At 35.2% G+C, this 72,089-nt stretch overlaps 4 protein-coding genes and 1 long non-coding RNA gene across 5 annotated transcripts; all 5 read right to left on the bottom strand.

Annotated features, from left to right (window-relative positions):
- Positions 1-15,171: 15,171 nt before the first annotated feature.
- LOC104909076 (GDSL esterase/lipase At1g28610) lies at positions 15,172-27,751 on the bottom strand. Its single transcript, XM_010698262.4, has 6 exons — positions 27,344-27,751; positions 27,074-27,240; positions 18,003-18,215; positions 17,778-17,926; positions 16,921-17,194; positions 15,172-15,562 (listed from the first exon to the last, which is right to left on the bottom strand). The coding sequence occupies exons 1-6, from the start codon at positions 27,520-27,522 to the stop codon at positions 15,339-15,341; spliced, it is 1,206 nt and encodes a 401-aa protein (XP_010696564.1). The 5' UTR covers positions 27,523-27,751; the 3' UTR covers positions 15,172-15,338.
- A 3,108-nt stretch (positions 27,752-30,859) lies between these two features.
- On the bottom strand, positions 30,860-32,064 carry LOC125492713 (serine/threonine-protein phosphatase 7 long form homolog). Its single transcript, XM_057391572.1, has 4 exons — positions 31,714-32,064; positions 31,434-31,606; positions 31,268-31,355; positions 30,860-31,183 (listed from the first exon to the last, which is right to left on the bottom strand). Exons 1-4 carry the CDS (start codon positions 32,062-32,064, stop codon positions 30,860-30,862), a joined length of 936 nt encoding a protein of 311 aa, XP_057247555.1.
- A 521-nt stretch (positions 32,065-32,585) lies between these two features.
- LOC125492714 (uncharacterized) lies at positions 32,586-33,920 on the bottom strand. The gene has a single exon (XM_048635427.2). The coding sequence runs from the start codon at positions 33,918-33,920 to the stop codon at positions 32,586-32,588; it is 1,335 nt and encodes a 444-aa protein (XP_048491384.2).
- Positions 33,921-39,004: 5,084 nt separating this feature from the next.
- On the bottom strand, positions 39,005-39,935 carry LOC125492499 (uncharacterized). Its single transcript, XR_007269099.2, has 2 exons — positions 39,807-39,935; positions 39,005-39,152 (listed from the first exon to the last, which is right to left on the bottom strand). It is a non-coding gene; the product is annotated as an uncharacterized LOC125492499 (long non-coding RNA).
- Positions 39,936-50,217: 10,282 nt separating this feature from the next.
- On the bottom strand, positions 50,218-62,894 carry LOC104909074 (GDSL esterase/lipase At1g28590). The gene is made up of 5 exons (XM_010698260.4): positions 62,537-62,894; positions 55,920-56,132; positions 51,119-51,267; positions 50,750-51,023; positions 50,218-50,630 (listed from the first exon to the last, which is right to left on the bottom strand). Exons 1-5 carry the CDS (start codon positions 62,643-62,645, stop codon positions 50,410-50,412), a joined length of 966 nt encoding a protein of 321 aa, XP_010696562.1. The 5' UTR covers positions 62,646-62,894; the 3' UTR covers positions 50,218-50,409.
- Between the last annotated feature and the right edge of the window lie 9,195 nt (positions 62,895-72,089).

Genomic DNA, 72,089 nt, shown 5'->3' with positions numbered 1-72,089 from the left:
CAAGCAGGAAGAACAGTCCTAATCCAGTCTAACTTGTCTTCAAAGGAAAACTTTCAAATACTGAGCTTTCTTCTTCCAGCTTCTAATATTGCTAGTCTAGATAAAATTAGTAGGAATTTTTTCTGGAATAAAAATGTGAATAGTTCCAGTCCAAATCTTATTGGTTGGGATATAATCTGCAAACCAAAGTGCTACTGTGGTTTGGGAATTAGGAAAGCTAGTGTCAATAATGATGCTCTACAACTAAAATTGCTTTGGCATATTGTCAAAAATCCTGAAAATATTTGGGTTAACATGGTTAGCTGTAAATACCTTAAGCAGGATAGTCTCTTGTCTCACTCCCCCTCCTTGCCCGCTTCCTGGCAGGGAGAAAACTAATGTCTCTTTGGTCTATTTTTCGGAAAGGTATTCGATGGTAGATAGGTGCTGGTAGAAATACTTCCTTCTGGTTTGATGATTGGGTCTATTCCCATCCTCTGGCTGGTCTATCTCCTCATAACCCTTTGGATCCTCTCCTCAAAGTTAGTGAATTTATCTTGGATGATAATCAATGGTTATTAACGGAACTTCAAATTTTAGTGCCTAATTCTGTAGCTTTGGAAATTCAAAGTTTATTTCTTCTGACAACTCCTATGAATGATAAAATGGTTTGGGGTCTTACTCCGCATAAAGAGTACTCAGTCCAATCAGGTGCAAAGCACATCTAAGGGTATGGTATTCGTTTTACACCTAAAGTTAAATTTGATTGGTTATGGAAGTTGAATATCCCCTCGAAGATTTGATTTTTCATTTGGCAAATTTGTTTACATGGTTTGTCTACTAATGATCGTCTAGAAAAAAGTTATGTTTTTCTCCCACAGGAATGTGTGTTTTGTAATTCTAATGAGGAATATGGGTTTCACCTTTTTCATGACTGTTCCTTTGTGTGTACTGTCTTTAGTTGCCTCCATGACTTGGGATGTTGGCCCCAGTTCCCTTCTTTTATTAGTAGTTTGTCCTTTTCTGACAACATAGCTAGACTGAGGGATGATTATAACCATAATGACATTTGTAAAAGTTTTATTATTTGGTGGCATGTTTGGTTTGCTCGTAACAAAATTGTGTTCTTGGAAGAAGGGTTAGTCCCGTCCAAAATTGCCGCTGCCATTATCAGGCTTTTGCATGACTGGTATCATGCTACTAATGTAGAAGACACCCTTTCTATTCCTACCACTAAAGTTTCTTCTAGTAAGAAAAAAGAAGTGTGGTGGTTTAAACCCCCTCATGATTCTCATAAGCTGAACTTTGATGGTTTTATACTGAATAATGGTGAGTCTGCTTATGGTTATGTTATTAGAGACCATGTAGGTGCCATTGTGATGATGGGTGCTAGAAGTCTCCATCTTTCAACTTTCATTCTTGTAAGTCGAAGCTTGGTGGATGAAGGAAGGGCTTAAGGCTACGATGTCTCTTGGCATCCATCATTTTGACTATTGAGGGTAATAACCTTGTGGTTACTAACTCTCTGAAAAATGTGTGGAAGGTCCCTTGGAAAATTAACAATATTATCTCTAATGTAGGGAAAGATTTTAGGGCTTTTCATTCTATCGCTATTTCTCACTGTTTCTGCGAGGCAAATCAAGCTGCGGATTTTCTGCCAAACAAGGGTCACTCGGTGCGGCCTCTTCATCGTTGGTTTGAGCTTTATGACCCTGTTTTCCTCTCTATCATCCGAAAGAATGTGTTAGGTTGGTCCTATGTTAGGGGCTAGCCTAATTTTCTCTCCTTATCAAAATAATAATAATAAATAAATAAATTAAGGTGTGTTGGACCCATTAGAGAATTTATAATGCAGTTAGTTGATTTGATGTTTTATTATTACTATTATGGTAAACGGAGACTTGATAGGTAACATAACTTGTAACACGGGGATATATTAGTATATAATTCAGTTACTTTTTTTATCCTAATATTACTCATTTACTTGACTGGTCAATTAATGTAGGAGTTGAATTGTGTGTCAACTTAAGAAACATAATTACTTCTACTTGCAATAAAAAATCAATATGAGCTTGTAGCTGAGATGGTTAGTGTATTTGTAAATCAAATGAGAGGTTGTGGGTTTGAGTCTTAGAACATATATTTTTATTATTTAATTTGTGTCAATTGCTTGCGAGGAGGGAGAACATGTGGCAGTATGGCAAATGTTTGCTTTGGGTTTTTGATATATACTAGTTGTTGCCTCGAGCGAACCCCGAGTCATTGCGTATAATTCGTTTATTTTTTTTTATAATGAAATTAATTGAATTACATGCCCTCATATCAATGTATACATTTAGATTATATGTGATGACCTCCAATACTTCGTAACTTTCAATTAGTATTGAGTATCAGATTCTGTAACGCCCCGACAAATTTACATGACCTTAATCGTCAGCGGAAGCATAACTTAATCCTGTGGGTTATGACCCACAAATAAAGTAATAACCTAAAATTGAAAATTCACTATACAAATACTCATCGTATAATAATACTTGTTTATCCATCATACAAAATATCCTAAAACCTCATAGAATATACGAAATCTTCATAACGCAGTATAATAGTGATCCACAACTGTTCTTCCATACCTGAAACATAAAACAAAACGTCGTGAGCCGAGGTTCAGTAACATACTACTCTAACATCGTAAATTCATTTCACATCATTTTATTTATAAATAGGGAGAAGAGAATAAGTAAAACCATTTCACAAACACATCATAACATGTTACATTATCTTCTTTATCATGTTCATCATCATATATCTTTTACTTTGGTAACTTGGCTAGTACAACGGAAGGGACGTCTCCCGAGAACATAGTAACATCATATACGGAAGGCAGCCACCCGAGGACAAAAGCCCTCACTAAACGGAAGGTGGCGTTATTTGCCCAAAATGCGCGGTGCCACCCGAGGACAAAAGCCCTCACTAAACGGAAGGTGGTTAACCGGCCGGAAGGTACGTGCACGACCCGGGATAACAGAATATTTGCCAAGAACCGTCTTTCACTTGAATTTATATATCATGTTTCATTGGTTTTAAGCATATCATCATCATCGTGAATAATTATATTCATTCATTTCATCATAACATCATCATCATCATTACATAACATCATATCATAATAACCATCATAAAACATTTCATTTCCCGCAATCCATATATAAAACATAATATTAATGATGATCATAAAACATACTTTGAAGGGGAATGCGGGTGTTAGCAGTAGACGTTACCTGAATTCCTGCTTACCAACCATGATAGCCGGGGGAGGCTTGTAATATCCTTTATCTTCTTTAATCTATTTAAGAATAGTTTTATTAAAGAACGTTTCATTAATTAGCTTTTAAGCCTAAATATTAGTTAGCGCTTATTAAGGTCATAGCGATTATTATAACGTTGTAAAGGTCTCCTTAAAGATCACTATTTCTTAATCATTAATAACCTTTTTTTTTAATTAAGGTGATTCTTTAACCCCTAACTAGGTGAAATAGCTCGTTCAGTTACACTTTTAGAATTATCGAAACCTTAAAGTTATATTACTACATAATATATAACCTTTCGAAAATATAACATTATCCTAGTTCATAGTTAATAACTAATTAGTCGTCCATTAATAAATTAATTAAGTTTAAAGTTATAATAGATCCATTAACATTATTTTAATATTATTTAGTCATTTAAAACTAACAAGTCAAGTAATTAATTATTATAAGTGAACTTAAGGATTAGTGAAGTACTCATAACTTAAACTCAATTATAAACAGCAAGATTAATGAATTATTTTTAATTAATTTTAATTAACTCAAGCAACTTAGTCATTAGGAATCATAGCCCAAACGTAGTTTTAGTAAATAAGCTAGGTGGTTTAATTTAAACAAACTACTTTAGTCCATGAATATAAACATAACAAGTCCAGTTCATTATTTAGCCCAACAACAATATAGTAAAATTCAGATTAAAACTTAAGCTTATTTCTGAGTCCAAGATCCTAGGCCCAAACACATTAGTAAAGATTAACGGGGCGTTTGGTATGAGGGATTGGGAGTTTGGGGATTAGAGGATGGGATTGGGAATGGGAGTTAGAAGGTGGGAATTTATTAAATATATCCCAATCCCTTGTTTGGTATGTTAGTGGGATTAAGTAGGGAATATATTGCTAAATTACAAATTTACCCTTTTTAATGAAGGATAGCAAAAGAAGAGCAAGCAATATTAGTGAAGTATATTTTAATGAAGGGTAAATTTGTCTTTTAACATAACCAAAAATAATCCCCCTCCCTAATACCTGCCCCCCCCTATGTCTTATTTTGGTGGGATAAGAGGGGTTTTAATCTCATTCCCCTTCATATGGGAATTTAAATATCCCCTCAAACAAACATGGGATATCTACCCATAGGGATATAATATCCCATTCCCACCCCCTAATCCCCCTAAACAAACACCCCGTAAAGGTTATAAATTTGGGCTTGAATTGAAAGCTAAGGAAATCAGAAAAATAAAAAGAAACCTCACCTCTGCTTCTAGGAGCAGGGAGGACAAGCTGCGAGGCTCCGGCGAACGGGGGGGGGGTTAACGGCGACGACTGGCGGCAGCGGGAAGCCACGGCAGCGTGACGTGGTGGCTGGGGCCTCGGTGGTGCTGCGCGTGCAGCAATGACGCGCGAAGAAGAGGAGAGAGAGAGTGCGAAGAGGAGAGAGATAGAATGTGTGCCGGTGCGACGTGGCCGGCGAGCGACGGCGAGGCCAGGGAAATGCGGCGCAGGTCCGGCGTCACGTGAGGTGGCCGACGGGGGGGGGTGGTCAGACGCGGTGGTACTGTGGTGGTGTTGGTGGTGCAAAAACATTTTTAAATTTTGGCTTCTTAACTTCTTTCTTGTTTTCATTTGTTTCTTGATTAAATTTGAGGTGAATTTCTGGATGGAGTAGTGCTGATTTGTGTGGTGTGTTTGAGCAAAGAGGGTGTCTTTTTATAGCCATTGTTGGAGCTCAAAGCCATGAGCTTTGTTGGGTGGTTTTTGACCAAAATTATGGATGTAGACCATTAAGTTATGGAATTGAATAATATGTCTACTGAAATATTGACTTAGGTGAAGGTGTGAGTGGGTTGGGCAGAGAAAAAGCTGATCAAGTTTGGGCATGTTTGTCATGTGTTTGCCATAGAAGAGGAGGGATGAAGTAGGAGGAAGAAAGCAGTAAACTTTCTCAGTTTAATAAGACTTTCTTTATTTTTCTTTTAATTTTATGAAATCAGAAAATAGTCATTGTTTCAACTTTCAACCACCTAATTTGGTGATAGTTAATTATAAGTCTAATATTTTCTTGTTAAACAAAAGAATAGAATTACCACTTTTTTTCAAAGTCTAGTAATTTATGTTTACCATAATAAAAAGAAAATTTTAACTCTTAGTCAAATTAGTGATTATTATAACTAATTAATTTATTAAACCTGGTTAAGTTTTTAGGATATTACATCCTTACCCCCTTAGAAAAAGTTTCGTCCTCGAAACTTGCAATTTAGGTAATTGATGAAACAACAAGCTAAATTCATTTAACGAGACCAAGATCTCAAGCGTTCATGGCTTCGTTAGATATTCAGCCTCCATTCCGCCATCATCTTTTGTATCTCTACTTCAACTCGACTCGAGAAATCGAGGAGCAAAAAAACAAAAAGGGCAAACTTGTTGGCAATGAATTCCAACTAACTCATTTGATGAGACCTCGTTTGAAATTCTTTTGGTTTCTCAAATTATTAAGATACATACTTTGAGTAACTACATATCATAAAAAAAAATGCATGATACTATGTACGCATTAAGAGGTAACTAACACAGATAATCACATGCACCACATCTTGACATAAACAGATTCATATTGTACACGCAAAAGCGCAAATGCTCAAACGGCTTGGTTCATCTATACCTAACTTTTAGCCAACCCATTAAACCTATTTAAAACCTTTACGCTACGATATGGAGATCATAGTGTTCCTGAATCTAACCTCCAACTTTCTCGGTACAACTTTACTTTACATAATATACATTGAATCCTTGTGAATTTAAATATCCATGACACAATTTCATACTACGCCCGCCAGTTTTACTTAGAAATCTTAAACTCGAACCCATTCTTTTCTTATTCATTATCATTTGACGATTCTCATCCTGCTTGGTATATAATATGCACTCTCCTATCAATTCCACAATATATGCTTCACGAGGCATTCATAAGCATCACATTTTGGTTCCTCTCCCTATAATAACAGTTTCATCTAATAAGGCATTCACTAAAGATCCCTAAACCCAATATTTGTGCATTCCCGAATTTTCAATCATCACATTATCATACCAAATCAATATCATTATCATAGCCTCAACGTTAAGCACTTACTAATCTGACAATGTCATAACGTACTCCTTATCAACTTCCTAACCTAGCTAACATCAATACTCAAGATCTTAATTATTCAAGGCTTCGCCGATCCAAATAATATTTACTTCTCATCACAATTTCAATTTCCTCTACATTTTTCCATTATCCTCTTTTATTGGTAATTCGATCACTTGAATTCATTCCTAGATCATCTCAATAACATACACGAAGAAACCATTTATCTAACAACATTTCAAACTTAGAAATTCTTTGTCCCAAATCTTGGTAAAATAGAAAAAAAAAATCAAGCACTTATCACATTAAGTTTCGTCTCGACATCAATGCTTATTTCTTAATTAGATTTCATATAGCTAGTACATCTCCAAGTAGCAAATTCCTATTCCTTCAAAATATCGATTTGTCTAACTCTTCAATTACTTATTCATAATTTATTTTTCACTACAATCCCATAACATCCCAAAAAGTGGTTCGCATCACATTATGAAGTGCTCCAACCATTAGGACCAAAATCCTTAGTAACTGAGGTAATGATAATTGCTTTCTAATTCCTCGAGTAGAATTTCTAAATCCCTTCAAAATTTTCGAATCTCCAAAATCGTCATATGAACTTCTATAAAGTAAAATTCAATCTCAACTTATAACCATTAGGATTTCATATAGCTTAGCCTTTTTTATCATCCCACAAACAATATAACCCTACTCATCATAGCATATCTAAATATTATTTCATGTATTACCTCGAGCATCAAATATTACTACTCATACCTCAAAAGATCGTTCACCTTAGTCCCTATGACTCATATAACCATCATTTTATCCTCAAGTTATTCAACATCAATCTTTGCAGATAATTCATGCCAAGTTAAAATCGCAAAATTTTCCATTTAACACCTTACACTCTAGTAATCCCAAAGCTTTAGGTTGTACTAATCTTCAAATAATACCTCAAAAGATCATAAGTTCAAATCCTCACTTCTTTAATATTCTAATAACCCAAATAATCCTCAACTCCTAATAACTCATTCATGGAAGTAAACCTCATATTTTTCATCCATTGTCTTATATCTCATCTTATATCAACCCAAATGGTCATTTACTAACCTCGAGTTTTCCTCAATATCTAATTCCCCAAAGGACCACTCCTAGGCGGTGCAAAGTCTATTACTCCGCACTTACGGCTAGGTTTCGGCTCTGATACCACTCTGTAACTCCCCGACAAATTTACATGACCTTAATCGTCAGCGGAAGCATAACTTAATCCTGTGGGTTATGACCCACAAATAAAGTAATAGCCTAAAATTGAAAATTCACTATACAAATACTCATCGTATAATAATACTTGTTTATCCATCATACAAAATATCCTAAAACCTCATAGAATATACGAAATCTTCATAACGCAATATAATAGTGATCCACAACTGTTCTTCCATACCTAAAACATAAAACAAAACGTCGTGAGCCGAGGCTCAGTAACATACTACTCTAACATCGTAAATTCATTTCACATCATTTTATTTATAAACGGGAGAAGAGAATAAGTAAAACCATTTCACAAACATATCATAACATGTTACATTATCTTCTTTATCATGTTCATCATCATATCTTTTACTTTGGTAATTTGGCTAGTACAACGGAAGGGACGTCTCCCCAGAACATAGTAACATCATATACGGAAGGCAGCCACCCGAGGACAAAAGCCCTCACTAAACGGAAGGTGGCGTTATTTGCCCAAAATGCGTGGTGCCACCCGAGGACAAAAACCCTCACTAAACGGAAGGTGGTTAACCGGTCGGAAGGTACGTGCACGACCCGGGATAACAGAATACTTGCCAAGAACCGTCTTTCACTTGAATTTATCATGTTTCATTGGTTTTAAGCATATCATCATCATCGTGAATAATTATATTCATTCATTTCATCATAACATCATCATCATCATTACATAACATCATATCATAATAACCATCATAAAACATTTCATTTCCCGCAATCCATATATAAAACATAATATTAATCATGATCATAAAACATACTTTGAAGGGGAATGCGGGTGTTAGCAGTAGACGTTACCTGAATTCCTGCTTACCAACCATGATAGCCGGGGGAGGCTTGTAATATCCTTTATCTTCTTTAATCTATTTAAGAATAGTTTTATTAAAGAACGTTTCATTAATTAGCTTTTAAGCCTAAATATTAGTTAGCGCTTATTAAGGTCATAGTGGTTATTATAACGTTGTAAATGTCTCCTTAAAGATCACTATTTCTTAATCATTAATAACCTTTTTTTTTAATTAAGGTGATTCTTTAACCCCTAAGTAGGTGAAATAACTCGTTCAGTTACACTTTTAGAATTATCGAAACCTTAAAGTTATATTACTACATAATATATAACCTTTCGAAAACATAACATTATCCTAGTTCATAGTTAATAACTAATTAGTCGTCCATTAATAAAGTTATAATAGATCCATTAACATTATTTTAATATTATTTAGTCATTCAAAACTAACAAGTCAAGTAATTAATTATTATAAGTGAACTTAAGGATTAGTGAAGTACTCATAACTTAAACTCAATTATAAACAGCAAGATTAATGAATTATTTTTAATTAGTTTTAATTAACTCAAGCAACTTAGTCATTAGGAATCATAGCCCGAACGTAGTTTTAGTAAATAAGCTAGGTGGTTTAATTTAAACAAACTACTTTAGTCCATGAATATAAACATAACAAGTCCAGTTCATTAATTAGCCCAACAACAATATAGTAAAATTCAGATTAAAACTTAAGCTTATTTCTGAGTCCAAGATCCTAGGCCCAAACACATTAGTAAAGATTAAATGTTATAAATTTGGGCTTGAATTGAAAGCTAAGGAAATCAGAAAAATAAAAAGAAACCTCACCTCTGCTTCTAGGAGCAGGGAGGACAAGCTGCGAGGCTCCGGCGAACCGGGGGGGGGGGGTTGACGGCGACGACTGGCGGCAGAGGGAAGCCACGGCAGCGTGACGTGGTTGCTGGGGCCTCGGTGGTGTTGCGCGTGCAGCAATGACGCGCGAAGAAGAGGAGAGAGAGAGTGCGAAGAGGAGAGAGAGAGAATATGTGCCGGTGCGACGTGGCCGGCGAGCGACGGCAAGGCCAGGGAAACGCGGCGCAGGTCCGGCGTCACGTGAGGTGGCCGACGGGGGGGGGGGGTGGTTAGACGCGGTGGTACTGTGGTGGTGTTGGTGGTTAGGGGTGAAAGTTATTCGGATAAAATCCAAAATCCAATACAATCCAATCCGAATTAGTAATTTGGATCGGATTCGAACTGTGTTTGGATTGGATTCGGATTGAGATTTTTTAAAAATTGGATTTTCGGATCGGATTGGATTGAGGGTAATTGGATCCAAAAATCCAATATAACGGAATAGTAATATGTCTTGTCTTATGTATCTGGATTGGGCTTAAGTGCTTAACTGATTTTTTATTATAAAAAAACCTACTCCATAGCCCAGTACACATAGCACTTCAATCATTCCCCTAAAACACTAATTGCACTCAATTACTCATTTCCTAAATCTACTAGGCTGTTGTTGTGCTTTACTTATTTCATCGAAAAATTAGAGTTTTAAAAAAATCGGATTTTCGGATCGGATCCAATCTAGAGTATGAAATTTCGGATTGGATTGGATCGGATTCAAACCCTAATTGGTTTGGATTCGGATTGAAAATTTTAAATCCAAATTTTATTCGGATCGGATTGGATTAGGCCCTAATCCAAACCGCACACCGAACTTTCACCCCTATTGGTGGTGCAAAAACATTTTTAAATTTTGGCTTTTTAACTTCTTTCTTGTTTTCATTTGTTTCTTGATTAAATTTGAGGTGAATTTCTGGATGGAGTAGTGCTGATTTGTGTGGTGTGTTTGAGCAAAGAGGGTGTCTTTTTATAGCCATTGTTGGAGCTCAAAACCATGAGCTTTGTTGGGTGGTTTTTGACCAAAATTATGGATGTAGACCATTGAGTTATGGAATTGAATAATATGTCTACTGAAATATTGACTTAGGTGAAGGTGTGAGTGGGTTGGGTAGAGAAAAAGCTGATCAAGTTTGGGCATGTTTGCCATGTGTTTGCCATAGAAGAGGAAGGGATGAAGTAGGAGGAAGAAAGCAGTAAACTTTCTCAGTTTAATAATACTTTCTTTATTTTTCTTTTAATCTTATGAAATCAGAAAATAGTCATTGTTTCAACTTTCAACCACCTAATTTGGTGATAGTTAATTATAAGTCTAATATATTCTTGTTAAACAAAAGAATAGAATTACCCTTTTTTTCAAAATCTAGTAATTTATGTTTACCATAATAAAAAGAAAATTTTAACTCTTAGTCAAATTAGTGATTATTATAACTAATTAATTCATTAAACCTGGTTAAGTTTTTAGGATATTACAGATTCATAATAAATTAAGTGTTATATCATTCAGTTTTCGCGAAATGGGTCACTCTTTTAAGTCAAAATGAGTCGTTTTTAAACAACGAAAAATTGTTTACCTTAAAGGAGTCACTTGTATCAAACTTTCGGACAAAAGGTAACTCATATCTAAAGAGTAACTTTTTGTATTAAATAGATCACTCCAATATAAATTTATAAGTGTTCATATATTTAACTAAGACAAATAGTTATCCGCTACATAAACTCGTATCAAACTTTGGTTCGGTCCTTCAAATAGCGACACGACAAAGTTTGTAATTTCATTTTTTAAGTCATAAAGACACGTTCCATTTTCATTCCTACCTATAATTGATTGAAATTAACTACAATATATTATTCTCAAATTTCTCCTTCAGATAGATAATACCGTATTTTTAATTTTATCAAAAGATTAAGCATAAATTAAGCTTTGGTGGGCATATTAGAAATTTTTATAATGCAGCAAAGTTGATTTGATATTTTATTATCACTATTATGGTAAACGAAAATTCAATAGGTAATATAACTTGTAACACGAGAATGTATTAATATATTATTCATTTACTTGATAGGTCAATTAACGTAGGAGTCCAATTTGTGTGTCAACTTAAGAAGTATAATTACTTCATAAAAAAATCAATATGAGCTTGTAGATTAGTTGGTTTGTGTATCTATATCTCAAAGGAGAGGTTGTGCGTTTGAGTCTTGTTAGCACACACATTTTTATCATTTGATTTGTCTCAATTGCTTGAAAGGATGGAAAACATATAGCAACATGACATTTGTTTGTTTTCAGTTTTAGATATATATATATAGAGAGAGATGTGGGGTGACATTTATTTACAATTGTTGGGGTTCCCTATAACAAGAAATAATATGAAATTGATAGGACCATTCAAATTTAAGAAGTATATCGATTAGTGTGGGAAGGAAAGCATATCGATTTATATGCAACATAGTAATATCAACTTTTATAATTGACAATAAGTAGAATTTTACCTTCCATTTTGGTTAGGTCATATTAGCTGCAGCCAAGGTCATCATCAGAGATCATCAAGGTCAATTCATCAAAGCATGTGCCTAAAATCTTGGCTCTTCTCCTGTTATAGTTGTTGCAGCCACTAGCCTTCATAAGGAGTCTCTTATCCATCCAATAAGGCATCTCCAATTACTTGATTGAAGGTGACAACCTACTAGCTATCAAGTTCATTCTCGACTTGTGGAACCCTCCATGGCAAATTGCTAACCTTATTGAAGACATCAAGACTCTTCTCAAATCACATTAGCAGTTGGCACTTGGCATATCAAGCATATCTACCATGAAGCTAATAAAGCAGCAAAAATTGGATTCTTAATGTTGGCCATCTGGTGGATAATCATTTTCCAGTAGAAGACAACTCTATTATGCTCTTAATTTTATCCTAGTTCGTGATGTTTTAGGAGCTCCCCTCTTGCAAAGGGCCTCCTAAAACTTTTATTCTTACCCAAATATTAGCTTAGAACAGATTTAGTTCATTATGAAGATTAATTCAATTTTAAATAGTGAACTTTCTTTAAAGTTCAATTATTTTTCAGGTTTAGTGATCGAAAATCAAATCATGTACTTCATTTTCTCTTTTGTTTGTTGATATCGTTTCAAAAGTAAGATTTCCCCTTTATTAAACATGATTACTTTATAAAGACCACTACTTCGACTATTATATTCAATATATTTTGTCTCACTATTTTCGTCTTTTATCTATTCCATCCAATCAAAAATAAAAAGCGTTCAAATTACAATAAGAATAACTACTAATAAGGACGGAGGGTGTATTTTTATAATTCGAGTCTGGCTCGATCAATATTATTATAATAGACGTACATATACCATTTTTTTTCACCATCAATAATCACCCTATGTCCCTATATATTACCCATGTCCCTTAATCCATATACATAATCCCACCACCTGACCCACCCTAACACCCATTGCAAACTACCATAAGCAATAACCGACGGATTTAGTTACCAACACTCTGGTGCACGTGCACCAGCAATAAAAAAATTCAACCTTCACGCACGATTTTTTCACGGGTTCTTCTCTCACATCTCACCTCTTCTCAAACCTCAGTTCTCCCTTTCTCTCTCATGGAATCTCAATCCTCATATGCAGTGACCTTCCTCCTTCACTTCTCCTTCCCGTCATACGACCTCACCAACGGCGTCGACGCACGAACCTAAAGAGGAATAATCGTGCAATTTGACTCGGAGTCTCGGAGGCTGTTGTGTGATAGCGACATCATGGTTGCTTCTGCAATTTGAATCGGTCGGAATCGGTGCCTTGGTGGACAACAGTGGACGATGGACAACCACCAAGAGTCGTGACAGGACTAGGTACATCTTAATCTGCTCAATTTGCTTGATTTCTTGTTTTATATTATAGATTAGGGTTTATGAATTTCATGAGAATAAGAAAATAAATTGCAATTTCACTTGTTATGGGTGTTTATATATCAGTTTATATAATTTAGAATTGTTATAAATGTTGATTTTGTTGTTGTATTTTAATTTGAGTGTTATTAGCTAGTGTTTGAAAATTGAAATGACATTATATTTGAATTGGGTGTTATCATTGTTAATGTTGATTTTATTGATTATAGTTTATGGTCTATGGCAAATTGGCACATGTTTCATTTGGTGAGATACATCTTCATTTAGTTCAAGTGTTACTTGATTTTCAGATTTGATAATGAAGAGAAAACGTACTCCAAACAAAATAAAATGCAAAATATTGCTAGTTTCTTCACTAAGAAAAATCCAACTCCAAATTCTCCTCTGCATTGAACACAATTTTTTTTCTCCTCAACTAGCAAGCGAACAACATTCCTCTCCATCACACAATTCAATTCAAAACACTCCTCAAAATTCCCCTCAAAATTCTCCTCAAAATTCCCCTCATAATTTCCCTCACAATTCAATCATCCTAGCGCTCGGTCTTTGGTCAAAGACTAAGTGAAATTAATTGCGGCAATCTTCCACAAGACCCGGGACCGGGACTGAGGAGAAAGATGAGTGATTTCCATAAAAATGATAGAGATTTAATAAGGAGAACTTACATTGAGAGAAAACCTTTAGGAAATTTAGTTTGAGTATTTTTTATTAAAAAATATTATGGTTTAGTGAATGGTAATTGGTGGTGAACCACCATTAGGAAATTCCAGGATCCGCCACTGTAAACAATTACTATGTCTAACTTGAGAACATGGCACCACTATCAAGCCACACAGTGACACAGACACTCCTCGCAAAGTACAATAAAACAACCACTTTCATTCATAAAATAACAATGATATATCATATATACAAATATATTAAATAGCTTTCTTAATTATGTCGATCTTTGGTTTTTGTTGATATTAAATAACAATGATATGGAGTTTCATGATCTTATAGGATGCGAGAGAATTCGAAGCCTATGGGTTGATTGTATTTGCAAAGCAATGATCGATGGGGGTGGAGACATGGAGTTTCTCGATCTATTATTGAAGTGGAGTAAGCTAGATTCGAAGCTTGTTCACGGGTTGTTTATTGCGTGGAATATATGGTTCGAGAGAAACCAGTTCGTGTTTGAGAATAAGTGCATACCTTTGGCAGTTCTTGCCCAACGCATCTTTCGCCAAGTTGAGGATTTTAACTCCTATATATACTCAGCGTATCTATGCTGGGTTGTGTAGACCACATCTGCCGAGCAAATCAATGGTGTAGTGCACCTGACGAGTTGGTGAAAATTAATAGGGATGCAACATTGAAAGAGGAGGGGTGGGTCGATTTGAGAGCAGTGGCGAGGGACAAGGAAGGTAAGGTGCTTTTTTCGGTTGTTTGACGCATGAGAGCTTGGTGGCCACCTGATGTAACAGAGGCAAAAGCTATCCATATGGTTGTGTGCTGGGCCAAAAAGCAAGGTTTGTCGAAGGTCATCATCAAATTTGATTCTCAAGTTATTATCTCTCGCCTCTCTAAAGCGGTTATCTACTGTTCGGATTTGGATGCTATCCTTGGTGAAATTATTTTTCATTGTTCTTATTTCCTTTCTGTTAATTTCTCTCATGTTAAAAGAGATGGTAATTATGTTGCCCACCATCTTGGTAGAGTAGTGCCTTTTAGTTATGAGCAATGCTGGTTGAATCATTGTCCCAGTGTTGTCTCTCCTTATATACTTATGGACACGTTGTCCCTAAATTAATGCACTACTTCTTTCCCCTAAAAAAAAGCTAAAATAAAAACAAACAAAAAAAGAAATTTTATGAAGGACTAATGACTAAATTTCATATCAACTAGTACTATATAGCATACATACATTATTAATTTACAAGCACCTATATGGATGCGATACAAAATAAAAACAATTACTCTGAAACAGAACAATTGTGGGTGGAACAACTTTATTAGTCCCAAATATACAAGATACATATAGTGAAAATAATAATAAATCAAACCGTATTGGAGATGCCAAAAGTATTAATACGTTTGATTAACAATTCTGCCATAATCTGATAACCATGTTGAGTCAAATGCATGCCATCCCAACTCAGGTGTTTGTAAGGATCTTTACAAACAATGGTTCCTTTTCTTCCACACTCTATCCCGGAATTCAAATGAGCCTCGTGGTTGCTTAAACCACAGCATGGCGTTTGCATTATATCCTTATCAAACCCTACATGTAACGGGTAGAATCAATTAAAATACTCATATGATATGAATCATATGAAGAGAGATGATAAACTTCTTTTTGCTAGATATTTGTCAAACATCTAACATTTACGTAGCAACATATAAGTAACACACGTATCACGATATTGTTTGTTTAAAATAAATTACTTTTTGCAATTTTTAAACTTGTATATCCCAAAAAATATATTTTTAAAAAAATAAAAATACCAATATTCATATATTTTTATTCTCTACAAATAGACATCCAGCTTGATATAATTTCATCACATTTTTATTTTACTCTTCTCTATCTCTTATTTAGATATGTAAAAAAAAAAATACGAACAGTATCTATTTATACACAAACACTGGTTATAGTTACACGAACACTAGTTGTAGTAGCATGAATACCATATATTAGCATCGGAATTTTCGAGATCAGTTTTTTGTTTAACTGACAGTCCAATTTTCGAGATCACTTTTTTGTTTGACTGACAACCTTTCTTCTATATACATTAACAACTTTACCCCTATTAGATGTTTGTAAACATCTAGCAAAAAAAGTTTATCATTTCTCATGATATCATGAGGTAGAAAGCGAAACAAACTTGAAATAGAAAATTGATACATGTGATACTACCAATTATAGCTTGAGTGTACTCAGTATTACAAACTAAAGCGCATAGCTAGCTCTCATAGCATGAACTATGTTAACCGATGCTCACATTAACACGAGGCTTGTCGAAAGTTACATTGGACAAGATACCTAGAGTCTTCTCTATTTTATTATACTTTTGAATTTAGCTAATTTTTTAGTTCCTTCATTTGAGTTATTTCTCACATCACGCGTCTCCGGCCAGTTCATTCTTACTTGTTCGAGTAAGTGAACTGTTCGACGAGGCTCATGTTAATATGTGCACCCATTATCATAATACATGTTGTAAGAGCTCTGTGCCTTAGTTCTTGTTGCTCACTACACCTAAATTAAAGTTGGTGTCATATAGAACGTTTTTTCCCAAATAAATTTAGGTTAAACTTGATATGAAACATTCATGTTGTAGATTTTATAAAACAAATGGATTATTTAATATACTTCGTCCATTTCGAATTAAATGTAACAACTGCACTTTATTTACTATTTTTGACTAAGATTTGTAATATATACATAATGACCAATATAGTGCGGTGGGATCTTGTTAGATTTGTCTCGTAGCGTATTTTTATAAAATGTAATTTTTATAACTTTTACTTATATGTAATTATAAATATTTATGGTCAAAATAATGCGTAAAAGTATATTTGTTGTATTTAGTTCGAAGCGGATGAGGTATATTGAGTTCTTGAATAACCATATATACTAACCGAAGGAAGTAGCATGCTGGAGAATTTCTTTCAAGGCTGAAAAGTAGTCTGCGTACTGAATTGAAACATCTGGATGATCCGTTTGAATTTCTCCTATAGCTTCTTGTATTCTATCATTTTGAAATTCCGCAAAATTATTCAAACTTTTCAGACATTGGAGTTCATCATACATCCGTGCGTCATTTGTTTTAAATGCTTCAAGATAAACGGCCATGCAACCAATGGGAAAATTTCCTGGGACAATTACTCGAGTGGCACCAAGACTAATAACTTCCTGTATAAATAACAATAACGAAATATTACATACAAGCATTAAACAAATATATCAATAATGTATTATGTAATAATTAGTTTTTAGTCTGGACAATGTCCCGGGTTATTAACAGTTTCAAGTTAAAAAATATCATATAATGTTGTATAGCTTATTGGTTATAACTTTAGTATATTAACATGAGGTTGTGTGGTCGAATCTTATATAGAACATGTTTCTATTTTTTCAAAGTGTATAATGATGACATGACACTAATCTGTCATTGAACAACAAAGGAAGAGTGTCATGTGGCGTGTAGGCTTGCTTAATAACTCTTTTTAATATATTTGTATAGATATTTCTAAAAGGTTGAGAGAATTATTATATAGCTTATTGGTTATAACTTTGGTATATCAACATTAGGTTACGTGGTCGAATCTTATATAGAACATGTTTCTATCTTTTTCAAAGTCATGTATAATGATGACATGACATTAATCAGTCATTAAACAACAAAGGAAGAGTGTCATGTAGCGTGTAGACTTGCTTAATAACTCTTTTTAATATATTAGTATAGATATTTCTAAAAGGTTGAGAGAATTATTACCTTGATGACATATTTTACAACATGAATAACTTCAGGCACCAATTTATAGATCTCTTTTATTGGTTTTCCTTGGAAAAATGCCCAATTATAATCATTTCCTCCAATTTCACCCATCATAATAAGTGCCTTTCCTAGTTTTTTCTTGCACTCTGAAAGATAAAAATCAATTATTTAACTTTCTCCATATTAAGAAGTACTAATGTAAGTAGATCAGTATTTACCTACCTGATGCATCGGAGCAAATGGAATTAAGATGAGTTTTGAACCAATCAAGCTGCACAAGTAAGGAACTATTGGTAGTGCAAGATAAACTGTGTTTCATGGCTAAAGTGGAAGCGTTGAGTGCAGTAGCTCCAGCGACAGCAAAATTTACCCCATGACTAAAGTTACCGTGTTTATTAAGATATGGATCCAGGAATGGCAGATTATAAAACTTGCCTGCGTTGAGAAGAACAACGAACTGTGAGAACCGAGAAAATAATGAACAATTACATTTTATTAGCATATTGGGGTTGTTTGGCAATCTGCGGTTGGTTGTTGGCTTTTGGCTGTTTAGTTGGCTTGTCTGACTGGGTGGAAGCATTGGATGTATGTATTGGCTTTTTAAGTTGGTTGTTTAAGCCAGCTATTTGCAAAAGCGTTTGACAAAATTAATTACAGTTGTTGGTTGTTTATTAGAGAGTTTGTGCGTGAATAAGCCAAAAACCAATACAAAAAGTGTTGGAACATTTATAGGGTAATGGGTTTGATACTCATATGGATATATACTAGAAGAGGAGGAGGTCTAGTATGCAATAGATTAGAGTACATCAAGTGGCAAATTTCGCGAAGTAACCAAGGGAGACAGAAGGGCCGTCGCGAGTCGCGACCTGCCTTCTGCCTTGGAACGCGAAAAGATGCCTTGACGGTTTATGTCCATTGTGATGTTATGGTTTCATTTTAATGACTTTTAAGGTCCTTAAATCAGTGATTAAAGGCCTTTGATGGGTGATTAAATGGGGGTTATGTGATTAACACTCTAGTCAATGAAAGGTTTATTCTTCCTATATAAACCTTGGGATTCCTATGAGTGAAGGGTTAGAAGAAAATCAGAATTTTCTATACTCTCAAAACTTCTTGCTTTGCTTAAGAGAAACTTGCAACTTCTCTTGAGTGTTCTTCACAAACACAAAACACAAGTTCTTGTTGATTCACTTAGAAGATCATCTAAGTGGATTGTTCTCTCCATTGTATCTCATTAGTTATTTCGTGTTAACCCGGTGATCCTAGAGGGGCGAAATTAAACTAATAGGAAAGCGTAGTTTCCGTGCCTTGGAGTGGATATCCGGTTCTCTCATTGATCACTTCTAACAATCTATTAGTTTAATATTCTTTTTTTTCGGATATGGCTCAATCACTCAAGGACATGACTATGAACTTCCAAAAGTTGGACAAGTTTGAGGGAGTGGGTTATCGAGGTGGCAAAAGAAGATGCACTTCTTGTTGACCGCCTTGAATGTGGTGTATGTGTTTCAACCCATGCCACCATCCCGAAGATGGAGAGGAAGAGTCCTGAGACTACTAGGAAGAGGATCAAAGTGGGAGAATGATGACTACATTTGTCGGGTCATATTCTCAACTCTCTACCGACCCTTTTTGATCTCTACCAAAATGTGGAGAGTGCAAAGGAACTTTGGGACGCTCTTGAGGCCAAGTACATTTCGGAAGATGCTTCAAGTAAGAAATTCCTTGTTAGTAATTTTAATTCTTTAAAATGACTAATGATCGGCCTATTATGGAGCAATTCCATGAGGTTCATCATATTTTGAACCAAATAAATCACATGGTATGGTGATGGATGAGGCAATTGCGGTTGCCTCAATCATTGACAAATTACCAAATTCTTGGAAAGATACAAAACATCTTTTAAAACATAAAAAGGAAGACATGTCCATGGAGCAATTAGGAACTCATCTTCGTATTGAAGAGGGGATCCGGGCTCAAGATGGGGTTAAGGATACTACTCCTAGTATTCCTAAATCTACCGTTAATTGGTAGAGGTTGGTGGGTCTAGTAAGACCAAGAAATCCAACAACAACAACAACAACATAACAAAACCAATGTTGCAAACAAGAAGAGGAAGACCCTCTCTTGTTGGATATGCAATGGTCCTCATCTTAAGAGGGATTGTCCTTCTAACAACAAGAAGAAGACAAAGAACACAACCTAGTGTTGTTCAAAACCAAGGTAAAATGCACATGTTAATGTAATTGAAGAAATGCATTTTGTTGCTATGATTTCTGAAATTATGTGTGTGCAGGTTGATGATTCTTGGTGGATAGATTCGGGAGCCTCTAGACATGTGTGCAATAACAAGGATTTCTTCAAGTCTTTGAAAGATTTGGATGATGGTCCAATCTTGTATATGGGGAATGATTCTACGGTAAAGGCTAGAGGAATAGGCCAAGTAGAATTGTTGTTAACCTCGGGAAAGACTTTAACTCTCCGGGATGTTGTTATGTACCGGAAGTTAGGAAGAATCTTGTGTCGGAGGTCTTTGAATAAGTATGGTTTTAAAGTTGTTTTTGAGTCGGATAATATTGTATTTCCAAGGGTGGTATTTTTGTTGGACAAGGTTTCTTTTTAATGGAATGTTTAAATTTAGTATTGATAATAAAATTGGTACTAGTTCTATTTACATGCTTGATGTTTCTTCTCTATGGCACAATCGTTTATGTCATGTGAATTATCGTAGATTATATGACATGTCTAAAATGGGGTTGATACCTCCTTTCGATTTAAAGTTAGAGAAGTGTCACACTTGCGTGCTAAATAAAATTACAAAAAATCCTTATCCTAGTGTGGCTAGACAATCGGTATTGCTTGAATTGGTGCATAGTGACTTGTGTGACTTTCATAGTTTACCTTCTTTATAAATAATATATTGTAACTTTTATTGATGATTTTTCAAGGTTTTGTTACATATATTTATTATTTACTAAAGATGAAGCACTAGAAAAGTTTAAGATTTTTAAAACCGAAGTGGAACTCCAACTTAATCAAAAAATTAAAAGACTTCGAACGGATAGGGGTGGTGAATATTATAATCCAAGTTATTTTAGTTCCATTGGTGTAATTCATGAAACAACCGCCCCATACTCACCTCAAAGTAATGGTATAGCGGAAAGGAAAAATAGGGTCCTAAAAGAAATGGTTAATACCATGCTTTCTAATTCGGGTCTTAATGACGGTTTTTGGGGTGATGCAATTTTAACTGCATGTTATTTTAAATCGAGTTCCTAATAAAAGGAATAAGACTACCCCTTATGAACTTTGGTGTAATAAAAAGCCTAATCTCAATTACCTTAAGGTATGGGGTTGTAGGGCAATTGTCAAATTGACGGAACCTAAAAGGAAAACTTTAGGTGAAAAAGGAATTGATTGCATTTTTATAGGCTATGCGGTACATAGCAAAGCCTATAGGTTTTATGTCATTGAGCCCAATGACTTTGTCTCTATTCACTCCGTGATAGAGTCAAGGGATGCAATATTTGATGAGACTAGATTCTCATCGATTCCAAGACCAAAGGACATGATACCTAGTACTAGTTCCAATGTTGTAGATGACATTTCAATGATCATGATACTACACAACCGAAATTAGGAAAAGTAAAGAATTAGAAAAGAGAAATCTTTTGGACCGGATTTTCAACTATATTTAGTTGAAGGGTCAAGGGAGTCAATTTCGACTCAAATTTCATATTGTTACAATATGGAGGAGGATCCTAGGCCTTTGATGAGGCTATGAAGTCTCATGATTCTGCTTTCTGGAAAGAGGCAGTGAATGATGAAATGGATTCTATAATGGGTAATCACACTTGGATTTTAGCTAATTTACCTCCCGGTTGCAAACCCCTAGGTTGTAAATGGATTTTTGTAAGGAAAAAGAAAATCGATGGAACCATACTAAAACATAAGGCCCGGTTAGTGGTCCAAGGTTTTAGGCAAAGATATGGTATCGATTACTTTGATACTTATGCTCCAGTAGCTAGAATAGCTACTATTAGACTATTGATAGCATTAGCTGCGATTCATGGTCTAGTAATTCACCAAATGGATGTAAAAACTGCTTTTCTTAATGGTGAATTGGAGGAGGAAGTGTACATGAATCAACCTGAAGGGTTTGTGGTTAAAGGTCAAGAAACTAAAGTTTGCAAATTAGTTAGATCTTTGTATGGTCTTAAACAAGCACCTAAGCAATGGCATCAAAAATTTGATGAAGTTGTGTTGTCTAGTGGGTTCAAAATAAATCAGTCCGATAAGTGTGTATATAGCAAATTTGATAATAACGGTAAAGGAGTTATAATTTGCTTATATGTTGATGATATGCTTATTTTTGGGACTGATTTGGAACAAGTGGAAAAACCAAAGTCTTCTTTCTCTCTAGCTTCTCCATGAAAGATTTGGGTGAAGCGGATGTTATTCTAGGTATTAGAATAATAAGAGGGAAAGGGTCGTTTTCTTTATCACAATCTCATTATATTGAGAAAGTGGTCAAGAGGTATAATGAGTCAAATTCGACTCATTTTGCTACTCCTATGGATCCTAGTATTCACTTGGTTCCGAGTAGTGGTACTCCAATTTCACAATTGGAGTATGCAAGCTTAATTGGAAGCTTGATGTATGCTATGACTAGCACTCGGCCGGATATAGCCTTTGCTATTGGCAAGCTCAGTAGGTATACTAGTAATCCTAGTATGTTGCATTGGCAAGCATTGAGAAGAGTGTTAAGGTACTTGAATAAGACCTTGGATTATGTCATAACATACAAAGAGAACCTTCTATCTTAGAAGGTTACTCGGATGCTAGTTGGATTTCGAATAAGGAAGATTATTCATCCACTAGTGGTTGGGTGTTTCTTCTTGGAGGAGGTGCCATTTCATGGGCATCCAAGAAGCAAACATGTATAACGGATTCCACTATGGCATCGGAATTCATTGCTTTGGCTTCTTGTTGCCAAGAAGCGGAATGGCTAAGGAATGTGTTGAGTGAGGTGGACTTATGGGTGAAACCAATGTCACCTCTTGCTATCCATTGTGATAGTGCATCAACCATAGCTAAAGCATATAGTGAAGTCTACAATGGCAAGTCAAGGCACATTGGAGTTAGACATAGCTATGTGCGGGAAATGATAAGGAATAGTTGTATAACTATTAATTTTGTTCGGTCTAGTTTGAACTTGGCGGATACGTTTACAAAACCGTTGTCAAGGGAACTAGTGAACAAAATGAACAAAGGGATGGGTCTTAAGCCTATTGATCAACCTATGGTGAAGGAAAACTCTATTTGATGTCTAATACAACGTTAGATCTCAAATTCAAGGAGGATAGTACTTCTCTAAGAGGTTGGGAGCACTTGTTTAATACATCCCGAGGTTAGTGCTTGTTGCTACAATGATAAAGAGGTTGAATTTTATTCTTAATAAATCTTTGATAAGGTGCTCAATTGTAGGAGCATGTCGGAAAGATTTACCTATGTAAGCTAGAAGTTTGGCCGCTTCATCAAGTCTAAGGCTTGACTTGGAATCTTATGAATGGATATGGACACCAAGGCTTCATAGGTGTCGGAGGTTTTAAGAACCTAGTTTATGTTTGTGTGTATTAGTAACTTCAATAATTTGTAATGGTTATATGATTCAAAGCTTTGTCTATCATTATGATCTAAATTATTGTAAAGATTACTTTTACTAAATGGAAATTCAATCGTTAGATATTTCCATGATGCATGAACATGGTGTTTGCGATTTATAGCAAGTTGAAAAACTTTTCAACATTACCCTATAAATGGGAGGAGGATTGTTGGAACATTTATAGGGTAATGGGTTTGAACTCAATGAATATATACTAGAAGAGGAGGAGGTCTAGTATGCAAAAGATTAGAGTGCATCAAGTGGCAAATTTTGCGAAGTAACCAAGGGAGACAGAAGAACCGTCGCGAGTCGCGACCAACGCCTCGCGACTCGCGAGCTCCTTCGCGAGTCGCAACCTGCCTTCTGCCTTGGAACGCGAAAAGATGCCTTGACGGTTTTTGTCCGTCGTTGTGATGTTATGGTTTGATTTTAATGACTTTTAAGGTCCTTTAAATCAGTGGATTAAAGGCCTTTGATGGGTGATTAAGAATGGGGGTTATGTGATTAACCACTCTAGTCAATGAAAGGTTTATTCTTCCTATATAAACCTTGGGATTCCTATGAGTAAAGGGTTAGAAGAAAATCAGAATTTTTTATACTCTAAAACTCTTCTTGCTTTGCTTAAGAGAAACCTTGCAAACTTCTCTTGAGTGTTCTTCACAAACACAAAACACAAGTTCTTGTTTGATTCACTTAGAAGATCATCTAAGTGGATTGTTCTCTCCATTGTATCTGATTAGTTATTTCGTGTTAATCCGGTGATACTAGAGGGGTGAAATTAAATTAATAGGAAAGCGTAGTTTCCGTGTCTTGGAGTGAGATATCCGGTTCTCTCATTGATCACGTCTAACAAAAAGCTGCTCCATGCAGCTTTTTCATCTTGGCTTAACAGCCAGCTTTTCATCCAACCAAAAAGTTAATAACCAGACACTTTTTTTGACTGTTTGACCAAATTGAAAAATCAAAAGCCAATAAAAAAGCCATTTATCAAATATCAATATACTCTTTTAGTGATGATCTTCATTTCTTCATATCATTATTTTGCACAGCTAAGATTAAGACTAAAAGTAATACTAGTATATCCTAACAGATGAATACTTCTTCGATCCGTCCTCTTTGCACATCTACTAGCGTACAACTTTACGCCGTAGTCTTTATAATTTTGTATAAGTATAAATTGCCAAAAGCACTAGCAAGTGCAAATGTAAGGGTCCTTGTACACTTTCTTAAATTTGGATCGTTCATTTATAATTTGAAAACGATATAACATTATATTTTCAATGGTCGTTTGGTTTACATAGGAATTCAAAATTCCCATAAAATAGCAATTCACATTCCCGTAAAAAGCAATTTATAGGAAATAAATTACTTAATCAAATTTATGAGAAATCGATTAAATTATTTGGTTTACAATGGATGAATGGGAGAATTAAATTCTCATGGAAATTTCTACTTGCCTAGGTGGACCTAGGTAAGTAACTTTCCTTCATTTGTGGGAACTCAAAATACCTAGGAATTTCTAATTCCTTCATTTTTGCTATTTTGTCATCAACCAAACAACTCATCAAATTTTTAATTCCCAAAAATTTATGTTTCCCATGTTTTCTCATATCAATCAAACAAACATTCAATTTGAAAAAATATTATTCATTGAATTAAAAAAAAAAAAACAAATGTTGAACAAATGGAAAAAATTATCCATAAGCTATATGTAGGAGTTGCTTTGCTTCAATGACTTACATCATACTAGAGAGATTAGCTTAGAATTGGAAGTTTTTAACCCAAAGACAGTAGTAAATCATCGTATTTTGATAACTTGAAGTTTGCTTGGTACATATTGCAAATCCTGAGTTTTGCTTATATAGGAAAATTAGGGAGGTGAATGATATCTCTGGATTAATTACTAACGGTATGATATTTAATTTCATGGAATAAGGGATATTAAAAAAGTAGTTTTGTTATAGAAAAAAATAATTTTTTTAATATCAACTTTTTATAATTTTTATTTTTTTAATATCTAAAGTTATGCTGTTTGAACTTTTGAAAAGTAGTCCATATTTTTTACGTGAAAACAAGAAGTGTTGCACTTATTTAGAAACGGAGGAAACATGACACAAATAATATTTTAACATACACAAACAATATTTGTTATATAAACAAATAATATTTGTTAAACGAAAACTTGTGTTATATATGGACTACTTTTCAAAACTTCAAACAGCATAACTTTAATGAATTTTGTGGGATATTCCATTTGGTACCATTGAATTTTTGGCTTTTCCATTTGGTACCACTGTTATTTTAAACTTCCATATGATACCACTCTAATTTAATATTAATCTTTATCATACCATTTTTTTAAGTAAATTGTTAGTTAATGGTTGAATAAGAATACGATTTTGTTTGAGTTTGCATGTTTCTATTTGCAGTTGCAAAAATTTAATAAATTAAGATTTTAAGGTGTCGTTTTAACCCTTAAAGCTCTATTTTTCAGTCAAAATTTTCATAAAAACGATCATAATATTCTATGTCTTTTTATTGTCAAATATGACCTCAACTTTGACCTTAACGACTAAAACAATTACTAAAACCTTAACGCAAATTAAAACATGTAAATCGAAGTAAAACTCTAGCCTATTCTAACTTAAATTAACACTTTACTTAGTTGAATGCTACAGTAGAGAATAAATTCAAATTATAGTGGTACCATGTAGAATATCTGAAAAATAGTGGTACCAAATGAAAAAGCCAAAAGTACAATGGTACCAAATGTAATATCCCGAATTTTGTTGACACTAAAAGTTGACCCATGTTTTCCTCGTTTCCCATACAGTTTAACCATTGATCCAAATATTTTTCTTTTTACTTTTTTTTTAATAAGTACTCCCTCCGTTTCCTAAAGATCTTCCCACTTACTGTTCCTACAGATACCAAGGAAAATCAAGTTGTGTGGGGCATGGTGTGGGTAAAGTAGGAGAGAGAAAGGGATTAAGATAAATAAATAAAAAGGGGTTAAAGTAGGAGAGAGAAATGGAGTAAAATTGAATTAATAATGTAATGGTGGACCATATGATAGTGACATGAGAGGGTAAATAGGGAAATTTGTTTTGCCAAATAAGGAATAAAGCAAAAGAGAGAAGATATTGTGGAAACACCCTTAAACGGAAAGAGGGAAGATCTTTAGGAAACGGAGGGAGTAAAACAATAATAAATTTGTGGGACCCTATAATTTGGTGGCCCTATTATCATTCTAATTACATGCGCCAAGAATCGCTCCCGATAAAAAATTATATTTTGAAAATATACATTGAAATAAATTAACAAAATTTCGCCTGACTTTATATTTTTCAACATATAAATAAGACAAATGATTAAATTAAGTTATGTGAATAGTGAGAACTAAAAAAAAAAAGAAAATATTCTTTTGCACGTCTCAATGCTTCATACTATGAAACGTTATAAGACAGCTTTGTCCATACATATGATTACAAAAGATATGGTCAAACAAAATAATGGAGATTATATTCTATCTGGTATGATATATAAATAATATAAAGGACTCTGAATAGAATTCTCATGTAATTTGAAAGAAATATGAAAAAACAAGTTGATTAAAAGGCAAACTTACTGATATAATCAATGATGAGAAGTCCATTAGAACAACGACCAGTTGGTTGGTGAAAGAAAGATTCCCCATACGGTAAATTTGCAAAGTTGGAGTTTGGATGTTCTCGGATAAAATTGCCCGTATCAGATATAGAATCTCCAAATTGATAGATGGTTTCGATAGTGGAACTTTGGATGGAATACATATATATAATATCATCAATATGAACATTACAAGAGAGAAAAAAAAGGTAGTACTTTGAAAGTAGACTAGTAGAGAGAGAGAAAGTACCTTGTGGAAATGGAGAGATCGGCATCATCATGAATCTCATCTATGATAGAAAAATGAGAGGACTGGAAGTTGTGTAGACCGTCAGACGTGAAGGTGGCTGATATTGATGTGACTGCGTAGCAGAAGATGAGTAGTACTGTTACTGTGAAAAAGGGGAGAACAGATTTCAGATCCGCCATTTTTGGAGGAAATCCTTTTAAGCTTTAAGAATGAAGATAGAAGAATCTGGGGCACTTTCCTTCATAGTAATTAACTAATTAGCAGTAGAGGTACAAGTAAAACGAAAAGAAGTAGAATGCAAATTTGCAATCGTTAATTTTAGTAAGGTGGGAGTTGGGACCAACAAAGAAAGGGTTACCAACCGGTAATGGACTGATGTCACATTGTCACTAATGGAGTTAGAGATGGTCAACTTTTGGGTAAGATATGGGGCCGGGGCAGTTGCTACTTAGAAATGACTGATGACTAATGAGTCATGCACTTATGCTCGTGGAATCTCGACTAGTCTTAGGCTATGTTTAGTTCACCTAAAATTTTCTGATCTGAACTTATTTTTTCTGATTTGATCTGATCTGATCTGATCTGATCTGAACTGATCTGATAACAAGATCTTATCTTTTAGATTTTTCTCAATATATAAGAAAAAATATAGTCATGTGGGGTCTTGTTTGATTCGTCTCAATGAGTACTTTATTAATATTCAATTATTATAATTTTTGCTAATATGTAATGAAAGATATAGTGATTTTTAAATATAAGCATGATCTGATCTGATCTGATCTGATCTGAACTTATTTTTTCTGATTTGATCTGATCTGATTAGATCTGAAATAAGTAAAAATAAGGTGAACTGAACATAGCCTTATTCATAGTAACTCATAACTAGTCTTATTCATAGTAACTCATAAGAAATTGATAGGAATAAATGGTTTGATAAATTTCTTACAGTATCTTAGACAAGTTTGTGAGTAATAAATATTATTTGTGTATATAAAAATATTATTTGTGTTTTGTATAAAAAATAAGAGGAAAACAAAAAAAAAAGTTATTTTTTCATATTTGATATACACAAACAATATATGTTACACGAAAATTTGTGTACGAAAATTTGTGTCTAACACACCTATCTTAGGGGGTATTGGGTTCAAAAAAATAAGGTATGTGGTATAGGTTTAGAATGACTAAAACCTATACCTAATGTTTGATTGCAAAATTTAAAATTCTAAACACATACCTCAAATCCGTACAGTATGGGATTTAGAAACCCAAGTAGGGGGGTATATGACTCATACCAAACCTTCAGGCATTTCAATAAGAGGAAAAAATGCATTCCAAGATAAATCCAAACACATGGAATCAAGTATATATCAAGTTCTGACCCTATACCACTCCGGTTTCATTCCTTATTCCAACCCTATACCAATTCGTGAACCAAACGCCCCCTTAAAGGTTTATCATACCTTTGGAAACAATCCACTTATGCTATTCAACTCAAAATAATCTCAAATAAGAATTATTTTATAATTATCTCAAATATGTTAGGTTTTTTTTTTCAAAATGATCTGGCGACCTAAATGAACTTGTTTAACAGGTTAAAGTAGTGACATGTCAAGTTCTTATTAGTCATTCTATTTTAAAATCATTTGTTTTCTTTTCAATAGAAGTTGATGCGTATTGATATTTCTTTCGACCGGAGTCTTGTGATTCTTGCACCATAAGGGTAGCTGGCAAGTCTATTTTCAAGAAAAATGTCATTTTCGAGGTCCAAAACACATTTTTGTGGCTCGAAATGATTACCGTGAAATCTAGTACTTCCTCCGTTCCATTTTAAATGAAACGTTTGCTTTTTCACGCAACCCAATGTGCTTCTTTAATCATTATGTACACGTAAAAAATATAAAAAAGTTATAATTTGATAGTATGCCTCGAGACGAATCTAACAAGATCTCGCTTGACTATGTTTTTTCTTTATATAATAGCGATAAATTGGAGTCAAAATTGATCAATGAATAGTGTCATTTTACCCAATGTTTCATTTAAAACAGAACGGAGGAAGTATATATTTTCAATTGGACTCTTGTGAATTTTGGCTTTCAAGGGTGGTCGATGGAGTTAGTTTTCGCAAATAATATTAGCTTCAAGGCAAAAATACATTTTTTTACCAACTCAGGATGTTTATAACTTATCGTGAGAGTTGGCAGAATGGTATTTTTGTATTCTTGTGGTTCTTGCCCCATATCTTTACTTAAGAATTTTTTCCTTCAATAATGCCAAAAAGGGGATTAATTCCCAAAATGTGCCACAAAAAATTTTATTTCCCAGCGTACCGTCCACGTAGGACGGCACGCGAAAAAAATTTTTTTTTGTTTTAACGGAGGTAAACCGCTACTCGGAGTAGCGGTTTACTTCAAACAAAACCGCTACTCCGAGTAGCGGTTCATTCACCTAAACCGCTACTCAGAGTAGCGGTTTTAATGAGTGAACCGCTACTCTGAGTAGCGGTTTCCTCCCTCGGGTAAACCGCTACTCCAGGTAGCGGTTCATTCATTAAAACCGCTACTCTGAGTAGCGGTTTTGTACCCACTACACAACTCACTGCATTGTTTCCCACATAACTGGCCAACTGCCAGAACGCCAAAAAAATTCCACCAATCCCAAACAAACATCCAACCTGCAATTCCAGCAATTCCAAACAATTATCCAACCTCCAATTTCAACATTATCCAACCTGCAATTCCAGCAATTCCAAACAATTATCCAACCTCCAATTTCAACATTATCCAACCTGCAATCCAGCACCAAATTCCATTCAACAACACCAAATATAAGCCACACATTGATCACTCATCACCAAGTCATACACATTCAAATGTATGTAAAAAAATTTTAGTTACAAGTTAGAGTGAGAAAATAATGTTAACTAACTACATAAACAATAAATGAAACTTCTAAAACCCTCTCTTCTTCTTTTGTGAAGGTGTAGATGAGCTAGGTGTGGTTTCATGAGTCTCTGCAATGGCATCAAGAGAAGGGGGAGTAGTGTCAGAACGTCGTCGATAGGCCCTCTGAGTGACTGGAGGTGAAAGCAAAGCTGACGTGGTAGATATATGGGCAGCAGACGTAGAAGATGTAGAAGTCGATGTATATCCAGCAGAAGTAGGCACGCCCTGTACGATGTGGCCATGTCCAGCTCGGCCAACAGCATCAACACACAGTCCCCTCATAGTCTGCAATGTCTGCGCATACAAGTCACGCACCATATCTGGAGGCAATGACTCAGAAGCCTCTAGCACAGTACCGCACCTATGAGCAATATCAGATAAAGTATGTGCCTGAATAGAAAGAAAAAAATACATATTATATAGTTGTATAAATAAATAAAAGTGCAACTAAAAATAGTGAACTTACCAGTACTATATTCTGCAGACGCAGGCTGATAATGTGTAGAAGGTGGTCGCCTCGATGGATTCGTCAGGCGTAACCTCGTGATGCGACGAAACCATATCATATAACTCGTCAAAGGCATGGTAGACCACTAAAAGGAGTGCCCTGAACTATGTGTCCCTCGCGCTCATCCCAATGTGCAATGTAAGGTCGATGTCTGAGCGGATAGTTCTTGTTCTTCGACCTCCGATCTATGGCATGAAGGGTTGTGCTCGTATCAGAAGGTGCGGGAATCGTCTGCTCGAATCCAAACTGGCGCATAACTCGACCAGGGAAATGGAACTCTACAATGTCGAAACAGATAAGTGGGGCCATTGTGCGCCATACATGTCGATCAGCTCGACATATAGCAGGTAACAACGCCAGTCTCGCATCAGTATATGGCTGCCAAGTCATCTACAAAAAATAGAATCTTACAAATATTAGGCAAAAGAAGAGTCTACCAATGTATATAAGTTAGGCAAGTACGAGCCTATGTACCTGCTCGTCCGTCTGATGGTCAAGTGCATCCCTGTAGTAAGGAAGCCCACCTGCTGTGTGGGACCTACTGATGTGTACTCGAAGCCAACTGAAAAGAAATATACGTATTATCCATGAGAAAAATGAAACTAAAGAATGTCAACAAATGTGAGACATTGAATATTACCTGACAGCTAAGGGGTCAATCCCCGGAACATGCTGGGAGCCTAAAATAGGAACGGCCTCGTCAAACTGTGGAGGTGGGTCCCGCACCCTCGAAATCCGAGGTCTGCCAATGTGTATGTGCTCCCATGCCCAAATCTGTAACAACAACACAGGGCCACCTAACTCCCCGCACCCCTATGTGATGCTCGACATAGCTGCCGATACAGGTATGCAAGGGTCGCACTACCCCAACTATATGTCCCTGCTACGTCGAGATCAGCTAAAAGCGGGAGATAAAGAACCTGGACTGCATCTCCACTCTTGTCGGCAAAAAGAATGGACCCCATCAATGCAAGAATGTAAGCCCGGGCAAATCGCTGTACAGTCACCTCATCAGCATCATTCGGCAACAAGAAAAAATGTTGCCGAAGCCATGTCAATCTCAAAGACGAACCCTGGAGAACTTTGGGCTCGTTCTCCGGTGTGTTGGGCCAAATCCCTAACAACTCGAAAACTAATGCAGCCCAGTTACCCTCGCCTCGACCAGTAACAGGTGCCCCGTGCACTCTAAGTCCAAGGATAACAGCGACATCCTCCAAAGTAATCGTCGCCTCCCAACAGTCAAATGAAATGTATGGGTCTCCTGCCTCCATCGCTCCACTAATGCCGTCAGAAGTGGTCTATCAATCTCCAAACCTCCCCCTACCAAACGATGTATGCCGAGAAAACCAGCCCGCTCGACATACCGAAGAACCCTATCGTGAATCTCCCAGTCAAGATAGAGACTGTGATGATGCAACCGACACGATAGTACCGTGTCCGCTACTCCCTCCAGACATCCTCACTCCGATGCTGGTCCTGGAGGGTGAGAACGCTGCGATCAGTGGGGCCGGGAAAGATGGACTCGCCATCAGACCTAATAAGAAAAAAAAAATATACCGGTTAGTAACAAAATGAGGACTATGAAAATAATATAAATTTTGAAATTTAACAAAATATGAAAACATTTACCCAGATGTTCCTTCACCGTTCTTATTAGGACATCTTTGCTTATTGTGTCCTGAAACCTTACAAATGCTACATCTATATTTGCCAGACCTATCAGCTGCATCCATTTCATTTTGTATTCGAGTGGACCGTGGACGTCCAGCTCCACGTTTTAGCCTCTCATCAGCTATAATTCTCGGACCATCATATGGAAATTAGCATCTGTTCCCATAGCAATCAATAATTTGCCTTTGTATTTCCCGTACAAGTGAGTACCATCTATAGTGATAAGAGGCCGACAATGACGGAATCCGGAAATGGAGGGTTTAAAGGCCCAGAAGACCCTCCTAAAGATGTGCGTAGTAGGATCTTGTGTTGGGATCGTACTCCAGTAAACGACAGTGCCTCGATTGGACTTTTTCAAGGCTTGCAAGTACCTCGGTAACTCTTGATACGACTTCTCCCAATCACCAAAAATATTGCTGATTGCCTTTTGTTTTGCTAACCAAGCTCTCTTATATGTTATTGAAAATTGATATTGGTTCTTCACAAAAGTAAGGATGGACTGAACTTTGAATGAAGGATCAGTCCTAATGAAATCCTCGATAAGATCAGCAACGAAATCTGATGAAATGAGAGGATGGTCTCCACATGTTATGTCTCCTAAACAATTGCTTGCATGTGGACCAACATATCGTACAATTTTGAATGAGAACGACTTAGTCATGATTGCACGCAACCTCCATGGACAGTGACACACTTCCTTTCTAGCACATTCAATGACATACTTTGTGGGCTCTGACTCTAACACCCGAAACATCTGGTTTCTAGAGATCGACCATGCTTTCACAAAATTCTTTAATTGCTGCAATGAGGCGAACTCTTGTCCTATCTCAAATTCAGAAGCCACAGTTAATGAACCAGTGACATTCCAAGTCATCCATGAATCTATTAACCTTTGATCAACTTCGTCAACTCTAAGCCAATCTTGTGAAGGAACACCAGCCTTTATTGCCTTGTCAGCTAATTCTCTTGCATCATCATCCTCATCCCTATCAGAATCCACATGCTCCTCCTCGTTTCCCAAAAAATCAACATCATTTTGATGTAGAGTGTCAAGATGGAATGTGGATGGTATGTGGGGAGACGAAGCAGGAGAAATAAACTCATTCATGTGCTGATTTACATAATGTGGGTCTGACAACATGCTAGTAAATGATTCAAATTGCATATTAGGAGCTGATGTCGGTACCTCCATGCTATCCCTAAAGTCCATTGAAGGTACATAACCCACATTACTTTGCACATTTATCTCTTTGGGAACTTGTTCAATGTACACCTCCATTGCCATGGCTGACGTTTGTGTCACTGAAAGCCACATAGCACTCAGTGACTCGTCATCCTCTAGTGCAATTGGCACATATTTTCCCGGCATCGGATATCTCATAAACAATTTCAGTTCCACATACATACGATCACATCCAACAACGTCATATACCCTATTCAGAATCTCTTGAAACATCATACCGGAATTGATGAACAAAAACTTTTTCCTTCCACCTCTATACACAATATCAACATCATTTTGAGATAATTCACCATTCCAATAAAGGTATAGAGGATATTTAGGTTGTTCCATATTCTACATACAAAAAACATAATGTTTAATTAAGTTATTCTTATTCTACATATTCAAACAATATCAACACTATTTTTCACCTATACTAGTAGTATTTACAACATAAACACAACAATTCATGCAAAATCAACCATCACAAAATGCTAAATTCATTTTTAACCAACCAACAACTAAATTATACTAATCAAACAACTAAACAATATGCTAATAACCTTTGAATTATACTAATCACCTTCCAATTATACTAACCTTCCAATTAATACAAAATCAACCATCACAATATCCTAAATTTTTAATGATAAAAAACTAAATTATACTAATCAAACTAAACAATTTCCATCTAACAAATATGGCATGCTACACAAATTAAATTAAAAAAAAAAACAAAAAAAAATACTCACAAAGATGGCAAAGATGGCTGTGGTCGGAAGAGAGAGAGCAAGAAATGACGGACTGTCGTCGGTCGCCGGCGGTGAGAAACGTGCGGCAGCGTCGTCGGTCGCCGGCGGTGAGGAAGGCAGCGTCGTCGGAAGAGAGAGAGCAGTGATTGTGAGCAGCGTCGTCGGAAGAGAGAGAGAGGGTGAAGTGATTGTGAGAGAAAAAAAATTTCGAGCACCTGTAAATTGGGAAATTGGGATTTAGGTCTGATTTGGGGATTTTTATAAACCGCTACTCGGAGTAGCGGTTTTCTTTAATGAACCGCTACTCCGAGTAGCGGTTTACAACGGGTTCAAAAATCTTGTAAACCGCTACTCAGAGTAGCGGTTCATTAAAGAAAACCGCTACTCAGAGTAGCGGTTGATTTTAAATATAACCGCTACTCTGAGTAGCGGTTTTTATGCATTAACCGCTACTCTGAGTAGCGGTTTTACTGCAGTTTTAAAAAAAAAAAAAATTTCGCGTGCCGTCCTACGTGGACGGTACGCAGGGAAATAAAATTTTTTGTCACACATTTTGGGAATTAATCCCCTTTTTGGCATTATTCAAGGAAAAAACTTTTTATTGTTGTGCATTCATTTTTTTTATAAAAGAAATCATTTTTAATTGAAATACTTGACCATGGTGAGAAAAGAAAAATTAATATTAAAAAAGCACCTGTTAAATTGGTTCCAATTCAAGTGGGAACATTCTGGAAAAGTACCCCAAATTGTTGGGATTATTCTGAAATAATACATAGTTGTGATTATTTTGAGCAGAACGGTCATAGTTGGGGTTATCCCTATAGACACATCTGTCTCCCCTTTTAAGAACCAATGATAAAACATATCGTTGTCCTACGTGGTCCAGGCTAGAAGGGGAGCAATCAAAAGCCTTGCCTAAAACCCTTTTTGAGTCCAACATAAGTACTACCTTCATTTCTCAATAAATGAAATACTTTTCTTATGTGAAACAATCACGATAAGTTCAACCAAGCTCAAAATGGTAAAAGTTTAATATTATTACAAATGTACCACTAGAAAGCAAGAGCGGATCACAACTTTTTTCTTTCACCACTTGAATTACCCTACTTTATTGTGGCCCAACTTTATCTTTTTTCATTCCTTAGTATTCCGTCACTTTATCTATGTTTCACCTATTGAGAATAATGGCGAAAGGTCCACTTACAATAAAGTCTAATTTCAAGCCCAGATAATTAATCTTGTAGTTAATTACTTTTTCAAATTAAATCTTTAATTAAATTGTTTTCATATTCAATGATAGCTTTTGATAAAATCAAGATAAGTCAAAATGGTATTTAAGATAAAAACTATATTTCGGCAAAAAAAAGCAGAAATGCGATGCAAGAACAATATGTTCCGTGTACATTCTTGTGTAACTGTTGTGTTGCATGAGACACCCATGCTCCAGGCGCAATACTGAGGCGCTAAGCACACCTATCCCGTAAGAGCCTAATCTTCTTTTTTATCTACAACTTGTGTTTTCTGAATCGTAATCGTATTTTTCACTATAAATACCCCGTCTTTACTTGTAGATTAATTTGAACAAATTTCACACATACTTCAACATATCAAAATACTCAAAAACCTCTGAATAACATTCATTCTTCACTATTAAGAAGACTCTCTCAAACGTTCACACGCATTCACCCTCAAGAATTTTCATTTTTTTTTCTTCGAATCTTCATTCAATAGCTCTAATTTTTCAAAGATAAAGATTGATTTCTCCAACATCTGTATAATCATATTTATGTGACAAAGGTATAAATCATGAGGTTTAATTCCAATTTATTTCTTATTATACTAATAATATACTTTTCATAATATAAATCTTTATATTCATAAAGGCATAAATCTATATATTTTTTTTGTTCATCTTCCTCTTCTATTTATTTTGATGAATATTTCTATGCTAAGATTATTTATCATAGTTTTTTAATTACAATTGACTCATCACAAGTATACTATTATTTGTTAAATCAAACTTGCAAATTATTTAAATCAAACATGTAAATTAGTTAAATCAGCCATAGTATTGTAATTTGGACAACCGATCTAATTATATATTAATCTTGTAATTTAATTAAGTTATCACTAAATTTAGATTTTATGTGTAAAAAAATCAATCTTTAATATGTTTGTCTACTTACGCAATTAGATAATCTGCGTGTGTGTATTTGAATATTTCATTGAATAAGGACATTTACACCCCCAAACTCAAATCTCTTATTTTGGTTTTATTAATTTTTCCTGAAAATTAATTGGTGACTCTCTTAGAAAGAAAACATCACTTAAAGTTGTGTAGGCTAAAACATGATAATCAAATGCCTAGAATATCCATCAAATTTCCCTTGGAATCATGATTAAGAAATGATTATCATCATCATAAATTCTTGTGTGTAACTGTTACACTATAAGATTATGGTGTAAGTAATAATCAATTTCACATGTGTGAAATCCACGGCCCAAAAAACTCCCTCCTTTTTTTCTCTCTACTCCTGCCATCTTTCCAAAAACCTTGCTTTTGTCGTCTTCACATCCTCTGACGCCATCAAAATTGCAAATAAGGTACAAAAACGAAGTAGCTAGGACCTTATATAGTTTGAGATTGGAGATGGACATGGAAATTGCAGATGATCGATAAATTTTGTTTCTTTAGAGGAGGAGGAGAGAGAAAGTAGGATCATCTCACTCTGAATGAATCAAACTGAAGTTTCGAGAAAGAGTACATATAAGATTTGTGTAAAGCGTGGAGCAATGATACCCAATTACCCGTGTCTGCATGCTCTGATCATGAAGTAGATAGCACAATTCACTCAACCGTTTTTTGCCGTTGTTGAATTATTCGAGCTTCGTTTTATTGTATCTCTCGTATATGGAGATTGAGATTGATTTGTTGCAATTGCTAAGGTTTTCTTTTTCTTTTCTTTTCTTTTTTCACTCTGTTTTCCCAATTTGGTTTGATGTTTTTTTTGCCATTGATGTGTATGGGTGTGAGTGGAGTCTAATGAAATTAGGAGTGTGGAAGAAATTAGGAGGAAATTAAGAGTGTAGACGAAATTAGAAATAAACGTATGTGTATGTGTATGGGGGGTTTTAAATGACATCAAACATTTTTAAAAAGGATATGAAAAAAGTTGAAAATAATAATAATAATGATAATTATAATTGTAATTATAATTATAATAGTAGTAATAATAATAATATTAATACTAATACTAATACTAATAATAATAATAATAATAATAATAATAAAATTATTATTATTATTATTATTATTATTATTATTGTTGTTGTTGTTGTTGTTATTGTTGTTGTTGTTGTAACCTAAAAATGAAGGGCTAATGAGCAGACACGTAGACCAAACAGAGGCCTCCACGTGCTTTCGAAATGGAGGGAAAATGACCTTTTATTCCTTTTGATATCTTAAGCCCATTCCTGAAATGAAGGGTTAATCAAGCCCAAACCCCAAAAAAATAGCTGCATATGATCGTCTGAATTACAACATCCAATCATTGCATGCCATGTTTCGAATTATGATTGATTAACCAATCAAATGCCCCCATTCTAGGGTGACATCAAATGACAGCTTTTATATTCCAAACACTATAAATAGTCTCCTCAAAAATCAGGTAAAAGGTAGATTCGAAGGGGAACCATCACTCAAACCTCCAGGGCTGGTTTCCTTTGCTACAGGTTCAGAGCGAGGAGCAAAGGCATCACTTGCAAAAGTCTCTCCAAGAACATATTGAAGGAAGAACCAGCTTGACTCTTAAATGCACATGACATTTGGGGCCGTTTGTAGGGAGACGAGGCGATGACTGACTGTCACTCATCCAAATGTTGCTCAAAACTGCAATTATTAGATTAGGGTAAAGGATACCGTGGATGTCATCCAACTCGAGGAAGGGATAAGCCTCCGTCCAACGTTCCTGATGAACGTCAAGTGCTTATACTCTAGGAAAATCTTGAACATCATGTAACTGCTGCTGATCTGGAAAATGTGTATATGATTTTCAGACTAAGATGGTAGTAGTCCATGAACAGCTCAATAACAATATGTTGTTTTTTCAAGTGAATCCAGAGCAGGCTCAATCTAGCTCCTCTCCGAAGACACTCGGAGGAGAATGTTGCAGGTCCAAGTCGACCTACTCGTCTAGAAGTTTCTAGAAGGGAAGCTAGAGAGAAGCAACCTGCATGTAGTGAGCAGCGAAAAAGGTTGGACTAGACCTTAGTGGTAAGGTCTCAGGATAATCAGTGTTCGAGTGGGCATCGAATGGAAACAGATGCTCGGGACTATTTGGAAGTAAAGAAAGTTGCTGCACTACAACTGTTGGCCATCCACCACCATCAAAGTATTGTACGCAGAAGCTAGACGAAATCCGCCTCTGTCTTCAGATTGATGGGAGTAGCTTTTTGGAGGGCGGGCTGTAACACCCTGACAAATTACATAACCTTAATCGCCAGCGGAAGCATAACTTAATCCTGTGGGTTATGGCCCACTAAGAAATAACAGCCTAAAATGGCCTCTTAATCAAGCAAATGAACATCATTAGGCAATAGATACTACCCATAAATACAGAGTATTCTAGATAACCCAAATATATACAAAGTCGCTTCAACTCAGCCTTCCTGGAGCATCCTTGACATAACTGATCCTGAGCTATCTTTATAATACCTGAATGATTTCATAAAAATAGAGAAAAGAGAAAACACAGAAAATAACCTAAAATGAGTTGAAAACTCAGTAATTTCACTCCAGCCCGTAAAACGGTTTTTAGTTCGTAAACATTTTCATGCACAGACATATATCACATCATATTGGTAATTGTTCGGAAATATATCAGAAAACATCATTTTTGAATAGTTTGCTGACAAGGAACATTTGCGTGGCCATAGTTCATTGGCAAGTACAGGCTTTGGACATAGCATTAACTTTATCATATGACCCTTTTGGTCCGTGTTCATTCATATATCGTAACATAATTCCTCCACCTGTAACTTGCCCATTTGCCAGTTCAGTTCATAATGCCTAGCCAGCAGAACCATCCATTTTTTTCAAATTTGCATATGTTCATATTTCCGAATAACACCCATAAATGATGATAACTAGGTTTCATAAATCATAAACTCATTGCTCATAGTATACATATCCATCATTGAATCATATCGTATTTCATCATGCCACATCAACATTGTAAAACATAATCAGATCACATAATCATATCACATAATCATCATCACATACTTGTATTCATGCGCAAGAGCACATATAAAACATCACATATAACATATACGGGCATACACATATTTGCTGGACATGAAAGGTTACCTCGAACGTTATTCCTTTTCTTACTCCTTAAGTATCGTCATAACTAGCCTCCAAGAATCGTCATACATGTTTCCCCCTCAAAATTATAACAGCATGACCCATAATCAGAAATCATCTACTAAACAACCAAATTATTCTTACTTAACCCATCTTCAATTTTATAACTCCATAATGTCCTAATAACCTATGATTTAATTACTCAGACGAAACTAAGCAAGAGATTAATAGGTCGATTCATTTAAATCTCTTTGATTTGTAATACTTAAAACATTTTGTTTTAGAAATGCCATCAACATTGCTTAATGAAAATTATTTAACATAAGGCATTTATAACCATTTCCTGTATTAAAAAGAAAATATTTAGTATAACATAACTTAATCATAAGAATAAAATAGCCCAATTAAAAGAGTTAAACTAAGTATCTTAATTAAACTAATTAAATCAATTTAGTCTTTCATTAGCCCAACAAGTCAAAGAATATCATGAATTAGGTAGTTTAATTAGGCAAATCAGTTTTAGTTTAACTCCATTAGCCCATTGATTAACTATGTGGCTCAACTAACACTACAAAAATCAGAATTAAGCCCAAATATCATACATGCAACACTTAGATTAAGTTGGTTTGACTAATGTAACCAGATTCTAGGCCCAACTTAGATTAATTAGCTAAAGGTAGTAATTGGGCTTGTCTCATAATACTTTAAATCTGATTTTTAGAGGGAAAATTAAAAGGAAGAGAGGTGTAGTACCTCTGCTCACTTGGAGCAGGGACGAACAACACCGGAAAGGAGCTCCAGCGAACTCCGGCGAGCGAAAGCACGGGAGGTTGGCGGCAGAAACCGCCCAGCTTCGGCGTCGACCTTCGAAACTCCGGCAGAAAGCAGCAGCGCGCGAAGAGGAGCGAGCGAAGGGAAGAGGAGAGAGAGAGAGCTGCGACGACGTCGCTGGTGGAGCAGCAGCTCAGCAGAACAACATGGGAGGGGGTCGCGTCGCGGTGGAGCTGCAGTGGTGCAGCGCATCTGGGCGGCACTGCGGTTGTGCGACGCACCAAGCAGGTGGTGCATCGGTGTTGGTTAGTTGGTGCCGTGAAGAAAGAGAAGTGAGAGAAAGAAGAAATTTTCTGGTTTTTGTGTTGTTGAACTTGTGATTTCTGAGGCTTAGTGCATGCATTCTTATAGCCGAGTTTTATCAGACAAGAAAGGAGGTGGAAAGATGATGAGTGGTGGTTCATTTATGGGGAGGTTAGAGTAGGGGACAAAGAGGTGGGTGATGGGTGTTGACCGTGGGTTTGGGAAAAGCTGAACAATAACTCCCTTCATTCCTTTTTCTTTCTCATTTTCTTTGGATGTCAAAAAGTCAACTTTGCTATTTTTAAGAGTTTTAACTTTGACTAAATTGTAAATAAAATCATTTATCATAATTTGAATCGCTCTTCCTAATAACTAAAGTAAATATTTATTTTAGAAAATAATCTTAACCATAATCATTTTAAAGAAAATTAGAACGTAATTACCCTAATAAACATAATTAGTAATTAATAAAACGACATTAAAGTTCGGGGTATTACACGGGCGAGCTCGTCCGCTCTGATTTCTTTATAGAGACGAATCCCTTTGTCTTCTTCGTCGAAGGAGCTTCTCCGATGGCGGTAGCTGGCCTCTTCTTAGAGAAAGCCGATTTCTAAACTAATTTCTTGGACGTTGAGGCCTTCTTCTTCACAAGAAAAATGAATAAAGTTGGTTGGAGAAACGTCCGAAGAAAACGTCTACAATTCGAAAGCTTCCCGGACGCACTCTGTTTGCTAAAGGAAGCTGGCTAGGATGGTCACTTTATTCGACAAAGTGCATCTGGACGAAGCCTGTCCAAAAAGTCAATCTGCATGAGGTTCGCTTAACAAAGGAAGCCAACCAAATCTAGTCGTCTTCCTTCTATGATAGATCTTCGTCCAGAAGATAGTGTGTCTAGCACTTAAGTTCTGGACAAAGACAATATGCTAAAGGAGGCCGGCTAAGTCCCGCCGCCTTCTTTCTATTGCAGATCTTTGTCTAAAAGACACTAACTAAAATGCGGACGGAGAACTATCTGGAAGTTTAACAAGTTTAGGTCGTTTTCCTTCTAAGATTGGCCTTCGTATAAAATAAAAATAAAGGGATTAGACAGCTTACCAAAGTGTCAGCCTATTTTTCAATCCCCATCCTCAAGTACTCTTTCCAGAGAATTGCACTGAGTTTAGACATGTCTATTTCACCCTTCCAAGATTTGCGATGGAGTGCTTTGGTTGTTCTTGCAAAGAAAACGTTAAACTTGTAAGAAGGTAAAGTTTTGGACGATTTATATGACCTAGAGATATTTGATGAATTACCTTTATCCCCGTCCAACCGGAAACCAGTGGCGAACAAGAAGTTGTCATCAAGAAACACTTCTTTAATAGGGATCCAGTTAGCTGGTCCTTTCAAAGTCGGACGATTAGGCTTGGTGTACGGTGCTATCATAAAGTATTCAATTATTATGTCATCGTGATTATCTTCCAAGTCCACGATAGGAGCTCCTCGTCCGGTATTATTACCGCCCTACTGCAGCAACGATATTCTGGGGCAACATGCTCCCTTAGAGCCCAGAGAAAGATGAAATCTGCTTTCCAGTTGTGCATCTTGGAGGGTTTATCCCAAGCCGTAATAAATCCAACATGGTTGCAGACGTTGAACCTGGTCCCTGCAACAGTTTTGAAAACCTTGGACACGTAATGTATGGGTGAAGGCTGGTAAGGAAAGGTTCATGCCTTGCAACTCGCAGACAACTATAAAAGTTAGAATGTTGTGATGGGCGTTCGGCACAAGCTGATTATGGCCGAGGTTGGAATGCCTTAGCACTTATTCAATGAAGTCATGAAGGGGAAACCTCAACCCTGCGTCCAACGCCAGCTTATAAATGGCGAACTGACCTTTGTGTACACTTAAGATGATGGTCTTCCCATTAGGAACCACAAATGAATAACTCGACATGCGCATGGCCAAGGATAAGTGGCTAGGGTCTAGGCCAAGTTTTTCCAGCCATTTACGATTGGCTATTATAAACCTTGGGACAGAGAGAGGACCTAGACGTCTGATTTCAGACAAGATTGTGAATGGACAATCAGTCTCCTTGGGAGAGCTAAAATCACCCTCATCACTCTCATTATGGGTCGCTTCCATTTCTACTTCTTTCCCTAACGTGCTTGACTCTGGATGGGTCTGTTCAGAGTTTTCTTCCCTATTATTCTCGGGAAAATATAGCCTTGCCGCAAGCAAAAAACTTTAAATTCCCCTCTCCTTTATTACTTCTTCCTCATGTTCGCGGCTAGTAGACTCTTTTGTTTCAGAACAGGAAACAGGTAGTATCAACCCTCGTCTTAGGCGGGGCATTTGTTTGGCGCGCGTCAGATTATTCTGTACTGGTAAAGACTAGGTCGTCTGACTTTGAAAGCTAAATCCATAAAAACAGGGATATGTATAACTAGCCAGAATACGCCCAACCCTAGAATGTGCCGAAGAATAAATACTATCGGTTCTAGTGTCAAGACAAATTCTTGGACTGTCGGGTTTATTCACGAAGAGGAAGAAATCATTTTTATTGCTTTTTTAAGAAAAAATAAAGAATAAGGAATAATAAGGAAGAAATAGGAGATATCTGACAAACGTTATAGATGCTTGGACGATTGACGCTTCTGAACAAAGAGCAAAGCAAATCTGGACAAGCGCTCTCTCTATTTAAAAAATTTTAAAAAAGCTCTGGAATCTCTATCCCTATAAAAATTACGCAAGGTGTGAAATGATTGTAGAAAGGACAAAATTAAGTATATCTAGGGGGTGAAAACCTACCCAGCCGGTAAGATCGGACACGTGGCCTTCCAAGGAGTAGACGTATTACTGCCTTTCAAATTTGGGGAATTACTACTGGTAAAAGGAAATTGATCATTTTTGTAAAGAGATTAATTTCCTTTTAGGGGTAAATGTTGTAACGTAAATCTGAAGGGCTGATGAGCGGACAGGTGGACAAATCACAGCCCTCCAAGTTCCCTTGAAAATGGAGGGAAAATGACTTTTTAAAAAGGGATTATTCCTTATGATATTTTAAGCTCATTTCTGAAATGAAGGGATAATCAAGCCCAAACCCTAAAGAAAAGTTGCGGCATATGATTGGCTGAATTACAACCTCCAATCATTGCCTACCACGTGTCGAATGATTATTGCTCGGCCAATCCAATGCCCCCATTATAGGTGACATCAAATGGCAGCTTTTACATTCCAAATACTATAAATAGTCCCCTCAAAATCAGGTAAAAGGTAGTAGTAGTAGTTCTATAATGACATGGAATAAATCTTTAAATGATATAAAATATACCAACAAGGACATGAAACATACTTTAAAATGATATGAAGATTCCAAAATGATACGAAAATAACACTAAATGTATAAAACATATCAGCAATGTTATGAAACAATTCCAAAATAATATAATACAACCAATAATGAAACGAAAGATTTTTAAAAATGACATCAAACATAATATTTAAAAATGACATAAAGAAGTTTCCAAAATGATATGAAATATATCAATAATGACATGAAAGTTTGAAAATCATGTGGGAGTCCAATGGTTGGAGCTCCCACCTCCCAACCTCATGTTCAGAAGTTCGGCTCTCATCAACCCCATATTTGGAGCGTTTGTGTGGATATTTGCTTTTGGGTATAAATTCCCAGTTTCCAGTCTCTGGAAGTTTCTTTATGGGTTGGGATCCTCTTCTTACCCCCTAACTCATGAGGGTTGAGCGTGCTTGGACCAGTAAATTACCGAATAAAAAAAATGGCATGTAAGAGTTTTACAATAACATGAAACAATTATTTCAGTTTACACTTGTAAAATTTTGTTACACAATAAGTTATGGTGTAACATGTTACACTCAATACACACTCTTTCATTATATCTTGTTTTTTGGTAAACAATATATGAGCAGGTATGGGTCGATAAATCTCTTGAGTGTAACTATTTCGATTTTCGATGCAATTTTCACTATCCTCATACCTCAAGGTCCTGTCTAAGGACATGATCAACCCTATGAAAATAATCCATTAAGGCTATGTTCACTTCACCTGCTTATTTCTGCTTATTTCAAAACTAATCAAATCAGATTAGATCAGAAAAATTAAGTTCAGATTAGATCAGATCAAAAAAAATAAGTTCAGATCAGATCAGATCATGCTTATATTTAAAAACTCATTGTTACTATTAAATATCTTTCATTACATATTAGTAAAAATTATAATAATTGAATATTAATAAAGTACTCAGTGAGACGAATCAAAGAAGACCTTACATGACTATATTTTTTTCTTATATATTGAGAAAAATCTAAAAGATTCTCTCTAATTGTGAATAGTGTCAAGATTCTAAGTGAGAAAAATAAAAAAAATACAAAGGAGTATTATTATTTATTACTACATTTGTTCAAAAGGATTATTATTGTTGTTGTTGTACTTATTAATTATTAATATTGATAATTATTATTAATCTTGTTGTTATTATTATAAATATCATTGTTATCATCATTTTAAGTTATTCTTGTTACTAAAGAACATAAAATTGACGCAAAAATAAGAAATATATAAAATATGATAGCTCAAATTTATGACAACGAAACTACTAAGTTCAGATTACATTTCAAAATAAGTTAAGTGCGAGATACAAATTATAAATTTAGATTCGGTATACCTTTTCCTACTGAATTCCAAATCTCTCTAGCTATTTGAAGTTGCACGCTATTTATTTCTTTCTTGCACAAGTCATAGTTGTTTGTATATCTTATTTTATTGGGAAATTTCCTCAGGTACCCCTGAGGTTTGACGTAATTCCCAAATTACCCCCCACATTTGGGGAATTCCTCAGATACCCCTGAGGTTTGTGTTTGGGCTCAAGATACCCTTACTATGGACGGAACCCTAACGCCGTTAGGTTTTCCCCCCTCTCTCTCCCCCATTTTCTCTCTCCTCCCATTCTCCCACCCACTGCCAAACCCCCCTCCCCTACTCCGGCGCCGGCGAACCTACCCCTCCCTTCCCCATTCCCGATTCCCTCACCCTTGACGTTAGCGCTGGCCAGAACAGCAGAAAGACAGCCTAGGGTGGTTTTGAGGGCGGATTTAAGGGTTTGTGGGCGGCATATCTGGGCGGCGAAGGGAAGGGGGTCGACTCACTGTGGGAGACAGGGAAGGGGGGACATTTCCGATAGGGGGAAAGGAGGGAGGGCGTGGTGTCGTGTCAGGGTGTTGTTGTTCTGGCCGGCGAAGGGAGGGCTAGGGTGAGGTGTCAAGGGTGGGGGAAATGGAGAGGGAAGGGTCGTCAGGGGTGTTGCTGTTTAGGCCGGCGAAGGGAAGGGGTAGGGTCGCTGGGGGTGCTGCTGTTCTGGCCGGCGAAGGGAGGGGGTAGGGTCGCCGGCGCCGGAGTGGGTGGTGGTCGCCTGCTGCTGGTCGCCGGCTGGGGGAAGGGTGTTGGCAGTGGGTGGGGGAATGGGAGGAGAGAGAAAATTAGGGAGAGAGAGGGAGAAATCCTAACGGCGTTAGGGTTCCGTCCATAGTAAGGGTATCTTGAGCCCAAACCTCAGGGGTATCTGAGGAATTCCCTAAATGTGAGGGGTAATTTGGGAATTACGTCAAACCTCAGGGGTACCTGAGGAAATTTCCCTATTTTATTTTATATGAAAAAAAAGTTGAGTCTGCTGACTTCTCAAGTGTAAAACATTTTCTTTTAAGGAAAAGTGTGAAACATTATATAAGTGCTCTTATAAATTAATGACTTGGGTTATATTATTATTTTTAGTAATAATTATTATTATGATTATAATTATTTTTTTTGTCTTATAATAATGATAATAATAATTATTATTAATAATAAAAGTTGTGTAAAAATTGTAATAGAAATAAAATGATAATAATAGTAATATTATAAATAAGATCTTATAATGTAATGCATAATAATGAAATACAAAGTAATAATATAATAGTAATAATATATTTTATAAAAGATAAGATCTTGTAAATCAGATCAGATTAGATCAGTTCAGATCAGATCAAATCAGATCAAATCAAATCAGAAAAAATAAGTTCAGATCAGATCAGATAAGTTCAGATCAAAAATTTCAGATGAACTAAACATAGCCTAAGTATGCCTTTTTTCTTAATTCATAATAGCACTAAGCAATCAATAAAGTTTCTCAATCTTATATGTACATCTGTTGAAAAATTTAGGTTGAAGCACAAGCTTGCGGGAAAAAGAGCAACAAGCATAAAAAACATGGTTTATGGTATGTTATCTGTAGAAACCAAATTTATAACATATGGCTAGTTGGCTACAAAGAAATCAGTAATTTCAAGGAGTTTAAATAAATATTCCGTTTTCTTAGTATATCTATACTAATATATTAAAAGGCGTGCGTAAACCAGGAACAGTGCCACGTGGTGCTCTTCCTAGGGAGTTTTAGTTCATGTAATCCATGTACAATAAAAAAAAAATTATATACTCCCACGAGTGTTTTAAATTCATAGTAGCACTAAGCAATCAATAAAGTTTCTCAATCTTATATGTACATCTGTTGAAAAATTTAGGTTGAAGCACAAGCTTGCGGGAAAAAGAGCAACAAGCATAAAAAACATGGTTTATGGTATGTTATCTGTAGAAACCAAATTTATAACATATGGCTAGTTGGCTACAAAGAAATCAGTAATTTCAAGGAGTTTAAATAAATATTCTGTTTTCTTAGTATATCAATACTAATATATTAAAAGGCGTGCGTAAACCAGGAACGGTGCCACGTGGTGCTCTTCCTAGGGAGTTTTAGTTCATGTAATCCATGTACAATAAAAAAAAAATTAGAAATTGCATGATATAGGTTTTGATCCCGTGACCTCAAATTCATGTACTAAAGTTTTAACCACTAGACCAAGTTGTATTTAGTGATATCATATCAAAGTACAATATTAATAAATGAAAATTTTCTTACCCGGGGCATAGCCCGGGCCTAATAACTAGTTTTCATTTGAAAAAAGTTGTAGATGCAGACATGTTTAATTAGTCAGCAGTTGCTTATTGTGTAACCTTCTTATGTACATGAAGAGTTTTCCATTTCAACCATTCCTAGAAGGTAAAGAGAATACCATTGCAACTCTAGATAGGTCTAGGACTCTAGGTGTATTATTATAGTTGATAGGTGCTTGGAATTTATTTTTTTTATTAGAAAAGATAATTGATCCAAACAGTACTAATCCTTCCTAGATTACTAGCCTGCAGGACATACCGACTCAGAGAATGGGTACAATGCTAAACAATCTAGAAGTAAAAGCCTCAACATGTTATTGAGATGAGTATTATTCAAACACTGAGAAATTGAAATTCGGGGTGGTACCACAAAGCCTCTCCCTCCTTGCAATCTTTTCTTTAGTTAGAAACAAAATATTACTTTTCGAAAATATAGAAAAAAACATTTGTGATGTAATATGTTATATAAACAGTGAACGGATAAATACGGCGTTGTATCTTTGCCGCCCAAGATTAGACGTTTCACTGCATAGTACGTTGATATGTTGTATCACCGGGTAAATTGTTCATCCGACATTATATACAGGGCCGGTGAATGGGTTGTGCAAACAGACCCACTGCACAGGGCCCCAAGTCAATAAGGCCCCCAAATTAGTTTATAATTCTATTGTTGTGATAGAATAGCAAAGATTTATGTCGTAGCACATTGGTACTACCTCTTATAATGATTCTTTGTCTTCGTATTTAGTCAATGGTTCAAATCCTAGCTTTTGAGCCCATTTTTTCCTCTTATTTATATGCAATCAAACTAATAAAAGCATGTTTTTTTTTCAAAAAAAAGCAAGTATGCTTTTCTAAAAAAAAAAAAATCAAGTATCATTTTCGTAGAAAATTACCAACTCTAGAAATTTATCTTTTTTTTAGCAAATTAACTCTTAATAATTTTCCTTTTTTTCATTCAATTTTTAAATAATGACAAAGATTTCTCGTTCTTAGGTAGTACTAGTTTATTCTCAACTATGAATTTTGTCGTTTGAAATAATAAATATGACATTATCTGCCAATGTATTTTCACATATGTCGTAATTATATATTCTAAAAGTTTCGGGGCCTAAATTTGAAATTAGCACAGGATACGCGAATTGTTTAAGACGACTCTGATTATATATACCACAATTCACGGGAGAAAATAAGATACACAACTACAATAACATTCTCTATTAATCTTGCTCAAAATCTCTCTACATCACAACAATTTGTATTTATTAGCAATAAATTTTTTATGCGGTTTGGTGGTCATGCGTGGATTTTTACCTAATAAACCTTACCTTCAACATAGAGATACAGTTAACTAATACTAGAGGTGATCATTTTGGCCCGGCCCGGCCCGTTTTTGGGCCGGGTTTTGGGCAGAATTTTTTCGGCCCGCGGGCCGGGCCCGGCCCGGTCGTTTTTTTTTTTGTTTTTGGGCGGGCTTTGGGCAAGCTAAAAACGACTTTTTAGTCTATTTTTTGACCCGGCCCGTTTTGGCCCGCAAAAGCCCGCTAAACCCGGCCCGAATTAGCGGGCTTTGGACACAAAAATTCGGCCCGAATTTAGGCCCGGCCCGGCCCGGTCAATGGGCAAATTTTTTTGGCCGCGGCCCGGCCCGGTAAATGGGCAAATTTTTTTGGCCGCGGCCCGGCCCGGCCCATGATCACCTCTAACTAATACCCCTTTTCATATTGAAACTAATTCTTTTTGCCCGGGCGATGCCTCAGATCAGTTACAATAAATAAATATATCAATATTTTTAAATTTTATAATTTATTTTGCTACTTTTCGTATTTTTTGTCTATTGAAAAATTCATGTTACAACGTGATAAGTAAAAAAAATTGAAAGACTTTAGTTTGAAAATAATACCTTATAAGAAATTGTAGTAAAAGAATATGACATCAATATTCTCTTGTAAGTTAAGTCTTTTTAGTTAATTATAATTATTACAATACTTCGTCATATTTTATTTGAAACATTAAACAACAAAGTCATGGTGTATTGATGGTTAAGCTCTTACTTTTCATTTCAAAGGTCACATGTTCGATACCTTGCACTTACAAATTTTTTTAAAAGTGAAAATTACACATAGACATAAAACATTTGCATTAGAAATTTGAAGAGAGTGTCACGTGGCACATAGGCTTCCTTTCGCACGCCTTTTAATATATTTGTATAGATATTAGAAAACAATATGAAAAAAGTGTCATGACACATGCATATCAATTACCATGTATTATGCTCCCTTCATCCAATACTATTCTTGTATGGGTCTACCCCTCTCTCTCCACCAAAATATATATAATTGATATCTTACTAACTTATATCACATTCATTTATATAATAAAATTACAGATTATACCAATAGCAATTTATACAATGTTATTACACAATTTTATACTAGAAGAACAGTGCAAAGTGGTGGGACATCAAATAAATCAAAGGAACTAGATTACCTAACTATAAACTTTCTCCAAATCATGTAGGACAAGAAAAAAAAATCAAGTTGTAGAGACGATGCTTTTAAAATTATGTGTTATTAGCCATTTTGCCATAAGTTGATAAGTATTTTGAGTCAAATGTATTCCATCCCAACTAATGTGTTTTTCAGGATGTTCACAAGCAATAACTCCTTCACTTCCGCACCTTCTATCATAGTCAAAATTGTACTCATTTTTGCCAATACCACAACATACAATCTCCATTACATCCTCACCAAAACCTACATAAAGAAAACGACATTAATTTTAATACTCTTTTATATATAGTTACTAATTAAGAATCATAACTGTATTAATAAAAAAAAAAAGAGTCAACTATTCATAAAGTGGATAGACTAACCGAGTGAAGTTGCATGTTGGAGAATTTCTTTTAAGGCTCTAAAATAGTCTGCGTACACAATTGTAACGTGTGGGTGATCATTTCTAAGTTGTCGAATGATTTCTTGTATTTTACTGTTGTGAAATTTTGCAAACATATTCAAATATCGCAAACATTGTTGTTCGTCATACATCCTTGGGTCATTTGTTTCAAACATTGCCAGATAAACTGGCAGGCAACCGATAGGAAAGTTTCCTGGTACTACTATACGAGTTGCACCAAGACTAATAACTTCCTGCATGAACAAGAATAATGATCAACACATTAAAAATATATATAACATCAATATCATGTAGTTATAATTCTAAAAGTGATTAGATAGATATTCACCTTTATAGCTTTTTCTATAACTTGAACAACTTCAGGCACCATTTTATACACTTTTGAAATACTTTTTCTTTGAAAAAGTTCCCAATTATAGTCATTTCCTCCAATTTCACCCATGATGATAAGTGACTTTGCGAGTCTTTCCTTGCACTCTGAATATAAATTATCAAAAGAATCGGAATCAAAGTTTTGTATATAATAATATTAAGGAAAAATTGATTCTAATAATCCAACCTTTGGGTCGTTCGCTCAAAATAATCCAACATTCTCATTATTATTTAATAATCCAACCTTTTATCCCAATCCGCTCATGATGCTCCGTGGGACCGGTAACCTGTTAGAAAGGTAATTTTTTTTATTCTCTCCTTCAATCTCCCTCTTGTTTCTCCCTCCCTCCCTTGCCTCACTAGACATGAAGAACCACCCCCCCCCCCCCCCCAACTCCTGCTCATGATCCTCACCCTCACGGCCTCACCCCTGCTCACGATCCCCTGCCCCACCCCTTTGCGAACAACCCCTACCTCACCCCACCCCTTTGCGAACAACCCTTGCCCCACCTCCACCCTCCAGTCTCCCTCGTTTCCCCTCTTCTAAGCACAACAATTTTTTTTTAAACAACTTAAAATCAAGATAGCTTTCCTATATATTTACCAATTCAGTTTAACGTGAAAGAATTAATTAAGTTAAACTAGACTAACATTTTATCATAGACAATATATTAGGTGGGTGTATTATTCCTTGTTACATTCCTTTATAAGAGAAACTAGTTGAGTTATTCATTAAACCCATGTCACTCTGAACAACTAGAGATGGCTATGGATCTTGGATTCGAACAAAATTCGTGGATCCATATACGTTTTTAGGATTTAGATTCAAAATTTTAGATCCAACAGATCAGGATTGGCTTTGGACCCCGAAGTTAGAATGAGATCAGAATCCGAATGTGATTCCAAGTTCTGGACTCGAAACCTAAATCTATTTTCTTTTAAAAGTGGTTGGGCTAGTGTGCAATAAATAAACCAAATTAAAATAAGAGACCAAATCAGAATAATCTTAATTTGTAACTCAGTCCTTTACTCCGTTTTCTCTCTCTCCTCCACCTACAAGCCAACCACCAGCCTCTAAGTCTCCAATGAACTCTTTCTCACTAGTCCCCAACCAACCACTAGCACCATATTCCCGACAACTCTCCTTCCTTCACTAACCCTCGAGTGCCTGACGGCCGCCAACCACCAGCCGCAACGACCATTCCTTGCTCTCATTCGCTAGTCTGGCCAACCTTGGCTTTGTTTCTCTCGTGGTTGTGGCTCACCAACTTCTCTCACTAGGCATGACCATCACGACACCAACAGTTCAACCACCGGTGCATTTTTTCAATATACAATTTTAAAAGTCAAAATTATGTTTAATTAAACTTTTGGTACAATTGAATTTTTTTTATTTGAATTTGTTGTAAAGTTGTTGAATTTAGTTGTGAATTTGTGGTAAACTTGCTTAATAGTACAAATTACGGGCATACTCGTTTTGGACCAGGTCTGCAACATCTGAATCTTAATTATTCCTATTTTTCCAAACCCGTTAGATACAAGTCGAATTTCAATTCAGCATCTGAAAACGGATCCGGATCTGGGTCCTCAAGAACCCGGTCCAGATCCGACGTGATGTCATCCCTACTCACAACATGCTATGCTTCTTCCCTAGCTTGGAGTACTTTCCAATCACTCTTAGCTTGAGGTGACGAAACAAAAGTGAGGGTCTATTAGGAAACATCTCCATAGTCCTACTTGTCTTTCATATTTATTGTTTTTGTATTTTCTATTTTTATAGGATCGTGTGATCTTTGTCTCTTGCAGTATAGGTCGGAGGATTAGTTGAGGTAGTGTGGAGGCTCCAACATTGTATGAGGAGTTGATAGGGTTCATTGTAATTCATATTTCGAATCAATTAAACACTAAAGTCAATAGCCTCCTTAGTGTTGCAATATAACCTTGATCAAAATTTTCATATGCATAAGAAGGTGCACGTCAATTTCTCAGCTAGCATCAAAGAGGTTTTCAGAATCTCAAGTTCTAAGTCTATAATTTCACAATTCATCACACAATATTTTCTAGGAAACGAGATGACCAAGATATTTATATGAAGCTTCTCGAAGGTGAACATTGATGAAGTTAGCACAGTAAAAAGGGTACTAGTGTGGTTCATACTCACATTACAAAAACAGGCTTCCCAATATTAGCTTAGAGAATAGAAGCAAGTGAAAAGGTTGAGAAAACTCTAGAGCAGAAGTGAAACATAAGAGAGATTACCTTTACAGAAAAAAGTACTAGTTCAACAGATAAATAAAAATAGTTTAGTTAAAAATCACCAAATATACGATGAAATGAAAAACCAGTTTAATTGTGAATATAAGCATCAACTTGGATAATAATCGATACTAATAATAAAGCGAAAGGAGAGAGAGTAGCGCGTCTTCCTTCAAATATTTCTCAGAAAGAAAAAACCACGACGAAGCAAGGTTGTCCCAAATATTTTGGTGGGCCTTGTGCAAATTTTACTAGATTCACTTCATAATATATGGGTTAATTGGCTAGAACAATACAAACTATACCTCAAGTGTACTGAGTAGCACAACCATTGACGGTTGCAATGCATAGCACGAACTTTAACAAGAGGTGCAACCAATAGCATAAACATGACTGGAGTGTGAAGATTCCGACAGAGTATTGGAATCTTGAATATTTTATTCTTTTCTTTTTCCTTTTTTCTCCTCTTTTCTTCTTATCACTGCTTTTTGTTCCTTTGTCTTTTTATTCTCTCTCAACTTTCTTCTCTGTAAATTTCTCTTTCTCCCTCCTCCCCAACCCTTGCCCACCGGGAAGATCCGCCTCCCCACTAGAAAACCCCACCTACTTCACCCCTCTCCACCCATTCTTCATCACCATCATCATCACCTCTCGACCACCTACTACCCCAAATCGTGCCCCAATTTTGACATAATCATGTAAGAAAACAACACATCCAAACATATATCCTACGTACACTAACGATGTTGGTGCTTCCCACAACCTCTTGTTCCACAATTGCTTGGGTGCAAATCCCACCTAAAATCTGAGTCATACACACCTAGACTACATTTTCTTCTTCCTCCTCGGCATTACCATCATCATCACCCTCATTTTCTCTCTCTTCCTCCCTCCTCCACCACCCCAACACCAGTAAAAAGGCTCGAGTTAATTGGGGGAGAATCATTTCTCACGATCTAGTCGACTTGCCTGGTGACTCAACAAGTCACCAACATATTCCGATATAGGAAGATCCTGCTGGGGTTGAAGCGAAAAAGGTTGAGGCTGGGTTGACGTGTATGTCCGGGTTTGCGGACGGGGGTGGTTTCAGGGGCTGGGGAAGGGAGGGGATTGGTGTCATGGGTGAGGTGGGGAAGTGGTGGTTTTTGATGAGTAGAGGTAGGTGAGGTTTTTAAGTGGGTGGGAGAGGGAAAAGTGATTTTCAGTGGATAGGGGTAGGGGAGGTTTTTCGATGGGGGGAGGAGGAGGAGGAACAAAGAGGAAGTTGAGAAAGAAGAGGAAGAAGATAGAGTAAAAAAGGGAAAAAAGAAAAAGAAAGAGAGGCATGTGATAAGAAAGAAGAGGCACGTGATAAGAAAGAAGAGAAAAGAAAAAGGAGAAACAAAAGAAAATAATAAAACAATGAAGATTCCATTCAGTGAAACCTCCTTAATCTGGTCACCTTAATGCTACTACTTGCACCTTGTATCAAAGTTCGTGTTACGCACTATACCCGTCAAAGATTGTGCTGCTCAACGCACTTGAGGTATAGTTCGTGCCATTCTAACTAATTAACCCTAATATTGAAAGTTATAATCAAGTGGTCCACCGCATTACTTGGTTTCCATTCTGAAAATAAAATTTTTTGGCTTTATGAATGATCCTATTAAGGGAAACATTATGGAAGATTATATCATTTCTTTCTTTCCATCAGATACTCTATATAAAGAAAAAAAAAATTGACCATTTAGGTTTTGTCTTGTCTTATTTTTGAGACGGACTCTAAGGTAGGCTCTATATATAGAGTAAAAGAGATCCAATTCTTTAGTTCTAAACTTCCATAAAGGAGTGAGACAATCACAAAATCCAAAAAGATGATCTTAGGTATTATCTTGATGGTTACATAAAGCACATTGGCTAAAGGGAATGGTATTTCTTTTCGCAAGAGTAGCACGAGCGTCAAGACTGTTGCGACAGATTTGCCACATGAAAATTTTCAATTTAGGTGGCATATCTAAGTTCTAGATCCAACTGTATTGCCATTCTCATTGATTTCAGGACAGCTTATGAGCTAGCCAAGCAACTGATTTTATCGTAAACTCACCGGACGAGCTGGGGCCCCATACAAGCTCATTAGGCAAGGGATAAAAGAAATGTGTATGCCTTTAATGCAATAGATAAAGTACTCAGGAAGCAAAGTTTTTAGCTTACCAAAATCCCAAGTCCTATTGGGGAGGATAAATTCTTTTAGGCGAAGTGAGATATTCACTTGTTGCTCTAAAAATTTCAATTTAGACATGAGGCTTTCATCAAAGTACTAGATGTGCACCCAGAAGAGAAGTTTAGTGCCATCACCAATTTTTCATTAGAGACTTTTACGTAGAAGTGAGTTCGTGATATTAGAAGTGGTATCGTCTCTCCATCTTATTAAAACTGTATGTCTGATATATAGATCAACATTTATGCTAACATACAAATTTTTAAGCCGAAATTACGATAAGGCTTGAGGTTTGAATACTTACCTGATATAGAATGAAAAGTAGAATTTAGATGGGACTTAAACCAATCAAGCTGCACATCTAAAGAACTGTTGGTGACAAGTGATACAATATCTTTCATAGCTAAAGCAGAATAGTTGAGTGCAGACGCTCCAGCAACAGCGAAGTTCACCCCATGAGTAAAATTACCATCTTTGTTAAGATATGGATCAAGAAAAGGCAGGTTGAAGAACTTAGCTGCATCAATCAGAATTAATGATAGTAATTAGTAAGAAAGACATATAATAGAAAAGGAAAAAAAATCCTCTTCCATGTCTTACCTTTTTTTTTTTTTTTAGAACCTTTTTCTTTAAAGTTATTCAAGAGTTGGTAATGTATGGATTGACCTTAATTGGGTTCGGGTTGAACTAGTCAACTTGAACCCAACATGATAAGGTAAATAGGTTGTCCCTTTAATTTGTAAATGAAAGCTACAAGGATTACAAGGTCGCCCCTTTGGGTAACCTTCAATTTTAACATTAATTTTTCCTGATTCTACCTCGTGATCCTAGTACATATTAATCTGTTTTTGGAAAATTCCCAATAGTAGAATCTAATTGTTGAGAATTCCTAATAATAGATTCAACTTTTTTTTTCTCATTGTTAGGCCTCAATTTTCCTCGATTTTCATAATTTACCCAAAAACAGCATTAATAAGGCTTAAACGTTAATTTCATGTTTAGTTTTAATACTTTTGTTAAGTTTAGCCTAACGCCTACTAACCATGGTATATTTAGGTCTAGACTCCTAACAGTCGACAAATCAGATCTCAAGTTTTTCCAACGACCTCCATAGTTTTGCACTTTTACGTGCCCGTGATGATGCGAGGTCGTTTCTTGTGAGGCTCACAATGCATAAGGATGTGATTATGTGAAGCCCTTAAATGCTATTCAAGGATCCACACCTAAACTATATCTAATCATTCTATAATAATCAAACTACGACAGAAACTGTCATGTTGTGACTATATTTATTTTTGAGCTAATCACTCACTTATATATGAATCTGTAAATGGAAAAGTATTTGGATCTTCTTTATTTGTCAACTACCATCCATATAGATTTATGTCTATCACTGTTCAATTCAGACTACTAATATAGTAGTAATATATACTTCCATGACTTTAACCTACTATCCGTATAAATTTATGAAAATTTTTATTAGTCAGGCAGGAGTCTAGACCTAAATAAACCATCGATAGTAGGGGTTTGGCAAAAATTAACTAAAATATTAAAACTAATTATAAATTTAACGTTTAAGCCTCATTAGTGCTAATTTTAGGTTTAGGAAAAATGAGGTCTAGCATTAGAAAAATTAAGAAGTTGAATATACCATTGGAGATTCTCAATAATAAGTTCCTACCATTGAGAATTTCTTTTTTTAAAAAAATATATTATAAATCAAGTTGTCATCATACGTTTTACTCTAATCTGTTAGAGAGCGACCAGACGGATTGTTGTAGGCAGAATTTAAGCTCAGGATAAGACATAAATTGTCATACTATATGACGTCCATAATTGTTATAAGATATTTTACACAATACATAAATTGTCACACTGAATTAACATTTGGTATATCTGAGGAGAATATATAAATGGTTTTGATAACAAGCTTAGGAAATCTTACTAAAATAGTCAATCATGAGAAGCCCATTGGAAGCACGACCAGTTGGCTTATGGAAGAAAGCATTGGCGGACCGAGAAGGGTACATGGGGGTACAACTGTACCCCCAAACCCCTTTGTCCACGCTAGCTCCTTTCTCTATTCTCATTCTCCATGTTTATCTACACTAAAGAGCTCAACTCTCCTCCACAACTTTGCTTCTGCTTCGCAGTTGTACTGGCCGACTACCGTTTGAGTGTAGTCTTGCAAAACTGCAAACTCTTGACACAGTAGCCACTAATCCATAAGTTTTGTTTCATTTTTTTTATTTTCAATTTTCATACTTTGATGCTTAATATGTGTTAGCTTAAATTCTTAAATTATTAGAATATCCAAATGTATATTAATCATTAGTGAGCTACTTATTGAAATTTAAATCAAATGTAGTTTTTAGGGATTTAGCAATTTAGGATAGATTAAATTGTTCAGTTTAGGGATATATTGAATTGTTCAATTTAGTCATGAATGATTATTTGGTTACTTTATTAAAAAGAACGTATTCCTACAAGTTTCCTATGAAGATATTGTTACTCGATTTCCTAATATCAAGAGTAGTAGGATGTAAGTGTAATTTTAGTTTTAACCTTATTGTGTTTTTCTTTGTTATTTGGGTTGTATGACTACGCATATTTTGGATATTTCGGTTGTAAAATTTATCGTTGAACAATTTATAAGAATTTATTTCTCCTAATTTTGTGTTTGTTGTCCGTCCGTACCCCCATATTTAAATTCCTGGGTCCGCCACTGGAAGAAAGTTCTGCCATACGGTATCTTTGCATAACAAGAGTGTGGGTTTTCATGTATAAAGTTGCCTGTATCAGAAATCGAATCTCCAAACTGATAGATAGCTTCGATTGTTTCAATTCAGAAAAATATTATTAATAATAAATCATCAGACGGATGCATGGAGTGGAACTCACGAACAAAAGCAAAAAAAAAAAAAAAAAAAAAAAAGACATGGCCAACTATCTACTGAACATTCAAATTTAGACTTATATGCAATACAATAATAAATGCATCATGAAATTAATAGTAAACGCTATTCGTTATATTGTCCTGAATTATAGATAATACTCCATTTTTTTGTTAATCTACACAATTTTCTATTTGATCAGTTTCTTTTTAATCTATACATTGTTGCTAATTTGGTGACACGTTGTAACACCCAACCCATGCATAAGGAGTCTATCGTCACCGATGCACATCCAGTGCCAACAACTATCCTCAATAACCAACATAAGTTCTTCCGCCACATTATCTTCACTCATGCGCACCCTGATAAACTTTCCACGAGGTCACGCATCCCTAGACTACTCCCAACCAAGCATGCTTAACTACGGATTAACTAAGGAAATAAGCTCCATAAATGAAAGATGCATCTTATTGGAATAAGTAGCCTGATAAAATCTCTTTAAAGCAATCATGATGAGTATTTATATACACCCCCACTTGAGGACAGCAAACGCCCTTGTTGCGCCTGGGGACTTTACATATTCGACCACAACGACTTGTGGGTCTCCCTAATCTAAAAACTAATCACATATCTCACCGCAGTCGGTGATATAGCCCCATAATCTTCACCCACTAGGCGACTAACCTTGGATTAATTATCCACACAGTCGCAGGATTGTCTGATACCATTTATAACACCGGACCCATACGAAGTAGAGTCTATCGTCACCAATGCGCATCTAGGGACAACAACTGTCCTCAATAACTAACATGTAAATGAATGAAAAACTTTATGTTGGTTCTACCGCATGTAAATGGAGAAAGAAGGAAAAACCTATTGAGGAAGAGGAAGAAAGGAGAATTATGGAAATTAGAACTACAAATTATGGAGAATTGGAAGAACCAGCCCCAATTGGACGACATACGAAAAGTACAAAGAGGAAAAATGGAGAAAGGAGTAGTTAGAGAGAGAAATGAGTTATGATGAAAAGGGTTGTGTTTAGTAAAGTGACTTTGCATTTAGCGACCATGTTTGATAAGTATATTAATTCTCACGTAACCAAGCTAATTGTTCTTTTTATTGGAAGAGTAAAGATGTATTGTACTTCCTCCGCTTTTTTCTTTACTTGCAACAATTTTTTTTTTCATCCACTTCAATGCAAAATTTGGGTAGGAGAGATGTAGAGAGGAAAAAATAGAGGACCCTATGTGATTGGAGAGAGATAGAGAGAAAGGAAAAGGAAAAGTAGAAAGTGTTGCAAGTAATTAAAAACGAAGGAAGTATTAGAATTACGTGCTATATTACATGTTTACAACTTAAATCCTTAACGAGGAGAGACAAACCATTACGTATATTATGGACAACAAAGATATGATAATATTAATAGGATATATTATTATATTAGGAAAATATTATCTTACTAGGAAGAGTTAGTCTTGCGTGGATCTGGTCCACAATAATATTATTGTGGACCAAAACCACTTATTTAACATACGCAAAGTCTTATAAAAGACCGTCTCATGCTAACACTAACATGAGACGACGAGTCTATTTTTCCTCCAATTCTCAGCCTCGGCCTTTAATTATGGTTTTATGGTTGATAGTTGTGCTTCTGGCTATTAGTTATTGTCTTCTGATAAATAGTTATGATATTTGGGTATTTAGTTATTATTGTTTTTTACACGGAACACACAAAACTCATATTCTCTCCGCAATTTCACCACCTTGAATCTCTCTAATGGCGAAAATGTTGAAGAAATTTCAACACTTCCCAAATACAACAACTGGAAAATTTTAATGGGTTCTTCAAACATCACTAAGAAGCTAAATGCCTAAGCCCATATACTATTCAATCTGTTCTTCATCATAATCAGTTTTCTGATCCAACTAAACTTCTGGATTTCTTCAACTGGTCACATTCTCAACTAGGTAATCATCAAAATTTGTTTTCTTTCTCAGTTTTGGTTGTTCTTCTTTGTAATTCTAGTTGTTTTCCTATTGCGAATGGGGTCATTAAACGTATGTTTGAATCCCACCAACATCCTCCCTTCACGGGTTTTTGATTTTGTGGCTAGTTGTTTGAGGGAATATAATAGATGTGAATCAAAATCTTTAGTTTTTGATACAGTGATCAATGTTGGTAAGAAAAATGGTTTCTTGATTGAAGCTGCTAATGTATTTTTGTGTGTTAAAGATGGTGATTTTTGCCCTATTTTGGTTTGTTGCAATTCTTTGTTGTTTGACTTATTGAAGAAGAGCATGTGGGTTTGTTTTGGAGGGTTTATGATAGATGAGTGCATTAGTTTTTTTGAGAAAGATATAATTATTTATGCGTGATATTGAAGTTATGGCCAATAAAATGCATTATAATTTGATTTTTATGATATAACTAATATACTTCAGCACTTAACTAATATTCTTCAGCGTTTAACTAATATACTTCAGCGATTAACTAATATACTCCAGCGCTTAACTAATATACTTCAGCGCTTAATTAATTCATCCAAAAGTAATTTAAGGCTAGCATAACTAATAGGTGCAAGTGCTTAACTAATTCTACTGCTGGTTTGATGCACATGCATGATGTCAGCATGACATCAACGGTCTCACGTTAACACTAACGTGAGACCGCCTCTCCAAAAACGGCTCTCTAACATAATGACCCTTTTTTTCCATACAATAACCTTTGAAAAACTTAAGTTATACCATACAGCTAATATCTAACATAGTGACTGTTTTTTTTTTAATATGATCTCTCTTTCTCACATTAGTTTATCATTATGAAATTTGCACTTTGTTACGTAGTAACCTTTTTTTACCTTTAAAAAAACCTTTTTTTCACATAGTCAAACTTCACAATCTATATTTACTCCATTTTTATATCTATTCTTTTATATAGTGATTTTTTTCTTCATAGATCACAAAAATTAGCATTAGGTCCACACTAATTTAGTGTGGACGACCAAGTCCATATAATTTTTTTTACTAGGAATAATTTCAATAAACTAGTTATTAGGCCCGGGCTATGCCCCGGGTAAGAAAAAATTTCATTTATTAATATTTTACTTTGATATGATAACACTAAATACAACTTGGTCTAGTGGTTAAAACTTTAGTACATTGAACTTGAGGTCACGGGATCAAAACCTATCCTATGCAATTTCTAATTTTTTTTATTGTACATGGATTACATGAACTAAAACTCCTTAGGGAGAGCACCACGTGGCTCCGTTCCTGGTTTATGCACGCCTTTTAATATATTAGTATAGATGTTTGATTTGTATTAAAAATAAGATACTCCCTCAGTCTTTTATTAGTTTACCCAATTTGACTTATAACACTATTTATTTTTATTACTTTGACCATTATTTGTGCTTTTTATGTAAGGAAAAATATAATCATGTGACATATCGTTTGATTCGCCTCAATATCGAAAAATCAAAATTTTTTATTATTTGCAAATACATAATTAGAGATATTATTACTCAAAGTTTTACATCGATAAATGTGAAAAGTCAAAACAGATAAAATAATAAAGTATGAAAGGAGTATCTTTTAGAAATAGTTTTATAATAGAAATCCCTTTATACTCCTATATATTTTTAAAAAAATTGGTAAGAAGAATTCCAATAGACTATATATATCATACTTATAGTTATTACAGAACACATCAATATAATATAAACTCTTATTACTTTTTTGTCTAATCAACTTACATGGTTGTTAAATGCAACCTCACCTTACTAAACCCAACCCTTTTCATCATAACTCATTTCTCTCCCTAATTACTACTCTCTCCATTTAATAATACATCTTTACTCTCCCAAAAAAAAAAACAATTAGCTTGGCTATGTGAGAATTAATATACTTCTCAAATTATAGCTTAATTATGAGATATCCGATACTTTCTCTAAGAAAAAAAAGATATATTCGATAGTCGATACAAGGCAGTAAATAATAGTAGTAAAAGGTAAAGAGATGGAAGAACCTGGGGGAGGAGGCGAAGGAAAGAGCATCATGAATGTCATCGGTGATGGAGAGAATAGAGGATTCAGTGTTATAAACATAATCAGATACAACTTTAATAACATTATCATCACTGAAACTGTATGATAATGATACGGTTACGTAGCAGCAGATCAGTGCTCCTACTAAAAAGCATGGGATGTTGGATATGCGAGAAAACATGTTTTGTGGGAGTATGATTTTTTCGGAAGGAAAAATTCCAGTCTTCTTCTTATGGAGTATGTTAGATTATATATGTAACAAATCTTTGTAATCTTATATTTTGGTAGGGTATTTGTTTCTACTACTCTACTAGTGTTTTTTTGTGTTTTTGTATTCTTCTTGAAACGTATGGTCATACCAAACTCCAACCACAACACTTATTGGTAATTGATGATGATGGGAGTGGGAGTGGGAGTGGGAGTGCGAGTGGCTAGAAATGCTTCATATGCTCGTCGAATCTTCAGTTACAATGTTTTGTCTGTGGTGCAAACTACAAATAATTGCTATCTTTGTTACAAGTCTTTTTCCAATATTAATTCTAGCTTGTCTTTTGTGCCATAAATGAGAGTGTGACATAATACACGAGAAAAATGAGCAAATTGGGTAGCTTTTCTTTAGGGTAGTTCATGGGTGGTTAACCGTTTCGAAGCAATATTTTGGTTCGATAACCAAAAGTTCCAGTTCGCTTTTTTTGCGAACCGTATCCGTAACTGTTTACACTGGTTGTTGTCTAAACTCATAACTCATACCAGAGTCATATTTTGGAGGTGCAATATTTGAATTTGCCGTTGATTTCTCCATTGGTGAAATTCGAAGCTACAATATTTGATTTTGCCATTCATTAATTTCAATGAAGGTTGCAAGTGAGATAAAAACAATGTAGGAAAAAATTTGGAGGTGGCAAACAATTGAGGAAAGAGAAATTTGAATGTGAGTAACAATGGAGGAGAGAAATTTGAATGTAAGAGAAACAATGCAAAAGAGAAAAAATTAGTGGTAAGAGAAACAACAAAGAAATAGTTCGTCTTCGTACGGGTGTGGTCGCTCGCACGTGTCAGCCTGTCAGCTCATTTTCAAAAGGTCATATCTCAATCGTTTCTCGTCAGAATTGAGCTTTTAACCATGCATTGGAAAGCCACCGAGCCAAATTCTCATATCCAACTTGAATCTTTCAGAGACATTGATTGTGCTGTGAGATATGTCATTTTGAAGTTGACCTTTGTATACAAATCATGTGAACAAATGGAGTCACTCTTATGAACAAATAGAGTTACTTCTATGGATATGTGGTTACTCTTAACAATAAAAGGATGTTACTCTTATAAAAATATGGTTACTTTATAACAAAAAGGAATACTAATTAGTTCACTCTTATGAACGAATGCGGTCAGTCGTGTGAGAAAATTGGGTAATTTCTGTGAACAATTAGGGTTACTCGTATGATTAAATAGGGTAGTCGTATGATTAAATGATTTTACTCTTATGAACGAATGAGGTTACTCGTATAAATAAATGAGATTGTGTCTCCCCATAGTACCCGATGATGATAGATATTGCGGTTTTAATTGGTCCGATCCAAGGGACGGTATTCCCGAGAGTTAGACCCCAAAACTGTTTTTAAAATTATGAAGCCTATTTATTTGTTTTAAAGATTCAAAATTCAATAATTATGCCCAATTAATTATTCTCGATAATTTATTGTATTTTTTTAGCCCACAAACTAATTACTTTGGAGCTCATTTCTTTGAAAAGTCTAATTAATAATTTATGATAATTGATTTTATTTATTTATTATTTTGATAAATATTTCCAGAGATCAATAAATACTTTCAAGGATATTACGAAAATAAAGGATTTTATTAAAATTATATTTTATCTAAGATAGCTGATTTTCAAGTTTAAAACCATAGTATTTGATGAAGATAGATAATAATCTTTATTAAAAGACCAAATCAAATAAAAACCAAACATATTAGAGTTTCTGATGCAATACATTGCGTGTGTGCAACGGCAATGTCGTACACAAACTTGAAAAACGCATAGGACGTCACTTAGTGCACAAACATGCGCATGATGCATAGCTTGTGCGCTCCGCGCACAACTTGCGCGTTGCGCAGTGATTTTTTATTATCTTTTTCTTAAATTCTTTCTCATAAATAGGCCAAGGTCTTCCAACTTTCTCGCACATACTTACGTTCTCTCAAGGCATTTAGCACTCACATATACTCTCTCGTACAAAGACAACAAACACGTAAACACATCAAATACATCAATTACATTGATACTTTGAATTTTGATCGATCTTCAACAAGTTTTCACTGAAGGCTCCATGATTGCTCTTCTCGAATGTCATTATTCTCTCAGACCCAAGCAACACTGGTATAATTCTGAGGATTCTTAATCTTCCATTTTTCTTATTTATTTTCTTGAAGTTACTAAGCATCTTTTCATGATGTAGATCTTTAAGTATACGTAAAAACTCATTCTTTGTACATTCTTAGTCTATACTCCTTTTTATTTTGTACACATTTTTCATGTTGACATTCTTATCATTTCATAACCTTCATGTTATTATTGCTAACTAAAACCCGAAGAATTGTTCTAACACCTAAGATAATTGGACTATTGATTTAGGTACTTTTAGTAGTTTTGATTGCTTAATAACTGGTCACTAATAAAGTAGTTTTTGTGTATTTAATGAACCAACCTACACTATTCTTTTTTGGGTTGTTAGAAATATATATTATTTGGCTATTTAATCGCATAAAATTTGCTATGAATTATGCTAAGTAGAGGCCAGCAATGAGCGAATGTGATTCCTGAACATGTTCGTACCCTCACACCCGAACTCAATTTTGGTTCATGACCAATTATGAAATTACGACGAGAAAATCTCATTAGATAAGTCCCCAAGTTCTCCATATGATTCTTCAATATCCAATTAGGTTTATGAGTTTTCTTTTAAAGACTTGTTGGCAACTTCGAAAACGTTTTTTAATAAAATTCTTCAACGAGGTAGTCAAATATGCGCTCACACCGCATAGGCAATTAAAACACGCCTACAGGTTACTTTTGTGAATGAATGCGGTTACTTGTTTGAATATATGGGGTTATAATCTATTTATTTTTTTTGAATGAGAAACCAATCAGTTTACTCTTATGAATGAAAAGGGTTTACTCGTTTGAATAATTGTTGTCACTTTTGTTAACAATTAGGGTCACTCGTATGATTAAATGAGGCCATTAGTATGTATAAATGAGGTTACTCATAAAATAAAACGAGTTTACTCATAAGATTAAACGAGGTTACTCATCGATTAAATGACTTTTCTTGTATGACTAAACGAGAAAATTTGATACTAATCAGGTTACACTTATAAATGAAAGGGTTACTCGTTTGAATAAATGGTGTTGCTTTTGTGAATAATTTGGGGTTACTCATATGATTAGATGATGTTACTCGTATAAATAGATGAGTTTACTAGTATAAATAAATGGGGTTACTCATAAGATTAAAAGAGGTTACTCATAAGATTACACGAGTTACTCATAGATTAAACGACACCAATTGTATGATTAAACGATAAAATGAAAAACTAACCAATTTACTCTTGCAAATGAATGGGGTTATTCGTTTGAATAAATGTTGTTACTTTTTTCAACAACTTGGGTTACTCGTATGAGTAAAGTTATTGTACCGCAATTGGTGCATTGGTCTTTGCAGCATAATGCTTTTTGCTGGTTGGTTCCATTATCACAAAGTTGCTCCAAAATTGGCTTGGTTCCAAGATGTGGAATATATGTTAAATCACCATTTAGCAGGACTACTAGGACTTAGGTTTCTTTCTTGGGCGGTGAGGTTACCATTACTTGTATGATTAAATGAGGTTACTAGTATGAATAAATGGGGTTGCTTATAAGATTAAACAAGGTTTCTTATATGATTAAATGACGTTACTTACATATTTAATGATATTACTTGTATAACCAAAAGAGAAAATGAGAAACTAATTAACCAATTTACACTTATAATTGAATGGGATTACTCGATTTAATAAATGTGATTACTTTTGTGAACAATTGGGGGTTACTCGTATGATTAAATGAGGTTACTAATAGTATGAAAATCTAGGAGGTTAATCATAAGATTAGACAAAGTTGCTCATAAGATTAAATGAGGCTACTCAAGATTGATCCACATTACTTGTATGATTAAATGAAGTTACTCTTATGATCTAAACAAGGTTACTATTATACTATTTTTAAGGTTAGGATTCCTATAACTCGAAGAAAATGACTCTGGATCCTATCAATTTTGATAAGAACTAGATCCAGATGTTATAAACACTCGAAACTTTCGCTTCAAAATTGTATCAAATCAACTCGAAACTTTATAAAATTTTAACATGTTAAACTAAACAGACAGTAGTACAGTTTAGGCTCAAGAAGCTCCAAAAAAGTCGAAGTATACTAGGAGAAGAAAAGTTTCAAAGTTCACCTTAATTCTACGCAAATCTCAACAAAACAAAAATCAAAATCCTGTGAAATTTTGACACAAACTAGATCCAAATGTCATAAGCTCTCCCTTAATATTTAACGCAAAAATTCAATCCCAGTAGATCGCAGTTATCGTTTTACTCCAACTTGTCCAGTTCCAGATTTTCATACCAACTTCAAACTTGCACTTCTAAACCGTATGAAATCAACTTGAAACTTTATAAAATTTTAAAAAGATAATCTAAGCAGGGAGTAGTACTATTTAGACTCAATAAACTCCGAAAAAGTTGAAGTATGCTAGAGAACGAAGGTTTCAAAATTCACCTTAATTATATGCGAATCTGGACAGCAAATAAGGAGTGTTTCTCTTGGATGTTGGGTAAAGTTGTCGAGTATTCGAGCGACATAAAATGGAAAACCATGAAAGAGAAGGGAGAGATGAGAAAATCACAAGAAATAGAGAGGAAGAAGAGGATCAGCTTTATATATAAGGCGACCACAACTTTAATTATATGTGTTGCTAGCCACATATAACAATTTAAGATAAAGAAGAAGCGTAAAGAAAACAAGAAAAGAGGAGAGGGAAATAAGTAATTAGAAATGAATAAAATTTTGCTCAAGTGGAGAATTTATTACAAAATTGTTTTTGGATGTACCATGCCTATACTCGTTTTTTTGCTAAAGTTTATAAAAGAAAATTGTTGTTAGATTGATGTCAATGTGTATTTTTCAAAACACCAATTTTATATAAATTTTACAAATTAAATATTGGAGAAATTAATGGTCAAAATCATATTTTGTCAAACATAAAAGTCAAAACGTTGCAATTATTAAAGATCAGGTTATTTTAAACCAATTTTCCATGTATATAATATACAAATTCTAGAATGAAACCGTTACATGATAAATTATTAAAGATGAAGGTTTTCATCCTAAAGGAGTCCATTACATAAAATCAGTAACCCTAATAAGGTTATAGAATACCCTTTTTCCAAAACTAACCTCTGTTAACTTAATATATGATCTCATCTATACTAATATATTAAAAGGTGTGCGTGACACCATCGATGCGCCACGTGGCACCCTCCTCCTACCACCAGAATTTGCCACGTGTATATTACTCAACTAAGTCAAGTATATCATTATTGAAAAAAAAATATGCTGAAGTGCAGATTCGAACCGGTGACCTCATGCAAGGATTCTCAAGTGATTCACCATCTGATCTAATGTTTTTTATTGATTTATGTTTCCATAAATTTAGAGGTAAGGTTTGAATTAATAATGTTAGTTTCTTCAATACTTACTTCGAAAGTTACACGCTTCCATTCATCCCCTCCATTTGCCTTTTGAAATCCACCATGAACTTTAGTGTTCTTCTACCTCATAATTAATGCTTGCGAATTACTGTTGTTATTGGAGAATACGTATCGCGCAATGGAGTTCAAAGGTCAGGTTTTGGAGGGCAACGCCTGTTGGATTATACTCCAAAATTAGTCAAATAGTTTTCCTAATAGTTAGGATTAGTTACTAATAATTAGTTAATGGGTTAACAAGTAGTGGTCTAAATAATGGTCTAGTTAGTGGATAGCAAGTAGTGGGCTACATAGTGGACATGTTATTGTAGTGCTTTGTATGCCTATTTAAAAGTTGTTTTGTTTATTGATGATGTGTACATGAAAAATATATAAAAATGTAGTCTTTCTAATTCTCTCCAAGTTTCTCTTTTTCCTCCTCTAAAAAGTTCAACATGGTATCAGAGCTCCAAGTTAGATCCGGAAAAGGGAAAGAGATGAAGCATAAAAAAAAAAAAAATGAGAGAGAGAGAGGGAGAAAGAGAGTATTAAAAACAAAATTGAGTAAAAGGAAACAAGCAATGCAGCTTGATTTCATTGTTTGTGAGCAATTTTTTTGTTTGAGTGAAATTTTTTTGTGTTTAACCATGAAAGTAATGGTTGGGTGTGATGTGAGGATGGGTTCCCTTTTAGCCCATAAAAAAGATTTGAATCCTATGAAAAAGAGGGCATAAAACATATAAATGTTTGAGTTGAAGATCGAGTAATCTTTTACGAGTGTGTGGGAAGTCGTACTCAACGCAGAGACGATTTTCAAAGTTGTAGTAGTGGATGTGGTCAAATTTGCAAGACTACGTCAAATAGAGCGAGTTTATGGAAAGAAGTGCTCCATTTATTGAAGGTTGATGAGAAGTGCATCAATAAATTTAAAGTTGGTAATGAGAAGTGCATTACATTAAGAAGAGAAGTGTTTCCATGTTAATGGAGAGAAGTGCTTCATGAAGATAAAAAAATGAAGGTCCATCATGTGGGAAGAACTACCAAGAATCAAGATTGCGACATAATGTTTAATGTTGGCTCCTAAATATTTTGAAGCAAGGGGGTGTGTTGGATTATACTCCAAAATTAGTCAAATAGTTTTCCTAATAGTTAGGATTAGTTACTAATAATTAGTTAATGGGTTAACAAGTAGTGGTCTAAATAATGGTCTAGTTAGTGGGATAGCAAGTAGTGGGCTACATAGTGGACATGTTATTTGTAGTGCTTTGTATGCCTATTTAAAAGTTGTTTTGTTTATTGATGATGTGTACATGAAAAATATATAAAAATGTAGTCTTTCTCATTCTCTCCAAGTTTCTCTTTTTTCTCCTCTAAAAAGTTCAACAACGCCATAAAGGTTAGTGAAATTGTTAATCTTAGCAAAATAAATCCAAATTAATTCACAAATTACTCCTAAATCCTCCCCTTAGTATTCTGATTGTACATTGAAGTTCAATTATAAATTCAATTATTGCATAATTTTGTAACTGAAATATTCCCTTCTCTATATATAACTAATAGGGTTAATTTATGATCCTTAAACTTACAACATTGTTCCTCTTCAAAAAGGTATTATCTAATCTGACATTTCTTTTGGGGATAGATTGAACTTTTATTTTCATAGATGAAACTTACTTTTCAATTCTCTTTTGTTTATATAATTAATTGGTTTCGTGCTTGTTTTTTTGGCAGAGGATTTTTGTAATTAATCAACTTTGCAAGGTATTATGTTCATCTTTTTCTTTGTTTCGTTTTGCAGTGTGTTTTAGTTGGGTTTATAATAGAAGTCAAATTCTTCCCTGTACCAAATAGACGAAGACGAAATTTGGGTATTATATATTGACAAGTTGAGATTAATTTGACTGGCTTCGTTGTAATTTTGTAGATGCTGGGCAGCATGTTAGCCTCATTATGATTTAATAATCTTGAACTTGGTGAATAGTAGCAACATCAGACCCAGGGCTTCTTATCATGCTATTCACATTGGCTAGCACCTCTGAATTTCTTGTCTGATTTGAAGTCATACATAGGCCAAGATCACAACTGATATGGGATGATGGAGAGGAAGAACGGAAAAAATAAGTTACTAGAGTAACAAGTTTTGGAGAATTTTTCAGGTGGTATCTGCTATCAGAAAGTATCAAAGGGAAGGGGAAGGGGAGGAGGAAGGATAATTAAGAACTAAACCTTAATCCTATCATAACCACATTGCTTTGGGTCTTTTAGTAAAAATTAGTGGGAGTTTTTTTGTTTGATTAAATTTTGACAATTTGTTTTGGGTCTTTTAGTGTCGGTGGCTTTGTCATTTGCGTTAATGATGTTGCCTTTTGGGTTGGATCATGAGTTATCTGTTTTTTTGGGGATAGATATGATGTTAGAGTTAGGTTGGTGAAATAATTTTGTTTTGACTAATTAGATAAAAAAATTATTGTTTTGGGTAATTTTGATGATTGATTGTAAGCACACTGTCGATGGAGGATTTGATAAGATGATAATTTTGGTGCAAACTGTTGGTTGGTTCATGAGAGATTGGAATTCGCATCTTTCGTCTATCTCCTCGGTGTTTTTGATTCATAAACATGAAAGGCTTGGTGTTAAAGCATGTTGGCTGATGCATTAACGGTACAATTGTTTTAGTTTCACAGAGAGGCAATTTGTCTATATTATCATGAAAGATTAGTACGACTAGTATATTCCATCACCTTAATGTGTTTTGAGCTCATAGGACCTAGGTGCTTGATACATGTGTAGATCTAGAATATAGGTTAATGGAGTAAAAAAGGTTAGTTCATCTTAAATCTTTGCTTTCCTTGGCTTTGTAGTTTATTGACATCCATGTTTCGGGCCTCTATATGCGCAACATCATTTTGGAATCACCATGTGACATTTGCTTGCTGTAACTCCAATTGGATAGATTATGGGGAATAGATTAACAGAACAATGCTCTTAGGGTTAGACACCTTACAGTATAACTATCTCAGATTCTCATATTATGCCATAGGTGCGAGTGAGCCTTCTCCTGGCGGCCCTGGTCATTTAGGACATATGTTATCTAGATGTGCAATATTAATAGAAACGGAAGGGGTATGATTGAAAGTTGGACTGTTATAGCTGGTGTGCAAGATGACTTGCATATTCAAGGATCATGGTATTCTCCAAAACTTATGAGTAGACATCTAAAATACAAGCTACGACAATGTCCTTGGTATTTACATCCAGGAGCCTATTTTGAGCCTACTTTCCATTTATTTGCCTAAAGATATAATATGCTAAAACTAGCTGTGAAAATTGTTATGTATCTTTCTCTCTTGAATATTTGATAGTACCATCATGTTACTAAAATAGAAACTACAACCAAGTCAGTCACAACTTAATGATTTTGGTCTAATCGTTGGGGAGTTTATTTTGCATTCGCTACTGTGATAATCTCTTGGCATGAATTCAGCAAGTCACGGAGAGGGGAACCTGCCTCTCTCAATTAATTTCCTTCAAGGATTAGGAAACTGACAACTTACAACATGTAGTGCTATATAAAATGTATTACTTTCAGCTGCTTTTGGAAAATATACGTCTTTATAAAGTATGCCTATAATAATATGGAACTACTGGTGTACCTGATATTCATTTCTCCCCAATTTTCACAATGGAACTTAATGTATAAGTGCTGCTTGGACGATATATTATTTTCACAGGAATTGTGTCATT

The sequence above is a fragment of the Beta vulgaris genome, chromosome 8 (genome assembly GCF_026745355.1).
Source record: "Beta vulgaris subsp. vulgaris cultivar EL10 chromosome 8, EL10.2, whole genome shotgun sequence".
NCBI lineage: Eukaryota > Viridiplantae > Streptophyta > Magnoliopsida > Caryophyllales > Amaranthaceae > Beta > Beta vulgaris.
Note: the sequence above shows the minus strand (reverse complement) of the source record. Positions and strands in the feature narration are given on the sequence as shown.

What these genes read in the sequence shown, in the direction of transcription:
- LOC125492713 (XM_057391572.1), bottom strand. Translation starts at nt 32,064, where the DNA reads ATGGAGGCAGGAGACCCATACATTTCATTTGACTGTTGGGAGGCGACG. An exon ending in ATTGACCCCTTAGCTGTCAG is followed by an intron (nt 31,356 to 31,433) that starts GTAATATTCAAT and finishes ATTTCTTTTCAG; the next exon opens with TTGGCTTCGAGTACACATCA. An exon ending in ACCATCAGACGGACGAGCAG is followed by an intron (nt 31,184 to 31,267) that starts GTACATAGGCTC and finishes TATTTTTTGTAG; the next exon opens with ATGACTTGGCAGCCATATAC.
- LOC125492714 (XM_048635427.2), bottom strand. Translation starts at nt 33,920, where the DNA reads ATGTTTCAAGAGATTCTGAATAGGGTATATGACGTTGTTGGATGTGAT.
- LOC104909074 (XM_010698260.4), bottom strand. Translation starts at nt 62,645, where the DNA reads ATGATAATGTTATTAAAGTTGTATCTGATTATGTTTATAACACTGAAT. An exon ending in TCCTTCGCCTCCTCCCCCAG is followed by an intron (nt 56,133 to 62,536) that starts GTTCTTCCATCT and finishes TGATTGATGCAG; the next exon opens with CTAAGTTCTTCAACCTGCCT. An exon ending in CCAACATGCAACTTCACTCG is followed by an intron (nt 50,631 to 50,749) that starts GTTAGTCTATCC and finishes TTCTTTATGTAG; the next exon opens with GTTTTGGTGAGGATGTAATG.
- LOC104909076 (XM_010698262.4), bottom strand. Translation starts at nt 27,522, where the DNA reads ATGGCGGATCTGAAATCTGTTCTCCCCTTTTTCACAGTAACAGTACTA. An exon ending in GATCTCTCCATTTCCACAAG is followed by an intron (nt 27,241 to 27,343) that starts GTACTTTCTCTC and finishes TTCCATCCAAAG; the next exon opens with TTCCACTATCGAAACCATCT. An exon ending in TTGTAAAATATGTCATCAAG is followed by an intron (nt 17,195 to 17,777) that starts GTAATAATTCTC and finishes TTATTTATACAG; the next exon opens with GAAGTTATTAGTCTTGGTGC.